Source organism: Chrysemys picta, chromosome 1 (assembly GCF_011386835.1).
Source record: "Chrysemys picta bellii isolate R12L10 chromosome 1, ASM1138683v2, whole genome shotgun sequence".
NCBI classification, from domain to species: domain Eukaryota; kingdom Metazoa; phylum Chordata; order Testudines; family Emydidae; genus Chrysemys; species Chrysemys picta.
In genome coordinates, this window is record NC_088791.1 from 4,326,934 (window position 1) to 4,398,743 (window position 71,810).

General features: G+C 45.0%; 3 protein-coding genes and 1 long non-coding RNA gene across 4 annotated transcripts; 2 read left to right on the forward strand and 2 right to left on the reverse strand.

Annotated features, from left to right (window-relative positions):
• Positions 1–16,831: 16,831 nt before the first annotated feature.
• LOC135983754 (claw keratin-like) lies at positions 16,832–18,132 on the forward strand. Its single transcript, XM_065597016.1, has one exon. The coding sequence runs from the start codon at positions 16,847–16,849 to the stop codon at positions 17,393–17,395; it is 549 nt and encodes a 182-aa protein (XP_065453088.1). The 5' UTR covers positions 16,832–16,846; the 3' UTR covers positions 17,396–18,132.
• A 7,920-nt stretch (positions 18,133–26,052) lies between these two features.
• On the reverse strand, positions 26,053–27,258 carry LOC135983756 (claw keratin-like). Its single transcript, XM_065597019.1, has one exon. It carries the CDS (start codon positions 27,240–27,242, stop codon positions 26,748–26,750), a length of 495 nt encoding a protein of 164 aa, XP_065453091.1. The 5' UTR covers positions 27,243–27,258; the 3' UTR covers positions 26,053–26,747.
• Positions 27,259–36,877: 9,619 nt separating this feature from the next.
• On the reverse strand, positions 36,878–59,133 carry LOC135972752 (uncharacterized). Its single transcript, XR_010589247.1, has 2 exons — positions 58,647–59,133; positions 36,878–48,425 (listed from the first exon to the last, which is right to left on the reverse strand). It is a non-coding gene; the product is annotated as an uncharacterized LOC135972752 (long non-coding RNA).
• On the forward strand, positions 48,651–51,091 carry LOC135972751 (claw keratin-like). Its single transcript, XM_065551982.1, has 2 exons — positions 48,651–48,740; positions 49,853–51,091. The coding sequence occupies exon 2, from the start codon at positions 49,874–49,876 to the stop codon at positions 50,366–50,368; it is 495 nt and encodes a 164-aa protein (XP_065408054.1). The 5' UTR covers positions 48,651–48,740; positions 49,853–49,873; the 3' UTR covers positions 50,369–51,091.
• Positions 59,134–71,810: the final 12,677 nt, after the last annotated feature.

Below are 71,810 nucleotides of genomic sequence, written 5' to 3' on the forward strand. Positions count from 1 at the left end.
TGTGGCTCTGCTCAGCTCAGCTCTGCCTGCTGCTCTCGCAGCTGCAGCTCACACAGCGAAATGGGACCCCGGACTCCTGACTCCCTCATTAGCTTGCCGTGCTGTCAATCAGACTAACCTGCAGGGTTGGCCTCGCCCCATTGCCCCTGAGGACTGTCAGTTTTAGGATCCTGATTCCCCATTGGCCCTTCCCCTTTCTGTTGGTACTGGGAGAGGGCCATAAATAAAACCCACCAAGTTTTAGTAAGGGGCCAACATTCCCCTGACATCTACTGACAGACACACAAGTCAGTCCAGCATGACAAGGCCATGCTTTGGTTTGTAAACCTCAGAGAGTCACCAGCACTTGGTGATGAACAAACAAAACTGGGGTTTTTTAATCAAAACAAACCACAAACCCCCATCTCCTCCCCTCGTGCAAATCTGCGGTGTTCCACTGACCTCAATGGAGCTATATTAACTTACACCAGACGAGGATCTGCACCTGGAATTACTTCTTCCTATGAGAAGGTAGCAGTTGCCAGGCTGCAGGAGACGAGTGGCCCATCTAATGCAGTATCCTGTCTCAATGAGTGTGAGTCACCAGGTGCTTCACAGGAAACCAGAACAACAATAAATTAACCTTTATAGAGGAAACTTGGGGAGTTTCTTCATAAATCCTAAATTAAAAATTGGGGGTGAGATTTTTCAGTGCTCCTTACGGGATATGAATGCTCAAGTTCCAACTAAAATTAATAGGCTCTAATGTCCCTAATGCATGTCTTGCTCTGAAAATCCAGGGATTAACTTCTAAACAATGAAGAAACCGAGGCCTGCACCTCGATACGAGAAAAAAATTGAAAAAACCTCAAACCCTTTCCACTCTTTAGAATCACAGAGTGTCTGTGCAATATTCAGTCCTAAATTAGTGCAGTTCAGCAGCAGTGATGAGCCTGGGGTGATAATCACTACGATTGGTTTTATTGCTGACTCTCCCACTTGCTCCCTGTGTAACCTTCACCTCAATGTGCTTGTTCACCTCCACATAAGCCAGATCTCATAGTGATATTATGCTCGATGATCAGAGGCTTCCGCAAATCCAAGGACTTCAAAGCACTGCAGCCTCAGTAAAGCTGTGTGTGTGTGCATAGGGCGGTGTTATTTTAATAGCAGAATTTTTCTGTGGGATTAGCTGCTCCCAAATTATGGATTAGGATTCAAGGGTTCTCACAACAATTTTTTTGGTGGCCTTCACCGAGAACCTGTCCTGGGGATGGTGGACTGGGAACTCACCGGGTGCCTGCAGAGTCCCAGGCTCCCTGTGTCCCATCCAGGAGGGAGCACGGGAGCGGCCCAACAACCAAATGATGCACCCATGTCCACTGACAAGATCTGCATCACGTGCTGTGCCCATTGTCCCCACATGTCTCCAGAGGTGCTACCCGGAGCCCCCGAGGAAGCTGTGAGGTGCAGGACCCCGACCCCTGCTGGCAATTCCACTACAAACACCAATGCGGAGCATCTTTCGTAACAGCTACTCAGTAACAACCGGTGGGCGCTGCCAGAAGGGGCTGCTGCTTTGCACCCCCAGAATCCCGCCCATGCTATTGAGGTTGACGTAGCTGCAAAAAAATCCACTGGTGGCCTCCTTTGCGAAACGCTGGATTAAACAAATCCATGTTAAGGTTTCTGAGGTTATGCCAATAGTCAGTGGACGATTCCCAGCCTCCGAATTTGGGGCTGTTTGATTTTCATTCAGGAAAGCTTTGCATTTCCCTTTCTTAGTAACCATTCCTTTACAGAGCTCAAGAGGCAGATACTGAGCCACTGGACATCAGTACAGCTCCACAGACTGCAATGACGTTCTGGGCTTACAACTGAGGGAAGCATTTAGTGCTGCTCGGGCTAGAAGAAATCCTGGTGGGGTGTATTTTCATTCTAATTGTGGCTGAAAAGCGTGGTGTGGGAGACGGGTCTTGCAGAATGCACTAGGTTGGTCAAACTTCCAATGAATCCAGTCTCATCCCACAGCTCTCTGATGGTTGAAGAAGGTATCCTTAACTGTCAGCGTTGTGCTTCTTCCTTTTCTTCATTAGCTGAAGTCTCTCACAAGACAGAGTTCTCTTGGCTGCTCATGGGTGGAGATGCAGTACCTGATGTTTCCCATTGGTTTCCCTATACGTTGGCTTTGAGCACGGGTGGCGGGTTGCATAGGCAGGGGCAGGTTTTGCCTCCCCAAACAGACAAGGGTGACCCCGCCCCCTTCCACGACACTCTCTACGTACAATTGCTGCTCCAGTCCTCCCAGCTCCCAGTCCAGCCCCCCAGTGCTCTGGAGTTGAAGCCGCTCCCCACCCACATTCCTGCGCACCAGGGCTGGGGAGGCTGGGGCCGCTCCCCACCCACCGTTCCGCACTCAAGGGCTTGGGCAGCTCGCCGCATGGCCTCCCGCTCTCTGTGGCTGGGACAGTGCGCTGCCCACCTTCCCTCCCTTGGCTGGGGAGGCAGAGGCTGCGCACCTCCGCCCTCCCGCCACTCCTTTGGGTCTGGGGGCCTAGCCGCGGAACTGGGTCAATGGCCACAGTGGTGGGGGGCAGCTCTCAGCTTGGGGAGGTGGGAATTGGCTCCTGCAGGGCCTCGGGCGGAAGTGGAGGGCCCTTGGTGGAAGGGGCGGGCCAAGGGGTAGCCTCTCCCAGTCAGAGGTTCACACATCCCTCCTGCCTCTGAGCACCAGGGGGTGGAGGTGCCGAGTATGGATAGAGAGAGGAACTCCCAATAGAGACATGCACTCCCAAGAAGGTTTCTCTAACCCGGGCTAGCTAAAGTGGTTTCCTTCAATTGGAAGTTCATGGAACTGTTCCCTTTTACACTGGTTCAGTGTCTACCCTTACACTTCAAAATACATATAATAGGGAGATGAAAGGTATATGGAATGAAAATCAAAGAGCCCCAATGTCAAAGGCTAGGACTCACAAACTGAGCACTGGAATGACATCTGTGACCTTGACATGCATTTTTAAAGTAAATCTAATCTTCCGTGTTGGAACATCTAATCCCAGTAATAAGTTATTACTACTTTAGTAATTCATCTCTTGGGCTGCATAACACTTGATGAGTGTTTGTGAAGTGCTTTGAAATGCTTAGATCGGAGGATGCCTCAGACAATCCACCCTGAAAGTTACAATTATACCTGTTTGCCACAGAGGTAAATTGAGGCACATTCAGGTGAGGGTCAGACAGGGAGCGACTGGCAGAGTCAGAAATGTCCCCCAATTTAATATTTAAAAAGCTACTGCAACCTTGGAAAATTGACAGACTTGTAATTCCTTTGGAGAACTGTATCAGAGGGGTAGCCGTGTTAGTCTGAATCTGTAAAAAGCAACAGAGGGTCCTGTGGCACCTCTGAGACTAACAGAAGTACTGGGAGCATAAGCTTTCGTGGGTCAGAACCTCACTTCTTGCATCTGAAGAAGTGAGGTTCTGACCCACGAAAGCTTATGCTCCCAGTACTTCTGTTAGTCTCAAAGGTGCCACAGGACCCTCTGTTGCTTTTTGGAGAACTATTATCCTCAAAGAAATGCAGTTGCCCTGTACAATTTTAAGATAAAGACAGCTGAAAATTGCAACGTGCATGTCACACGTTGGAACTAAGAACATAAAAACGTAAGAATGGCCGTACCGGGTCAGACCAAAGATCCATCTCGCCCAGTATACTGTCTACCGACAATGGCCAATGTCAGGTGCGCCAGAGGGAGTGTACCAACAGGCAATGATCAAGTGATCTCTCTCCTGCCATCCAGCTCCATCCTCTGACAAACAGAGGCTAGAGACACCATTCCTTACCCATCCTGGCTAATAGTCATTAATGTACTTAACCACCATGAATTTATCCAGTTCTCTTTTAAACGCTGTTATAGTCCTAGCCTTCACTACCTCCTCAGGTAAGGAGTTCCACAAGTTGACTGTGCGCTGCATGAAGAAGAACTTCCTTTTATTTGTTTTAAACCTGCTACCTATTAATTTAATTTGATGACCCCTAGTTCTTGTATTATGGGAATAAGTAAATAACTTTTCCGTATGCACTTTCTCCACATCACTCATGATTTTATATACCTTGATCATATCCCCCTTAGTCTCCCCTTTTCCAAGCTGAAAAGTCCTAGCCTCTTTAATCTCTCCTCTTATGGGACCCTGTCCAAACCCCTAATCATTTTAGTTGCCCTTTTCTGAACCTTTTCTAGTGCCAGTATATCTTTTTTGAGATGAGGAGACCACATCTGTAGGCAGTATTCGAGATGAGGGCGTACCATCGATTTATATAAGGGGAATCATATATTCCCAGTCATATTCTCTATCCCCTTTTTAATGATCCCTAACATCCTGTTTGCTTTTTTGACCGCCTCTGCACACTGCGCGGACGTCTTCAGAGAACTATCCACGATGACTCCAAGATCTTTTTCCTGACTTGTTGTAGCTAAATTAGCCCTCTCCATTCTGAGACTTTACCATTTATTCCTACCCTTTGTTCCCGGTCTTTTAACCAATCCATGAAAGGGCCTTCCCTTTTATCCCATGACAACTTAATTTATGTAAGAGCCTTTGGTGAGGGACCTTGTCAAAGGCTTTCTGGAAATCTAAGTACACTATGTCCACTGGATCCCCCTTGTCCACATGTTTTATTCTTTTATTCTTTACTATTGTTTCGACTAATTTGCCCGGTACCGACGTTAGACTTACCGGTCTGTAATTGCCGGGATCACCTCTAGAGCCCTTTTTAAATATTGGCATTACATTACCTATCTTCCAGTCGTTGGGTACAGAAGCCGATTTAAAGGACAGGTTACAAACCCTAGTTAATAGTTCTGCAATTTCACATTTGAGTTCTTTCAGAAATCTTGGGTGAATGCCATCTGGTCCCGGTGACTTGTTACTGTTAAGTTTATCCATTAATTCCAAAACCTCCTCTAGTGACACTTCAATCTGTGACAGTTCCTCAGATTTGTCACCTACAAAAGCCGGCTCAGGTTTGGGAATCTCCCTAACATCCTCAGCCGTGAAGACTGAAGCGAAGAATTCGTTTAGTTTCTTCGCAATGACTTTATCGTCTTTAAGCGCTCCTTTTCTATCTCTATCATCGAGGGGCCCCACTGGTTGTTTAGCAGGCTTCCTGCTTCTGATGTACTTAAAAGCCATTTTGTTATTACCTTCGGAGTTTTGGGCTATCCATTTTTCAAACTCCTCTTTGGCTTTTCTTATTACATTCTTGTACTTAATTTGACAGCGTTTTATGCTCCTTTCTATTTGCCTCACTAGGATTTGACTTCCACTTTTTAAAGGAAGTCATTTTATCTCTCACTGCTTGTTTTACATGGTTGTTAAGCCACGGTGGCTCTTTTTTAGTTCTTTTACTGTGTTTCTTAATTTGAAGTTGGGCCTCTATTATGGTGCCTTTAAAAAGCGCCCATGCAGCTTGCAGGGATTTCACTCTAGTCACTGTACCTTTTAACTTCTGGTTAACTAACCCCCTCATTTTTGCATTGTTCCCCCTTTTGAAATTAAATGCCACAGTGTTGGGCTGTTGAGATGTTCTTCCCACCACAGGGATGTTGAACGCTATTGTATTATGGTCACTGTTTCCAAGCGGTTCTGCAATTATTACCTCTTGAACCAGCTTCTGCGCTCCACTCAGGACTAAATCTAGAGTTGTCTCTCCCCTTGTGGGTTCCCGTACCAGCTGCTCCAAGAAGCAGTCATTTAAAGTATTGAGAAATTTTGTCTCTGCATTTCGTCCTGAGGTGACATGTTCCCAGTCCATATGGGGATAATTGAAATCCCCCACTATTATTGACTTCTTAATTTTGATAGCCTCTCTAATTTCCCTTAGCATTTCATCATCACTATCACTGTCCTGGTCAGGTGGTCGATAACACTGCTCTACAGCCAAAATGCTTCTGAAATAAATGTAGTCAAACTTTACTAATTCTGGGTCACTGAGAATGAAAATGATGCTTAAAATTGTTGATTGGCTCTAGTTTTCAAGATATGCAATTGGGTCAGTATATAGGACCCTTGACTTGGGAATGGCGGAGGATAAGTGAGTTATAAAGGGAAGGGATCTCAATTTAAACCAGAAATGACGAAAATACATCTTTGCCTGGATCTATGAATAAATCTATGACTGGGTTTGGACAGTACTTGCCTTTTAGGCAAAACTATGAATGATGCAATCTGAAGCTGGTATTGCGTCATACATGATATGAATTGCATCATGTTATTCCTAGAAGTCATGGATGATGCAATCATAAGGAAGCTTCCATCACTCTGCTGAACAAATTGCCCTCTATCAGCTCTAGAAATCATACAGTGTCGTGCTCTCTTATTTGCCAGTGTTTGATTTTGCAAAGGGACACATTTCTGTTTAGCCAAAGTGAGCAGAGATGCCTCGTACTTGTGTGAACAGTGCAGATAACTTCTGCTATGTTTGTGGTGAAGTGACTTTTGCATCACAAAAGCGCAGTATAACCACTATGGTTAAGAAAGCCTATCACCTTTATTTTGGGTGCAAAATTGGAGATCAGGACAAGAGGTGGGCCCCACACATATGCTGCAACACTTGTGCAACAAATCTTCGCCAGTGGTTGAACAGGAAAAGGAAATCTATGCCTTGAAAGTTACAATTATACCTGTTTGCCACAGAGGTAAATTGAGGCACATTCAGGTGAGGGTCAGACAGGGAGTGACTGGCAGAGTCAGAAATATACCCCAATTTAATATTTAAAAAGCAACTGCAACCTTGGAAAATTGACAGACTTGTAATTCCTTTGGAGAACTATTATCCTCAAGTATAAAAAAGCCACAGTGCAAGTAGATCACAATATTAGCCAGCTTTTTATTGTTGATCCTGAGATCCAAGGATGCACAAAATTTTAACCAGACATGTTACTAACCTTGTCTTGTAACACCGTGTAACACGGATCAACCTAGACCTCAGCCTGTGGTCAGAAGTATCGGGTTGTATTTCTGTTTCTGCAACTGACCCCCATATGACCTTCACCTCAACATGCCTCTTTTTTTAGGCCTATCAAACGTAAAGAGTACGGATGTTAAAGCTGGAAGGTCTTCAGTGTCCTTAGACCTCAAGATTTCAAAAAAAGAAAAAGGAGAAAGAAATAGAGAAGCAAGACTACATTTCCACGGTTTCATGAACGACTATATCCTATCCCCTGCTCCAATGTGGTGTATTTCTCACATTTTTCTCTTACTCCTTTATAGCAGTTGTAGAGTTTGCCACTATTTTTAATTACTTGTCTCACCTGGTCAGTCTCAACTAAAACAAAACACAATAAAAGCAGAGGTTCAAAGAGCTTCTCTGTTATGCAGCTCGTTAGAAAGATAAAAAGCAGAAAGAAACGGTCCATATTCATGGCTAGGAGATCACTTAACCTAATTCTCATTGACACGAAATCCTTTTGACGGTGCTCTAATATGAGAAAGAGGCATTCAAGTCAGGGTAGATGTAGGTAACGTAGACGTTATGGCTCCTGCTTCATTTGCACTTTAGAGCGTGGTGTAAAATCCATCCTGTAGTTGAGAATCAGACCCACTGAGTTTATAATAGAGGAAGCCCATAGCTAGGAAGGCGTTCGAGGATACCCATATAGGGTAACATGGGAAACATTGGGAATGTTTGCAGAGGTGGTGATGAAATGCAGCTCTCTCATTATTTCACACTGAGTTGGGTGTAGTCAACACTTCTCAAAGCCAGGCCTGTGCGATCAGACGTGAATCTGTATCTTGCCGTTCATTTCTTGCTGTTCCTATGCATATGCCTGCTCGATTTAGCATGGCCCACAGGTTCCATTAAGGTACCGATAACCCCTTCAGAAACCCCCCTAACCCTATTTTCTCCCACAACTATATGGCCCCTTTATCCACAGAGGCCCTCCTGCCCATATTGGCCCCCATAAGCGTATAATCTCCCATAATCACTGGGTCATCGGTTACAGTGTAATCCTCCATAACTTGATAAGCCTCTATCACCACCTCCAACGTCAATGGCACCCCAGGATTCCACTCTGTTTTCCTGAGGGAAAGATCTGAGAATTGCTCCTGGGAAGGTCATGACAGCCGGTGGGGGTTGGATCAGTGCTATAGAGTCAGGGCACTGCCTTACGTCTGGCTTGTGGCAGCTGTTGTGCATGCTTTGTGAAATGTCGCTCCACACGTTTGTGAATCAAGACATCTTTCTGCCATGGAGATAAACCTAAAACACACAGCAGGTACGGCAGTAAACATAAGGTACATGGGGGCCACTTTTCTTTTCCTTACGTCAACCTGGTCACTTAAAGTCTCAGACAGATGCTTACTGTGAACCATGTGATTGGGCTTCTTGAAACCAAAGAAAAACGTACATTCTTAAAATGAAAATCTGTCTCGTCTTTACAGGGAAAGACTATTTGCTAAACCATGTAATGCAAGGAGGAATTCCACCTGGGTACTCAGGGCCTGCGGAATGCTGTCACCCAATGTAAGAGCCGGATTATCCTATCACAGCAGGGCTTTGGAAGGTGCAACTGGTAAAGTTCCCGGTGCTGCTGGCTCCACGGGGAGGAATTTCGTCCAGTGCAATTTTTAAAAAAGGACAAAGAAACAAAGAGAACCAGAGGACTGATATTTTGATGCAGCAGAGTTTTTAATGCAAATGAAATTGGCAGTACACAGTTGCAGGAAGAAATACTACAGAGCGGAAAAAAATGTATTTCCAGTGTTTCAAGAAGGGCTCTGACCCATCACCTGCGTCAATGGGATGTATTTCACACAAGATGTTCTTTGTGCTTTGTTGCAGTTCCAGAGGTTGACAAACAAGTCCCCTTTTGAAACCATTTTAAGTTCTATTTTTTTAACACCAGTCAGGTGTGAAATGAGACAAAGGAATATAGAAGCAGAGACTACACAACTTCTCCATTAGACATGTGAAGTAGCAAAGGTTAAAGTGAGTTGCTCAAGGTACGTATTGATAGAAAGGATAGAACATGTAGGGCCTAATTCTCCTTGAGAGTGATCATGAATGTAAATGATGCCTATCTTAAGGCCCCTGTTTCCTTCACACTGCAGGGTCAATGTAAACAGCCTGTGTGTAGTTTGGAATGAGTCCACAAAAGAAATAGAGACTCAGCACTTGGTTGGGAAAGCCTTGGCAGAAAGACTCATAAAGCGTAACAGTAGAAATGCAGCATGGCTATCAGCCCAAGGTGCTGAGCGCACACAGCTCCCACCGAGTTCAACTGGAGCCATGTTTGCACAGCACTTCTGAAAGCCAGGCCCAAAAGATCAGGGGTGAATCTGTATCTTGCTGTTCATTTCCTGGTTCTTCCTTCTTCCATGAATATTCCTGGTGAGTTTAACATGGCCCACTGCTTCCACTGAAGTACCTATGGCAAGATACCCCGGAACCACTTAATCCCCCATAACCATAAAGGCCCGGGTAGCCACAGTGTCCCCCATATCCCCATAATCCCCCATAACCATAAAGGCCTGGGTAACCGCAGTGTCCCCCATTTCAGTAAAGCTTTGCATTTCCCTTTCTTAGTAAACATTCCTTTACAGAGCTCAAGAGACAGATACTGAGCCACTGGACATCAGTACAGCTCCACAGACTGCAATGACGTTCTCGGTTTACAACTGAGGGAAGCATTTAGTGCTGCTCGGGCTAGAAGAAATCCTGGTGGGGGTGTATTTTCCACTTTAAAAATTGTTCTAATTGTGGCTGAAAAGCGTTATGTGGGAGAAGGGTCTTGCAGAATGCTCTAGGTTAGTCAAACTTCCAATGAATCCAGTCTCATCGCACAGCTCTCTGAAGGTTGAAGAAGGTATCCTTAACTGTCAGCGTTGTGCTTCTTCCTTTTCTTCATTAGCTGAACTCTCACAAGATACAGTTCTCTTGGCTGCTCATGGGTGGAGATGCAGTACCTGATGTTTCCCATTGGCCTTGCGTTTTGAGCACGGGTGGCGGGTTGCATAGGTAGGGGGAGGTTTTCCCTCCCCAAACAGACAAGCGTTACCCGACCATCTTCCGCGACACTCCAAACGTACAGTTGCTGCTCCAGTTCTACTAGCTCCAAGTCTAGCCTCCCAGTACTCTGAGGGCTGGGGCCGCTCCCCACCCGCCTTCCCGTGCCCCAGGGCTGGGGAGGCTGGGGCCGCTTGCCACCCACGCTCCCGCGCTTCGTGGCTGGGACTGCGCGCTGCCCACCTTTCCTTACACCTGCCTAGGCTGGCTGAGCCCGCACACTTCCACCCTCCCGGCACTCCTTTGGGTCTGGGGTGATAGCCTTGGAAGTGGATCGGTGGTCGCAGTGGTGGGGGGCAGCTCTCTGCTTGGGGGGGCAGGAATTGGCTCCTGCAGGGCCTCGGGTGGAAGTGGAGGGCCCTTGGTGGAAGGGGCGGGGCAAGGGGTAGCCTCTCCCAATCAGAGGTTCACACATCACCCATGGCTCTGAGCACCAGGGGGTTGAGATGCCGAGTATGGATATAGAGAGGAACTCCCAATAGAGAGATGCACTCCCAATAAGGTTTCTCGAACCCGGGCTAGCTAAAGTGCATTCCTTCAATTGGAAGTTCATGGAACTGTTCCCTTTTACACTGGTTCAGTATCTACCCTTACACTTCAAAATATATATAATAGGGAGATGAAAGGTTTATGGAATGAAAATCAAAGAGCCCCAATGTCAAAGGCTAGGACTCCCAAACTGAGCACTGGAATGACATCTGTGACCTTGACATGCATTTTTAAAGTAAATCTAATCTTCTGTGTTGGAACATCTAATTCCAGTAATAAGTTATTACTACTTTAGTAATTCATCTTTTGGGCTACATAACACTTGATGAGTGTTTGTGAAATGTTTTTGAATTGCTTAGATTGGAGGAAGCCTCAGACAATCCACCCTGAAAGTTACAATTATATCTGCTTGCCACAGAGGTAAATGGAGGCACATTCAGGTGAAGGTTAGACAGGGAGCTATTGACAGAGTCAGAAATATACCCCAATTTAATATTTAAAAACCAACTGCAACCTTGGAAAATTGACAGACTTGTAATTCCTTTGGAGAACTATTATCCTCAAGTATAAAAAAGCCACAGTTCAAGTAGATCACAAAATTAGCCAGATTTTTATTCTTGACGATGAGATCCAAGGATGCAAAAAATTTTTAACCAGACTTGTTACTAACCTTGTCTTTTAACACAGTGGGAGTGTAACAGGGTGCAGCTTCTGCCCCCACAAACCAGCCAGAAACCTCTGAACAAACAAAACTGGGGTTTTTTAATCAAAACAAACCACAAACCCCCATCTCCTCCCCTCGTGTAAATCTGCAGTGTTCCACTGACCTCAATGGAGCTATATTAACTTACACCAGACGAGGATCTGCACCTGGAATTACTTCTTCCTATGAGAAGATAGCAGTTGCCAGGCTGCAGGAGACGAGTGGCCCATCTAATGCAGTATCCTGTCTCAATGAGTATGAGTCACCAGGTGCTTCACAGGAAAGCAGAAGAACAATAAATTAGTCCTTTATAAGGGAAACTTGGGGAGTTTCTTCATAAATCCTAAATTAATTGGGGGTGAGATTTTTCAGTGCTCCCTACGGGATATGGATGCTCAAGTTCCAACTAAAATTAATAGGCTCTAATGTCTGCAGTTCAGCAGCAGTGATGAGCCTGGGGTGATAATCACTATGATTGAGCTGCCTCACGTGCCGCGGACACGGACCCCACATGTCTCCAGAGGTGCTGCCCGGAGCCCCCGAGGAAGCTGTGAGGTGCAGGACCCCGACCCCTGCTGGCAATTCCACTACACACAACAATGCGGCGCATCTTTCGTAAGAGCTACTCAGTAACAACAGGTGGGCGCTGCCAGAAGGGGCTGCTGCTTTGCACCCCCACAATCCCGCCCATGCCCTTGAGACTGACGTAGCTGCAAAAAAATCCACTGGTGGCCTCCTTTGAGAAACGCTGGATTAAACAAATCCATGTTAAGGTTTCTCAGGTTATGTTAATAGTCAGTGGATGATTCCCAGCCTCCGAATTTGGGGCTGTTTGATTTTCATTCAGTAAAGCTTTGCATTTCCCTTTCTAGGTAAACATTCCTTTACAGAGCTCAAGAGGCAGATACTGAGCCACTGGACATCAGTACAGCTCCACAGACTGCAATGACGTTCTGGGCTTACAACTGAGGGAAGCATTTAGTGCTGCTCGGGCTAGAAGAAATCCTGGTGGGGGTGTATTTTCATTCTAATTGTGGCTGAAAAGCGTGGTGTGGGAGACGGGTCTTGCAGAATGCACTAGGTTGGTCAGACTTCCAATGAATCCAGTCTCATCCCACAGCTCTCTGATGGTTGAAGAAGGTATCCTTAACCGTCAGCGTTGTGCTTCTTCCTTTTCTTCATTAGCTGAAGTCTCTCACAAGACAGAGTTCTCTTGGCTGCTCATGAGTGGAGATGCAGTACCTGATGTTTCCCATTGGTTTCCCTATACGTTGGCTTTGAGCACGGGTGGCGGGTTGCATAGGCAGGGGCAGGTTTTGCCTCCCCAAACAGACAAGGGTGACCCGGCCTCCTTCCGCGACACTCTCTACGTACAATTGCTGATCCAGTGCTCCCAGCTCCAAGTCCAGCCCTCCAGTGCTCTGGAGTTGGGGCCGCTCCCCACCCATCTTCCTGCACTGCAGGGCTTGAGAGGCTGGTGCCGCTCCCCACCCACCCTTCCGCACTCAAGGGCTGGGGCAGCTCGCCGCATGGCCTCCCGCTCTCCATGGCTGGGACAGTGAGCTGCCCACCTTTCCTTCCCTTGGCAGGGCAGGCAGGGGCCGCGCACCTCCGCGCTTCCGGCACTCCTTTGGGTCTGGGGGCCTAGCTGCGGAACTGGGTCTGTGGCCACAGTGGTGGGGGGCAGCTCTCAGGTTGGGGAGGTGGGAATTGGCTCCCGCAGGGCCTCGTGCGGAAGTGGAGGGCCCTTGGGGGAAGGGGCGGGCCAAGGGGTAGCCTCTCCCAGTCAGAGGTTCACACATCCCTCCTGGCTGTGAGCACCAGGGGTTGAGGTGCCGAGTATGGATAGAGAGAGGAACTCCCAATAGAGAGATGCACTCCCAAGAAGGTTTCTCTAACCCGGGCTAGCTAAAGTGCATTCCTTCAATTGGAAGTTCATGGAACTGTTCCCTTTTACACTGGTTCACTATCTACCCTTACACTTCAAAATATATATAATAGGGAGATGAAAGGTACATGGAATGAAAATCAAAGAGCCCCAATTTCAAAGGCTAGGACTCACAAACTGAGCACTGGAATGACATCTGTGACCTTGACATGCATTTTTAAAGTAAATCTAATCTTCCGTGTTGGAACATCTAATCCCAGTAATAAGTTATTACTACTTTAGTAATTCATATTTTGGGCTCCATAACATTTGATGGGTGTTTGTGAAGTGCTTTGAAATGCTTAGATCGGAGGAAGCCTCAGACAATCCACCCTGAAAGTTACAATTATATCTGCTTGCCACAGAGGTAAATGGAGGCACATTCAGATGAAGGTCAGACAGGGAGCTATTGGCAGAGTCAGAAATATACCCCAATTTAATATTTAAAAAGCTACTGCAACCTTGGAAAATTGACAGACTTGTAATTCCTTTGGAGAACTATTATCCTCAAGTATAAAAAAGCCGCAGTTCAAGTAGATCACAAAATTAGCCAGATTTTTATTCTTAACGCTGAGATTCAAGGATGCAAAAATTTTTTAACCAGACTTGTTGCTAACCTTGTCTTGTAACACCGTGTAACGCGGATCAACCTAGACCTCAGCCTGTGGTCAGAAGTATTGGGTTGTATTTCTCTTTCTGCAACTGACACCCATATGACCTTCACCTCAACATGCCTCCTTTTTTAGGCCTATCAAACGTAAAGAGTACGGATGTTAAGGTTGGAAGTTCTTCAGTGTCCTTAAACCTCAAGATTTCAAAACGCCTCAAAAACACTCGCTGGTGTTTGACACATGCAAAAGATTGTAGTCAATACATTGTTGTGACGATTAGACGCCACTGCACCGAGTCGTATAGTCACTTTCAACAAAATGGAGGCCAAGGTCTCTCATGTCATTCCCTTCATCGGGTCATGATTTAAGGCCACACAATTTGGGGCTATTTCATTTTCATTCATATGTAGTTTTGAATTTGGTATTTCCTAAAAACCATGCAGGGTAGAATGGCCCAGTCCAGTTGCTAGCAGCTTCAAGGAGCTGACCGGTGAGCAGTGCCCTAGCTCTGAAGTGGTGATCAGACCCTCACCGGTTCTTGTGACCCTCCCAGGACCAATTCTCCACAATTTCCCTCCTAAGAGCCAAGTGGGACCAGAGAAGCCCCTGTGGTCAGAGCCGGTTTTGGGGTTTTATTGGATTTTTGACGGATTTTTTTATTGCAAAGTGAAGGTGCTCTCCTGGCGTACATCAGCTTGGTTGCTTCACCTTCAAAGAGGCGGAGGACCTTAAAATCAAAGCAAGACCCTTCTGCCTTCTTCCCTGCATATGTAACCCACTCTTGGGGATATTTTTCACATGTTACACAACATTCTGGTTCAGGCAGGAATGTTTTCTCCAGGATGCCCTATGGCTGGTCAGGCATTATGTCAAATCTCATCCCCCAGCCATCTCCTCCATCACCAAGAATGTCACATTTTCCTCTCTCCTGGGTTTCTTGCTGGGCTCAGTCAGCTGCATTGTCTTGCAAGATCTCAGTTCCTTGACTGCTCATGGATGGAGAGATGGTTTCTGGTAGAGCAGAGGTACCAAGACTTAATTTAAAATCTTTTTGTAAAAGAGCACTGCTTCCTTTCTCTCTTTGCCATCCCTCCCCTCGACCCATAAGCAAATCTGCTCTAGGCAGCCCTTTGAGACAGCATTGGTGACCCAAGGGGAGGTCCATTGTTAGGTCAAGTTTTACTCACCATAGGTAAGATTCACCCCTGGGCAGACGGCCATCACAAAGGCCCATGCTCCACTTAAGTCCCTGCTAAGACCAAGCTCGAAAGTTTAAAATGGGACTAACATTGTTCACAGGTATTGTACTATCCCCCTGCCAAAGGGTGAATTTCAGTCTTAAAGTCTTGACAGGAAACATTCTGGATGATTCCCATTGATTTCAAAGGGAATTGGATCTGACCTGCTGGGAATGTAGGTGATTAGAATGAAGAAAAATGGTTCCCTGCTTCCTACCATGTTTAGAATGAACTGCCTCATGCCCCTAATCATGACCAGCACGAATTGAAAGGACCAAACTGGATTCCTTAAATAACACCCACCTCTTCTACTGGTGCTTCTCAGGATCACCTTGACATTCATTCTTATTGCAGAACCTGTAAAGTCAGTAAAATGACAAAAAGAAATGCAGTTGGCCTGTAGAATTTTAAAATGAAAGACGTGCATGTCACACCCTCTGAGGCTGAGATTAGCCCAGTAATCACCAACAGTGAGGAAAACAGCTCCATCCAAAGAAGGATTTAGCAAGGCAATCAAGTTTGTTTGGTCACTAATTAGGACCTCCTCCACAAACAGCGTCGCAGATCCTCCAGGCTGTCCTAGGAACTGTATAAAAGTGCTCTCGACTCTGCACTCTTCTAAACACTTCTGTGGACTTCATCTCCTTAGTGAACTCGGTAAGTCCAATTCAACTCAATCTCTTTCTAACCCCAGAGATTTCACAGTCGGGCCTCTTTTCATTTCAAGTGGAATCTTGCATGTACTCACTGTGATTTTTACTTATTTATTAATTACAGTTATGCTTATATATATATATGTATATATATATATAATATTACAGATATATCAATTGATAATATTAATTATAAAATTATTTTTATTGTATTTATTTATTTGTATCTATAGTGTGTCATTACTAAGTGACAGGAGCTGGCGGATTTATGATTTGAAGCTAAAGGAGGGATTTTAAGAACAACATATACAATTGTGAAACGTATTTCCCATTAACTAGAGAAAGAATTAGGGCATTTAAACTTTAAAAAGTCCCTTAGCTACCTTTCACTTAGCTGGTTTAGGAAGAAACTTTCCCAGGTTAGTCCACAAAAGGCCACTTCAGTGCTCATCTATTTTATTCTAAAGCAGCTGTTACTCCTCACTACTGGAGACACGAGAATGGATGGAGCTGAGAAGCGCTGTGCTCCTGTCACGAAATTCCTATGTTCTCCTGAGCAGAAATACCCATTGCAAGTGCTTCTCCTCCGATGGTGTAATTTCATGTCGCTCCATGGAAGTCAGTGGACCTGAACCCATTTTTTCCCAGCTGAGGAGTTTGCCTTTAGTGATTTGTTAGGAGAAAAGCAAAGTTTCTGTTTATTCATCAGCACGTTTTGGTGACTCCCAAGGTTTGGAAAACCAACGTCTGATAGCAGACCCCACTGGTTTGCATGCAAATGTTAAATCCTCAAACGAAAGGAAGTGATTACCATGATCCCAGCCATGTTCTCTTTGAGAAATGTCTAAAATGGTCCCAGAATCCCAGGTGTCCGTATGGAAATAGTTACACTTATTCTAGTCGGTGTTTTTCAGACAAAGTCATTGAGAGGGGATCAAGGGGCCGGTTGGGAGGGAAGTTTACTGCGAGCAGAGAAGAGGTGTAGAAAGAGAAAATAGTGACAACTACATGACCACACAAAAAGAGACTAAGTCCACTTCTTCTCTCTCTCTCGAGCCCCCTGCAGACCTCAATACAATTGTAACCGAGCTCTGAAGCCTTTCTTCCACCAGTCCTTGTACCTTGTCTCATCTCTAGTCCCTGTTGTGTGTTTCAGGTTTACCTCCATCCCAGAAAGATGACTTTCTCCAGCCTGTGCTATCCAGAATGCGGGGTGGCCCGACCCAGTCCAGTCACTGGCAGCGCCAACGAGCCATGCGTTAGGCAGTGCCCTGACTCCGAAGTGGTGATCAGACCCTCACCGGTTGTCGTGACCCTCCCCGGACCAATTCTCAGCAATTTCCCTCAACAGAGCGAAGTGGCAGCTGTAGGAGCACCTGTGGTCGGAGCCGGTTTCGGAGGCTCCTATGGTTTGGGGGGATTGTACGGCTATGGAGGCCATTACGGAGGATTGTACGGTTTAGGGAGATTAGGTGGTTACGGCGGCCGTTTCGGATATGGGGGATTATTGGGCAATGGGGGATACTGTGGTTACCCAGGTCTTTATGGTTATGGGGGATTATGGGGAAATGGGGGACACTGCGGTTACCCGGGCCTTTACGGTTATGGGGGATTATGGGGATATGGGGGACACTGCGGTTTCCCGGGCCTTTATGGTTATGGGGGATTAAGTGGTTCCGGGGTATCCTGCCATAGATACCTCAGTGGAAGGAGTGGGCCATGTTAAACTCACCAGGAGTATTCATGGAAGAAGGAAGAACCAGGAAATGAACAGCAAGATATAGATTCACCACTGATCTTTTGGGCATGGATTTCAGAAGTGCTGTGCAAACATGGCTCCTGTTGAACTCGGTGGGAGCTGTGTGTGCTCAGCACCTTGGGCTGATAGCTGTGCTGCATTTCTACTGTTACGCTTTATGACTCTTTCTGCCAAGGCTTTCCCAACCAAGTGTTGATTCTCTTTTTCTCTTGAGGACTCATTCTGAACTACACACAGGCTGTCTACATTGAGCCTGCAGTGTGAAGGAAACAGAGGCCTTAAGATAGGCATCATTTACGTTCATGATCACTCTAAGTCCCTCTCAAGGAGAATTAGGCCCTAGATGTTCTATCCTTTTTATGAATACGTACCTTTAGCAATTCACTTTAACCTTTGCTACTTCACATGTCTAATGGAGAAGTTGCATAGTCTCTGCTTCTATATTCCTTTGTCTCATTTCACACCCGACTGGGGTTAAAAAAAAAAGAACGTAAAATGGTTTCAAAAGGGGACTTGTTTGTCAACCTCTGGAGCTGCAACAAAGCACAAAGAACATCTTGTGTGAAATACATCCCACTGACGCAGGTGATGGGTCAGAGCCCTTCTAGTAACACTGGAAATACATTTTTTCCGCTCTGTAGAATTTCTTCCTGTAACTGTGTACTGCCAATTTCATTTGCATTAAAAACTCTGCTGCATCATAATATCAGTCTTCTGGTTCTCTTTGTTTCTTTGTCCTTTTTAAAAAATTGCATATGAGCAGGAGGGCCTGTGTGGTTAAAGGGGCCATATGGTTGTGGGAGAAAATATTGTTGGGGGGATTCTGATGGGGTCATCCGTACCTTAATGGAACCTGTGGGCCATGCTAAATCGAGCAGGCATATGCATGGGAACAGCAGGAAATGAACGGCAAGATACAGATTCACGTCTGATCGCACAGGCCTGGCTTTGAGAAGTGTTGACTACACCCAACTCAGTGTGAAATAATGAGAGAGCTGCATTTCATCACCACCGCTGCAAACATTCCCAATGTTTCCCATGTTACCCTATATGGGTATCCTCGAATGCCTTCCTAGCTATGGGCTTCCTCTATTATAAACCTAGTGGGTCTCATTCTCAACTACACGATGGATTTTACACCACACTCTAAAGTACAAATGAAGCAGGAGACATAATGTGTACTTTACCTACATCTACCCTGACTTGAATGCCTCTTTCTCATACTAGAGCACCGTCAAAAGGATTTAGTGTCAATGAGAATTAGGCTAAGTGATCTCCTAGCCATGAATATGGACCGTTTCTTTCTGCCTTTTATCTTTCTAACGAGCTGCATAACAGAGAAGGTCTTTGAACCTCTGCTTTTATTGTGTTTTGTTTTAGTTGAGAGTGACCAGGTGAGACAAGTCATTAAAAATAGTGGCAAACTCTACAACTGCTATAAAGAAGTAAGACAACTGTGTGAGAAATACACCACATTGGAGCTGGGGATAGGATATGGTCGTTCATGAAACCGTGACAATGTAGTCTTGCTTCTCTATTTCTTTCTCCTTTTTCTTTTTTTGAAATCTTGAGTTCTAAGGACACTGAAGAACTTCCAGCTTTAACATCCGTACTCTTTACGTTTGATAGGCCTAAAAAAAGAGGCATGTTGAGGTGAAGGTCATATGGGTGTCAGTTGCAGAAACAGAAATACAACCCAATACTTCTGACCACAGGCTGAGGTCTAGGTTGATCTGTGTTACATGGTGTTGCAAGACAAGGTTAGTAACATGTCTGGTTAAAATTTTGTGCATCCTTGGATCTCAGGATGAACAATAAAAAACTGGCTAATATTGTGATCTACTTGCACTGTGGCTTTTTTATACTTGAGGATAATAGTTCTCCAAAGGAATTACATGTCTCTCAATTTTCCAAGGTTGCAGTAGCTTTTTAAATATTAAATTGGGGTATATTTCTGACTCTGCCAATAGCTCCCTGTCTGACCTTCACCCGAATGGGCCTCCATTTACCTCTGTGGCAAAGAGGCATAATTGTAACTTTCAGGTTGGATTTTCTGAGGCTTCCTCCAATCTCAGCATTTCAAAGCACTTCACAAACACTCATCAAGTGTTATGCAACCCAAGAGATGAATTACTAAAGTAGTAATAATTTATTACTGGGATTAGATGTTCCAACACGGAAGATTAGATTTACTTTAAAAATGCATGTCAAGGTCACAGATTGTCATTCCGGTGCTCAGTTTGTGAGTCCTAGCCTTTGACATTGGGGCTCTTTGATATTCATTCCATATATCTTTCATCTCCGTATTATATATATTTTGAAGTGTAAGGGTAGATACTGAACCAGTGTAAAAGGGAACAGTTCCATGAACTTCCAATTGAAGGAATGCACTTTAGCTAGCCCGGGTTAGAGAAACCTTGGGAGTGCATCTCTCTATTGGGAGTTCCTCTCTCTATCCATACTCGGCACCTCAACCCCTGGTGCTCACAGCCAGGAGGGATGTGTGAACCTCTGACTGGGAGAGGCTACCCCTAGGCCCGCCCCCTCCACCAATGGCCCTCCACTTCCGCCCGAGGCCCTGCAGGAGCCAATTCCCACCTCCCCAAGCCAAGAGCTGCCCCCCACCAGTGTGGCCACCGACCCAGTTCCGCGGCTAGCCCCCCAGACCCGAAGGAGTGCCGGGAGCGCGGAGGTGCGCGGCCTCTGCCTCCCTAGTCAAGGGAGGGAAAGGTGGGCAGCGCACTGCCCCAGCCCCTGAGTGCGGAAGGCCATGAGACGAGCTGCCCCAGCCATTTAGTGAGGAAGGGTGGGTGGCAAGTGGTTCCCGCCGCCCCAGCCCAGTGGGAGGACTGGAGCAGCAATTGTACGTAGGGAGTGTCGCAGAAGGGGACGGGGTCACCCTTGTCTGTTTGGGGAGGCAAAACCTGCCCCTGCCTATGCAACCTGCCACCCGTGCTCAAAGCCAACGTATAGGGAAACCAATGGGAAACATCAGGTACTGCATCTCCACCCATGAGCAGCCAAGAGAACTGTGTCTTGTGAGAGACTTCAGCTAATGAAGAAAAGGAAGAAGCACAACGCTGACAGTTAAGGATACCTTCTTCAACCATCAGAGAGCTGTGGGATGAGACTGGATTCATTGGAAGTTTGACCAACCTAGAGCATTCTGCAAGACCCGTCTCCCACACCAAGCTTTTCAGCCACAATTAGAATGAAAATACACCCGCACCAGGATTTCTTCTAGCCCGAGCAGCACTAAATGCTTCCCTCAGTTGTAAGCCCAGAACGTCATTGCAGTCTGTGGAGCTGTACTGATGTCCAGTGGCTCAGTATCTGCCTCTTGAGCTCTGTAAAGGAATGTTTACCTAGAAAGGGAAATGCAAAGCTTTACTGAATGAAAATCAAACAGCCCCAAATTCGGAGGCTGGGAATCATCCACTGACTATTGGCATAACCTGAGAAACCTTAACATGGATTTGTTTAATCCAGCGTTTCTCAAAGGAGGCCACCGGTGGATTTTTTTGCAGCTACGTCAGCCTCAAGAGCATGGGCGGGATTGTGGGGGTGCAAAGCAGCAGCCCCTTCTGGCAGCGCCCACCTGTTCCTGCTGAGTAGCTCTTACGAAAGATGCGCCGCATTGGTGTTTGTAATGGGATTGCCAGCAGGGGTCAGGGTCCTGCACCTCACAGACTCCTCGGGAGCTCTGGGAAGCACCTCTGGAGACATGTGGGGTCCGTGTCCGCGGCACGTGACGCAGCTCTTGTTAGTGGACGTGGGTGCATCATTTGAATGTTGGGCCTCTCTCCTGCTCCCTCCTGCATGGGACACGGGGAGCCTGGGACTCTGCAGGCACCGGTGAGTTCCCTGTCCACCATCCCCAGGACAGGTTCTCGGTGAAGGCCACCAAAAAAATTGTTTTGAGAACCCTTGAATCCTAATCCATAATTTGGGAGCAGCTAATCCCACAGAAAAATTCTGCTATTAAAATAATAGAACCCTGTGCACACACACAACTTTACTGAGGCTGCAGTGCTTTGAAGTCCTTTGATTTGAGGAAGCCTCTGATCATCGAGCATAATATCACTATGAGATCTGGCTTATGTGGAGGTGAACAAGCACCTTGAGGTGAAGGTTACACAGGGAGCAAGTGGGAGAGTCAGCAATAAAACCAGTCATAGTGATTATCACCCCAGGCTCATCACTGCTGCTGAACTGCACTAATTTAGGACTGAATATTGCACAGACACTCTGTGATTCTAAAGAGTGGAAAGGGTTTGGGTTTTTTTCAATTTTTTTCTCGTATCGAGGTGCAGGCCTTGGTTTCTTCTTTGTTTGCTTTCTTCTCCTTTCATAAGACAGGTTTTCCATTCCTCGGATCATCCTAGTAGCTCTTCTCTGTACCTGTTCCAGTTTGAATTCATCCTTCTTGATGTAAGCAGAGTCAGGATGAGCTCTATCCTGACATCTGGTGGTGAATTATGGGAAGTGTGGAAAAGAACTCCAGGGGCTGATCTTGTTTGCATAGGCACATCCACCCGCCTGGCATGAAACAACAGCAACTCAAGGTGGTTACTTTGGCTGGTGTGGGAACCCCAGTTTCTCTGTTATTGGGGCAGGAAGAATAAAGTTTTGTTACCCTGATTCTGTGAATCAAGGCCAGTGGAACTGTTGTATGATAGAAGGATCGAGTGAGTCCTTCACCATTACCTAAGTAGCACTTGCTTGACAAGGGGCATGGGTTACAAAACCCAGTGAATGGAGAAAGGATGGGGATAGGTATTTGTACCTGATGGTATGGGCCTCTCTGAGGGTTTGAAACACCAATTGCACTATCTCCTCTCTCCACTGTTGAATATCAGAGCTAACTTTGATTCCATTAGGAGTCTAGTTACAGGCTTCGGAGCTGAATTCACTTTGGGCCAATGGTGCACTAGCACTGGGGCTCCCCTACTATGAGCTGAAATTGCTAAGAGCTGAAATCACACAAGAGCTAAAGTTATTAAGAGCTGAGATCACTGAGTGCTGTGTTAACTAGTGGGGGAGCCTGAAGATATATTGCTAAGCGGCTGGCGGAGCAGTTAGCAGAGTGGAGCCTTGCGGAGATGGTTGGAGCGGAGCTGAGTGGCTCACAGGTCGGTGAGTGGAGCGGAGCGGCTGGAGGAACAGCTAGCAGAGCAGAGCGGAGCCTTGTGGGAGTGGCCCAAGGGACGGCTGAAGTGGAGCAGAGCTGAGCGGCTCACAGGTCGGTGAGCAGAGCGGAGCAGCTGCCAGAGCAGTTCGTGGGACAGCAGGAGTGGCTCGTGGTGAAGGCTGTGGCGGAACCCCACGGAGAGGCAGCCGGTCAGCCTCGGATCACGTAAGGTGCCCCTTAACACCCTGCGCGTGCCCCCCCCTTTGAACTCTGGGGCTGCACTGACCAGGCACAGAGACTTTGGGGGGTTGTTGGACTTTTGGGACTTTGGTGATCCTTGGGTTGCTGGTTTCAAGAACCAACGGGAAAGGACACAGCCCAATTTGCTGGGGTGGGTTTTTTGCTCATGGTTTGTGTATGAATCCTGTTTGTGGTGTTTTTGCAATTTAATGCTGATGTCGTTTACCTCATGTTATTAAATATTTTCTGTTACACTCAGACTCCGTGCTTGCAAGAGGGGAAGTATTGCCTCTTAGAGGTACCCAGGGGGTGGTATGTAATTGTCCCAGGTCACTGGGTGGGGGCTCGAGCCAGTTTTGCATTGCGTTATTGAAACGGAACCCCTAGATACAGAACCCGGCCCTTGTTGCTGCCAACTTAGATGGGCCGAAGGGTTACATTAAACATGGGAGACCAGAACTGCACACAATATTCCAGATGAGGTCTCACCAGTGCCTTGTATAACGGTACTAACACCTCCTTATCTTTACCGGAAATACCTCGCCTGATGCATCCCAAGATCGCATTAGCTTTTTTAACGACCATATCACATTGGCGGCTCATAGTCATCCTGTGATCAACCAATACTCCGAGGTCCTTCTCCTCTGTTACTTCCAAATGACGTGTCCCCAATTTATAACCAAAATTCTTGTTATTATTCCCTAAATGCTCAGTAATAAAAAGATTAAATAAGATTGGTCCAAAAACCGATTCCTGAGGAACTCCACTAGTAACCTCCTTCCAGCCTGACAGTTCACCTTTCAGTATGACCCGTTGTAGTCTCCCCTTTAACCAGTTCCTTATCCACCTTTCAATTTTCATATTGATCCCCATCTTTTCCAATTTAGCTAATAATTCCCCATGTGGAACTGTATCAAATGCCTTACTGAAATCGAGGTAAATTAGATCCACTGCATTTCCTTTGTCTAAAAAATCTGTTACCTTCTCAAAGAAGATCAGGTTGGTTTGTCGTGATCTACCCTTTGTAAAACCATGTTGTATTTTGTCCCAATTACCATTGACCTCAATGTCCTTAACTACTTTCTCCTTCAAAAATTTTTCCAAGACCTTGCATACTACAGATGTCAAACTAACAGGCCTATAGTTACTCAGATCACTTTTTTTCCCTTTCTTAAACATAGGAACTACGTTAGCAATTCTCCAGTCGTACGGTATAACCCCTGAGTTTACTGATTCATTAAAAATTCTTGCTAATGGGCTTGCAATTTCATGTTCCAGTTCCTTTAATATTCTTGGATGAAGATTATCTGGGCCCCCCGATTTAGTCCCATTAAGATGTTAGAGTTTTGCTTCTACCTCGGATGCAGTAATGTCTACCTCCATATCCTCATTCGTCATCCTACCATTATCCCTAAGCTCCTCATTAGCCTCATTAAAGACTGAGGCAAAGTATTTGTTTAGATATTGGGCCACGCTTAGAATATCCTTAACCTCCACTCCATCCTCAGGGTTTAGTGATCCCACTTCTTCTTTCTTTGTTTTCTTCTTATTTATATGGCTATAGAACCTTTTACTATTGGTTTTAATTCCCTTTGCAAGGTCCAACTCTGCATGGCTTTTGGCCTTTCTCACTTTATCCCTACATGTTCTGACCTCAATAAGGTAGCTTTCCTTGCTGATCCCTCCCATCTTCCACTCCTTGTAGGCTTTCTGCTTTTTCTTAATCACCTCCCTGAGATGCTTGCTCATCCAGCTTGGTCTACAATTCCTGCCTATGAATTTTTTCCCCTTTCTTGGGATGCAGGCTTCTGAGAGTTTCTGCAACTTTGACTTGAAGTAATTCCAGGCCTCCTCTGCCTTTAGATCCACAAGTTCTTCAGTCCAATCCACTTCCCTAACTAATTTCCTTAATTCTTTAAAGTTAGCCCTTTTAAAATCAAAACCCTAGTCCCAGATCTATTTTTGTTTATGCTTCCATCTAGTTTAAACTGAATTAGCTCATGATCACTCTGTGACGAAGTGGGGGATTTTCTTGTTTTTTTCTTGTTTTCGGTGGGGTTTCAATGGTTTGGATGCGGAGGGGGTGGGACTCAGTTTCCCTAGGTGTTACTGGTTTAACGAGGTGAGGGGAGAGGGAGTTTGTTGTTACAGAGGACTGAAGAGGGAACGTGGGACCCCAGCCAATGGCCTGGAGGATGGAGACCCCAGCGACCGGTGACCTGAGACCCTGACCCGGGGACCCAGCTCAGGAGTTGCAGCCAGTTCTGGCCAGTGGGAGAATAATGGCCTGCAGAGTGAGGACCCAGTGACCGAACCAGCTGGTTCCAGCCAGAGGACAGAAGCGAGGAGAGGAGGCCACAGTTTACGAGCCTGTTTACCTGGAGAGAAGACAATGGACAGAGGCAGGGCTTGGGGGCGGGGATCTCAGATGCCCAACTGGGAATCAGGGGGGCTCCGGGCTGGAGGGGGGGGCAGTCAGAGCCCTATTATTATTACTAGCACTTGTCCTCCAGTCTATATCTAGGAAGTTAAAGTATCCCATGATCACGCAATTCCCATAAGTATTTACTTCATTAAAAACATTAAAGAGGTCTCCATCCAAATCGGATCCAGGCGGTCTCTAGCACACCCCAAGCAGTATTTCAGGGGAGGCTCTAGTACCTTTCTTTCCCAATGTGATTTTTGCCCAGACAGACTCTGTCTTATCCATTCCATCACTTCTTCTTTCTTTACAGTCTACCTCATCATTGATATACAATGCTATTCCACCACCTTTGCCTTTATTTCTGTCTTTCCTAAACAGCACACAGCCTTCAATACCAGTACTCCAGTCATGACTACTATTCCACCATGTTTCTGTTATCCCTACAATATCCATATAGTGTAACATGGGAAACATTGGGCATGTTTGCAGAGGTGCTGATGAAATGCAGCTCTCTCATTATTTCACACTGAGTTCGGTGTACTCAACGCTTCTCAAAGCCAGGCCTGTGCGATCAGACGTGAATCTGTATCTTGCTGTTAATTTCCTGCTGTTCCCATGCATATGCCTGCTCGATTTAGCATGGCCCACAGGTTCCATTAAGGTACCGATGATCCCATCAGAATCCCCCCTAACCCTATTTTCTCCCACAACCATATGGCCCCTTTAACCACAGAGGCCCTCCTGCCCATATGCAATTTTAAAAAATGGACGAAGAAACAAAGAGAACCAGAAGACAGATATTATGATGCAGCAGAGATTTTAATGCAAATAAAATTGGCAATACACAGTTACAGGAAGAAATATTACAGAGCGGAAAAAATATATTTCTAGTGTTTCAAGAAGGGCTCTGACTGATCACCTGCGTCAATGGGATGTATTTCACACAAGATGTTCTTTGTGCTTTGTTGCAGCTCCAGAGGTTGACAAACAAGTCCCCTTTTGAAACCATTTTATGTTCTTTTTTTTTTTTTACCCCAGTCAGGTGTGAAATGAGACAAAGTAAACTAGAAGCAGAGACAACGCAACTTCTCTATTATACATGTGAAGTAGCAAAGGTTAAAGTGAGTTGCTAAAGGTATGTATTGATAGAAAGGATAGAACATGTAGGGCCTAATTCTCCTTGAGAGGGACTTAGAGTGATAATGAATATAAATGATGCCTATCTCAAGGCCTCTGTTTCCTTCACACTGCATGTGTAAAAAACCTGTGTATAATTCAGAATGAGTCCAAAAGAGAATCAGCACTTGCTTGGGAAAGCCTTGGCAGAAAGAGTCATAAAGCGTAACATTAGAAATGCACCATGGCTATCAGACCAAGGTGCTGAGCACACACAGCTCCCACCGAGTTCAACTGGAGCCATGTTTGCACAGCACTTCTGAAAGCCATGCCCAAAAGATCAGGGGTGAATCTGTATCTTGCTGTTCATTTCCTGGTTCTTCCTTCCATGAATATTCCTGGTGAGTTTAACATGGCCCACTCCTTCCACTGAGGTACCTATGGCAAGATACCCCGGAACCACTTAATCCCCCATAACCGTAAAGGCCCGGGTAACCGCAGTGTCCCCCATATCCCCATAATCCCCCATAACCATAAAGACCTGGGTAACCACAGTATCCCCCATTGCCCAATAATCCCCCATATCCGTAACGGCCGCCGTAACCACCTAATCTCCCTAAACCATACAATCCTCCGTAATGGCCTCCATAGCCGTACAATCCCCCCAAACCATAGGAGCCTCCGAAACCAGCTCCGACCACAGGTGCTCCTACAGCTGCCACTTCGCTCTGTTGAGGGAAATTGCTGAGAATTGGTCCTGGGAGGGTCACGACAACCGGTGAGGGTCTGATCACCACTTCGGAGTCAGGGCACTGCCTAACGCACGGCTCGTTGGCACTGCCAGTGACTGGACTGGGTCGGGCCACCCCGCATTCTGGATAGCACAGGCTGGAGAAAGTCATCTTTCTGGGATGGAGGTAAACCTGAAACACACAACAGGGACTAGAGATAAGAGAAGGTACAAGGACTGGTGAAGAAAGGCTTCAAAGCTCGGTTACAATTGTATTGAGGTCTGCAGGGGGCTCAAGAGAGAGAGAAGAAGTGGACTTAGTCTCTTTTTGTGTGGTCATGTAGTTGTCACTATTTTCTCTTTCTACACCTCTTCTCCGCTCGCAGTAAACTTCCCTCCCAACCGGCCCCTTGATCCCCTCTCAATGACTTTGTCTGAAAAACACCGACTAGAATAAGTGTAACTATTTCCATGATGGACACCTGGGATTCTGGGACCATTTTAGACATTTGTCAAAGAGAACATGGCTGGGATCATGGTAATCACTTCCTTTTGTTTGAGGATTTAACCTCTGCATGCAAACCGGTGGGGTCTGCTATCAGACGTTGGTTTTCCAAACCTTGGGAGTCACCAAAACTTGCTGATGAATAAACAGAAACTTTGCTTTGCTCCTAACAAATCAGTAATGCCAAACTCCTCAGCTGGGAAAAAATGGGTTCAGGTTCACTGACTTCCATAGAGCAACATGAAAATACACCATCGGAGGAGAAGCACCTTCAATGGGTATTTCTGCTCAGGAGAACATAGGAATTGCTTGACTGGAGCACAGCGCTTCTCAGCTTCATCCATTCTCATGTCTCCAAGAGTGAGGAATAACAGTTGCTTTAGAATAAAATAGATGAGCACTGAATTGGCCTTTTGTGGACTAACCTGGGAAAGTTTCTTCCTAATCCAGCTAACTGAAAGGTGGCTAAGGGACTTTTTAACTCTCTAGTTAATGGGAAATACGTTTCACAATTGCATTTGTTGCTCTTAAAATCCCTCCTTTAGTTTCAAATCATAAATCCACCAGCTCCTGTAACTGAATAATGACATACAATATATAAAAATAAATAAAATAAAAATAATTTTATAACTAATAAATAATATATATTATAGATATTTATTAATTACATTTAGGTTTATATATATATAATAGTATAACACATTATATATATAAATAATAATAACACAGCGAGTACATGGAATATTCTTCCTTAAATGAAAAGAGGCCTGACTGTGAAATTTCTGGGGTTAGAAAGAGATTGAGTTGAATTGGACTTACCGAGTTCACTAAGGAGATGAAGTCCGGAGAAGTGTTTAGAAGCGTGCTGAGGCGAGAGCACTTTTATACAGTTCCTAGGACAGCCTGGAGGATCTGCGACGCTGTTTGTGGAAGAAGTCCTAATTAGTTACCAAACAAACTTAATTGCCCTGCTAAATCCTTCTTTGGATGGAGCTGTTTTCCTCATTGTTGGTGATTACTGGGCTAATCTCAGCCTCAGAGGGCGTGACATGCACGTTACACTCTTCAGCTGTCTTTTCTCTTAAAATTGTACAGGCCAACTGCATTTCTTTTTGTCATTTTACTGACTTTATAGGTTCTGCAATGAGAATGAATGTCAAGGTGATCCTGAGAAGCATCAGTAGAACAGGTGGGTGTCATTTAAGGAATCCAGTTTGGTCTTTTCAATTCATGCTGGTCGTGATTAAGAGCACGAGAAAATTCATTCTAAACATGCTAGGAATCAGGGAACCATTTTTCTCCATTCTAACCACCGACATTCCCAGCAGTTCAGATCCAATTCCCTTTGAAATCCAGGGCCGGCTTTAGGACCTGCGGGGCCCAGTTCTGCGGTCTGGGTCTTCGGTGGCACTTCGGCGGCAGGGGGTCTGCTCCGCGTCTTCCATGGCACTGAAGTACCCCCGCCGCCGAAATGCTGCTGAAGACCCCGGAGCGGACCCCATGCCCACCGCCCAAATGCCACCGGAGTGGACCACTGCCGGGTGAGCCTAAGGAGTGGGGGCCTCTTAGGCTCGGGCGCGAGGCTTTCTTACCCACGGGGCCCAATTCCGGGGAATTGGAGGAATCAGCCTAAAGCCGGCCCTGCTGAAATCAATGGGAATAATTCATTGTCCCCAATATGTTTCCTGTCATGACTTTAAGTCTCAACTTCACCATTTGGCAGGGGATAGTACAATGACTGTGAACAATGTTAAGTCCCTGCTAAGACCGAGTTTGAAAGTTTAAAATGGGACTAAGTGGAGCATGGGCCTTTTTGATGGCCGTCTGCACAGGAGTGAATCTTACCTTTGGTGAGTAAAAACTGACCTAACATTGGACCTCCCCTTGGGTCACCAATGCTATTTCAAAGGGCTGCCTAGAGCAGATTTGCTCAGGGGTTGAGGGGAGGGATGGCAGAGAGAGAAAGGAAGCAGTGCTCTTTTACAAAAAGATTTTAAGTTAAGTCTTGGAACCTCTGCTCTACCAGAAACCATCTCTCCATCCATGAGCAGTCAAGGAACTGAGATCTTGCAAGACAATGCAGCTGACTGAGCCCAGCAAGAAACCCAAGAGTGGGTTACATATGCAGAGAAAAGGGCAGAAGGGTCTTATTTTGATTTTAAGGTCCTCCGCCTCTTTGAAGGTGAAGCAACCAAGCTGATTTACACCAAGAGAGCACCTTCATTTTCCAATAAAAAAATCCGTCAAAAATCCAATGAGCCCCCAAAACCGGCTCTGACCACAGGGGCTCCTATGGTCCCACTTGGCTCTGAGGAGGGAAATTGTGGAGAATTGGTCCTGGGAGGGTCACAAGATCCGGTGAGGGTCTGATCACCACTTCAGAGCTAGGACACTGCTTACCGGTCAGCTCCTTGAAGCTGCTAGCAACTGGACGGGGCCATTCTACCCTGCACGGTTTTTAGGAAATACCAAATTCAAAACTACATATGAATGAAAATGAAATAGCCCCAAATTGTGTGGCCTTAAATCATGACCCGATGAAGGGAATGACACGAGAGACCTTGGCCTCCATTTTGTTGAAAGTGACTATACGACTCGGTGCAGAGGCGTCTAATCGTCACAACAATGTATTGACTACAACCTTTTGCACATATCAAACACCAGCGAGTGTTTTTGAGGGGCTTTGAAATCTTGAGTTCTAAGGACACTGAAAAACTTCCAGCCTTAACATCCTTACTCTCTACGTTTGATAGGCCCCCAAAAAAGAGGCATGTTGAGGTGAAGGTCATATGCGGGTCAGTTGCAGAAGCAGAAATACAATCCAATACTTCTGACGCATCCTACCACAGGCTGAGCTCTAGGGTGATCCGTGTTACACGGTGTTACAAGACAAGGTTAGTAACAAGTCTGGTTAAAAATTTTTTGCATCCTTGGATCTCAGCGTCAAGAATAAAAACCTGGCTAATATTGTGATATATTTGAACTGTGGCTTTTTTATACTTGAGGATAATAGTTCGCCAAAGGAATTACAAGTCTGTCAATATTCCAAGGTTGCAGTAGCCTTGTAAATATGAAGTTGGGGTATATTTCTGACTCTGCCAACATATCCCTGTCTGACCGTCACCTGAATGTGCCTCCATTTACCTCTGTGCCAATCAGGTAGAATTGTAACTTTCAGGGTGGATTGTCGGAGGCTTCTTCCTGTCTAAGCATTTCAAAGCACTTCACAAACACTCATCAAGTGTTATGCAGCCCAAAAGATGAATTACTAAATTAGTAATAACTTATTACTGGGATTAGATGTTCCAACACGGAAGATTAGATTTACTTTAAAAATGCATGTCAAGGTCACAGATGTCATTCCAGTGCTCAGTTTGTGAGTCCCAGCCTTTGAAATTGGGGCTCTTTGATTTTCATTCCATATACCTTTCATCTCCCTATTATATATATTTTGAAGTGTAAGGGTAGATAGTGAACCAGTGTAAAAGGGAACAGCTCCATGAACTTCCAATTGAAGGAATGCACTTTAGCTAGCCTGGGTTAGAGAAACCTTCTTGGGAGTGCATCTCTCTATTGGGAGCTCATCTCTCTATCCATACTCGGCACCTCCTGGTGCTCAGAGCCATGGGTGATGCGTGAACCTCCGACTGGGAGAGGCTACCCTCTGCCCCGCCCCTTCCGCCAAGGGTCCTCCACTTCTGCCCTAGGCCCTGCGGGAGCCAATTTCCGCCCCCCCTGAAGCCGAGAGCTGCCCCCACCACTGCGGCCACTGACCCAGTTCCATGGCTAGCCCTCCAGACCCAAAGGAGTGCCGGGAGGGCAGAGGTGCGCAGCCTCAGCCTCCCCAGCCTGGTGAGGGAAAGTTGAGTAGCTCACGGTCCCAGCCACGGAGCGCAGGATGCGGTCTGCAAGCGGCCCCAGCCTCAGAGCGCGGAAGGGTGGATGGCAAATGGCCCCAGGCTCCCCAGCCCCAGAGTGCAGGAAGATGGATGGGGAGCGGCCCGAGCCCCAAAGCAGTAGGGGGATGGACTTAGATCTGGGAGGACTGGAGAAGCAACTGTATGTAGGGAGTGTCGTGGAAGGGGGCGGGGTCACCCTTGTCTGTTTGGGGAGGCAAAACCTCCCCCTGCCTATGCAACCCGCCACCCGTGCTCAAAGCCAACGTATAGGGAAACCAATGGGAAACATCAGGTACTGCATCTCCACCCATGAGCAGCCAAGAGAACTGTGTCTTGTGAGAGACTTCAGCTAATGAAGAAAAGGCAGAAGCACAACGCTGACGGTTAAGGATACCTTCTTCAACCATCAGAGAGCTGTGGGATGAGACTGGATTCATTGGAAGTCTGACCAACCTAGTGCATTCCGAAAGACCTGTCTCGCACACAAAGCTTTTCAGCTAGAATTAGAATGATTTTTAAAGTGGAAAATACACCCCCACCAGGATTTCTTCTAACCCGAGCAGCACTAAATGCTTCCCTCAGTTGTAAGCCCAGAACGTCATTGAAGTCTAGGGAACTCTATTGACATCCACTGGCTCAGTATCTGTCTCTTGAGCTCTGTAAAGGAATGTTTACTAAGAAAGGGAAATTCAAAGCTTTACTGAATGAAAATCAAACAGCCCCAAATTCGGAGCCTGGGAATCATCCACTGACTATTGGTTTGACATCAGAAGCCTTAACAAGGATTTGTAAAGTTCATTTAATCCAGTGTTTCTCTAATGAGGCCACCAGTGGCAGCAACTGTACGTAGGGAGTGTCGCAGAAGTGGGCGGGGTCCTTGGTTGCGTGAGTCTTTGCAGGACAACGACCCAGGTTTTCGTAAGGGAAAGAAAAGTGGCCACCACATCAGATGGTTAATGCAATGTTAACTGTAGACCAGGGGCGACGGATTCTTCCTAATAGTGTGGGTGTGGCACGAGACCCTGCCCCTTCCGGGGGCCAATTCCGGCCCCTCCTCTACGGCCAAGGCACCGTCTCCCTGGCCATGCAGAAGCTGGATCCAGGCCGGGGAGCCCGGGCTCCTCCATCTTCCGGGGTAGAGGGGCCCCAAAGTAGCCCCAGACCCATGTCCCCGGCTCCCAGCCCTGCCCCCCCCCACAGGGCAGGTGAAGGGTCCACACATAGACGACCCGTGCCTACCAACAGTGGGCGGGAAGAGTGAGGACAGCGGCTTCAGCAGCATTACTGAGCATATTCAGTCCTTGTGAGCATGCTCCGTATAAGCCAAGCAGCAAATCGGTGGTGGTGGGGACCCTCCCTGCCCCCATGCTGCTCTTACCCTGAACTGGCTTCCCCTTCTGGCCTTGACTGATGGTGGAGTCACATGGGGAAGAGGAGGGGCAGGGGGCCGGGCCCACTTAACAAATGACCCCGACCCATAGTGGTTCCTTTCCCTCCCTCCTCTGTTTTATACCAAAGGTCTGCTCACAGTGCACACCCTAATCCCAGATAGAGCTGGAGTGTGGAATGTGAGAAGTTCTGTGCTGCTCCCAGCTTCTGCCCTGGGGGCAGGGAGCTTGTTTATAAACAGCGGCAGGGTGATTAAGATAACAAAAGGCTTGTCATTAAATTAAATTGATTATTACGTGATCCTGAAAGCATTGCCAGGCAATCCAGTTAAAGGATAGGAAATCAAAGGTTTGACTAAATGGTCCATTTTCAGAATGGAGAGAAGTAAATAGTGGTATCCCCCAGGGGCCTGTACTGGGATCAGCATTTCAGAGGCGTCGCCGTGTTAGTCTGTATCAGCAAAAACAACGCGGAGTCCTTGCGGCACCTTAGAGACTAACACATTTATTTGGGCATAAGCTTTCGTGGGCTAAAATCCACTTCATCAGATGCATGGAGTGGAAAATACAGGCCAGTCCTCACTTGCAATCAGCCCCCCAACCTGAAGCAAATACTCACCAACAACCGCACCCCATACAACATAAACACTAACCCAGGAACCTGTCCTTGCAACAAAGCCTGTTGCCATGTCTGTCCACATATTTATTCAAGGGACACAACAATAGGACCGAACCACATCAGCCACACCATCAGGGGCTTGTTCACCTGCACATCTACCAATGTGATATATGCCATCATGTGCCAGCAATGCCCCTCTGCCATGTACATTGGCCAAACCGGACAGTCTCTACACAAAAGAATAAATGGACACAAATCAGACATCAAGAATTATAACATTCAAAAACCAGTCGGAGAACACTTCAGCCTCCCTGGTCACTAAATAACAGATGTAAAAGTGGCAATTCTTCAACAAAAAATCTACAGACTCCAACGAGAAACTGCAGAATTGGAGTTAATTTGCAAACTGGACACCATCAAATTAGGCCCGAATCAAGACTGGGAGTGGATGGGTGTTAGGGGGCTTATTCCTTCACCCTCTCACTTCCCTGGTCCTTCTCGCATGAACAGAGAGCAACAATACCCAAAGCCGCAAACAATTCAATGTTTATTGGGGGTGAACTTCCAGCAAGCATGATTCCAGCTTCCTTCCTCAGTTTCCCCCTTCCCAGCTCTGACACCACAGAGCCATCCCTGTTCCCATTCCCCCCTTAGCAAAACATAATTCCAATTTCCCCACCTCCATTCCCTGTTCCCATTCCCCCAGCTTAGCAAAGCATGATTCCAGTTCCCCCACCCCCTGTTCCCATTCCCCCCTTACTTCCTGATTGACTGCAGACTGTATAGTAAAACTTGAGTTCCGCTTAGCTATACCTTAACCAATCATTTTACTGACATTTAACTATCCAATCCTAACATATTGTAACATGATTATTTAACCAATTATATCCCACCACCTTAATTGGTTTACACCCAACAAAATTAATTATACAGCAGACAGAAACAATCACAGAACCAGACAGAGACCATGCAAATAAACATACAAAACAATACAGAAGCGAGGATTTCACATCCCAGCTTCTTGCCAGGCAGGATGCTATCAAACTAAGTTTCCTTTTACGTCTTCTAGGCTCTTCCCTTTCTCTGGAGGTGACAGGAATATCAGGACAGGATTGTGTTCCTAACAGCCCACTAGCACCTTATTTCCAAGGGACTAGTTTGGGATGTGAGGATGTCACCGTTCACTTCTCAGCTTACGGCTGCCTCTGCTGCTTAGCCGAAGGCCTTAGCCTAAGAACCGGGCCTCAGACTGTCCCTCACACAGAGGGAGAGTGATTTTGATTCTCTCTAAGTGATAAGAAATACAAAAGACCACCTTGGCTTAACCACGAGATCTTCCGTGATCTAAAAAATAAAAAGGAGTCATATAAAAAATGGAAACTAGGGCAGATTACAAAGGATGAATATAGGCAAACAACACAGGAATGCAGGGGCAAGATTAGAAAGGCAAAGGCACAAAATGAGCTCAAACTAGCTACGGGAATAAAGGGAAACAAGAAGACGTTTTATCAATACATTAGAAGCAAGAGGAAGACCAAAGACAGGATAGGCCCACTGCTCAGTGAAGAGGGAGAAACAGTATGAGGGCAGGGGACTGGACTCGATGACCTCTCGAGGTCCCTTCCAGTCCTAGAATCTATGAATCTATGAAAGACCAAAGACCGGGTAGGCCCATTGCTCAGTGAAGAGGGAGAAACAGTAACAGGAAACTTGGAAATGGCAGAGATGCTTAATGACTTCTTTATTTCTGTCTTCACCGAGAAGTCCGAAGGAATGCCTAACATAGTGAATGCTAATGGGAAGGGGGTAGGTTTAGCAGATAAAATAAAAAAAGAACAAGTTAAAAATTACTTAGAAAAGTTAGATGCCTGCAAGTCACCAGGACCTGATGAAATGCATCCTAGAATACTCAAGGAGCTAATAGAGGAGGTATCTGAGCCCCTAGCTATTATCTTTGGAAAATCATTGGAGACGGGAGAGATTCCAGAAGACTGGAAAAGGGCAAATATAGTGCCCATCTATAAAAAGGGAAATAAAAACAACCCAGGAAACTACAGACCAGTTAGTTTAACTTCTGTCCCAGGGAAGATAATGGAGCAAGTAATTAAGGAAATCATCTGCAAACACTTGGAAGGTGGTAAGGTGATAGGGAACAGCCAGCATGGATTTGTAAAGAAAAAATCTTGTCAAACCAATCTGATAGCTTTCTTTGATAGGATAACGAGTCTTGTGGATAAGGGAGAAGCGGTGGATGTGGTATCCCTAGACTTTAGTAAGGCATTTGATATGGTCTTGCATGATATTCTTATCAATAAACTAGGCAAATACAATTTAGATGAAGCTACTATAAGGTGGGTGCATAACTGGCTGGATAACCGTACTCAGAGAGTTGTGGTTAATGGTTCCCAATCCTGCTGGAAAGGCATAACGAGTGGGGTTCCGCAGGGGTCTGTTTTGGGACCGGCTCTGTTCAATATCTTCATTAACGACTTAGATATTGGCATAGAAAGTACGCTTATGAAGTTTGCAGATGATACCAAACTGAGAGGGATTGCAACTGCTTTGGAGGACAGGGTCATAATTCAAAATGATCTGGACAAATTGGAGAAATGGTCTGAGGTAAACAGGATGAAGTTTAACAAAGACAAATGCAAAGTGCTCCACTTAGGAAGGAAAAATCAGTATCACACATACAGAATGGGAAGAGACTGTCTAGGAAGGAGTATGGCAGAAAGGGATCTAGGGGTTATAGTGGACCACAAGCTAAATATGAGTCAACAGTGTGATGCTGTTGCAAAAAAAGCAAACATGATTCTAGGATGTATTAACAGGTGTGTTGTGAGCAAGACACGAGAAGTCATTCTTCCGCTCTACTCTGCTCTGGTTAGGCCTCAGCTGGAGTATTGTGTCCAGTTCTGGGCACCGCATTTCAAGAAAGTTGTGGAGAAATTGGAGAGGGTCCAGAGAAGAGCAACAAGAATGATTAAAGGTCTTGAGAACATGACCTATGAAGGAAGGCTGAAAGAATTGGGTTTGTTTAGTTTGGAAAAGAGAAGACTGAGAGGGGGACATGATAGCAGTTTTCAGGTATTTAAAAGGGTGTCATAAGGAGGTGGGAGAAAACTTGTTCACCTTAGCCTCTAAGGATAGAACAAGAAGCAATGGGTTTAAACTGCAGCAAGGGAGGTTTAGGTTGGACATTAGGAAAAAGTTCCTAACTGTCAGGGCCTTCATTAGGCCTTTACTTACTACATTGCTACCGGTGTGGTGCTTCTGCTTTCTCCTGTTGATATCACTCGGCTGCGTGCGTGTGTTCCCTCTGTGTGCTGCCCCAGCTCTGCGCAGATAGCTGACACAGCAAACCCGACGAGAATCCCCAATAACCACAGAGTCTACTAAGATACAAAGGCACCTCGGCCAGGTTTATTGCGATCTCGGACACAATTGCAGTTCCCTGTAGGTTTCTGAGCCTCAATCAGGGCATACTACGAGAAAAGTGCCTCTTGGCAAGGACCCGGCTCAGTGGCGGGACTTTCCACTGCCCCCGTGGCCGGACAAAGACACCACCCCAGGGACACATTCTTATACACAGGTACAAACAAGTTACACATCACTCCTGACGTATTGAGGTGCAACCCCTCTACGTAGCAAGGTACAACCCCTCTACGTAATAAGGTGCCGCCTCTCACCTTGTACCTGTTGGTTCGATCAAAACAACTCTATCCATCATTTTACCCTTTTGCCCCTGTCATTGGGATGGGTCGGCCTGTTCCATGTTATCTGTGGAATGTTCCGGTATAGTGTGTCTTGGTACCATGTTTATGCTGTAACTATGCAACATCAGCCCTTTCCTTGCCAACTTCTGTGAGCAGGGCCTGCCTCTTGCTCACAGCTTAACTTTGCTTCATATTAGCAAAGTCTTGACCATTACTTTAGTTTGGTTCAGGCCTCATACTGGGCCTTCATTAGGCCTTTACTTACTACATTGCCTTCACTTACTACATTCCCCCACTTTTTGTCTTTTTAAGGGGAGGATGTTTACTCATCGTCCCGGAAAAGCATAATGCATGGACTAAAGATAACCCAGTGGGCTAAACACTTATATGGTTACGTTCTTTTACTATCCATACACTTATGCCCCATCCGTCTGTTTAGTCTGCACATTCCCTCGTACGACTGGCAGACAGATTTTATTATCCAATTATTTTTTAGTCCCTTATGGTGGGCCTGGGAATGTTAGGCCCGGGACCATGACTGAGGAATGTAGTATTATGATTGAGCTTTAGAGGCACTCCCAAATAATTAATATATCAATTATATGGATATGGCTTATATATTTGGAGTGTGTATGGGCATATATGTATAGTATGTATGTGTACATATGACACCACCTTATATCTAAGCATAACCATGTTTTACCAGTTCGGTGTTGTACTCTGTCCCTTTTACTTTGGTGACACAGATAGAAACGCACTCTTATTAGGGCAATTCTAGTTATCACCTGTCTCATCAGTAGTAGTAGGCTGAGTGTTTTGAAATACTGGATAGGGATTGTGATGGTGTGTCTCACAATGCTATGTATATGAGAAGAAAAACAGAAATTTGGAGTAGTGACACTACCTCTGAGGCATTTATATAGAAATATATTGTAATTAGTTACTACTCAGTACTGTCCATTCATGTTATAGGTTACTCTTACTGCTAGTTGTCACCCTCTGGTTAGCTTCACTGGGCAGGAAATAGACGTGGTTAACTTTTTTGTTCCATTGGTTGCACGGCTCTGCGATACACCAGTAGTTGACATAGATCCAGTTGTTCCTTATGGATGCTGTCTTCCAGATAACCTACTGAATGGACAGTAACTAATTTATCAAATAGCGCTGTGTCAGGATGTAGTATTGGTACCCAGACACTGAACAAGATTGTTTTGAATAACATGTGCCTCAGTTAGGATGCAGTGGCAGTGACTCAAATTATGACTGGTACTAACAGGCAATTTGTTTACTCAATTTGTCATTACTATGTAACTTTTTGTTTGTTTACCACTTTGTTTTTTTCTTGCCTTCACGTTGTTTGCTGCCATTTGTTTGTTGATTTTTACATGTGTGTTGGTTAAACAGTTTAGCAAGGTTATGCACATTGTAAATATTGTACAGCAATAATACAGTACAGCAATAAGACAACAATACAGCAGTACAGCAATAATACAGTTGTTTTTACACAGTAACCAAGTTGAAATTAAATGACGGCTTATCCTGGTCCAGCTAGTGGCTTTTAGCTGATTGTTAACTTAATTGTCCATATATGGTAGATCGAGGTGTATTTGACCAGTCTCTTATTTATAAAGCACTTCATTTTTCTGTTCTTGATGTTTGGCAGTTTCTTCACTGTATACTGATATCATCTGGTGTCTTCAGGGTGTGATATTTTCTGGTGTCTTTGGTCTGTGGGATGCAACTTAAACAGCTAGTTAGTTAACATAATAAAGGGTTTTTGTTTGTTCTTGTTTTCAGTAACTCAAACTTAATACACAGTTTAACTTAGTTTGTTTACAATGTAATAAGAACAAGGTAATAGGGACCGAGCCTTTTATAACACAAGCTATACTTTTGCAATTGTTGTATAGACATTCATTTTCATTTGAAGTACATTACTAATATTTTTATACGAAATGTAATGCTTAACGGCTAAAATAAATGCTCACAATCTTCCATGAGAAGGTGTATTGCTTTCCTTTGCTGAACAATTTGTTTCAGCAAAGGAGTTAGAATTTTTACCAAGCTTTTTAGAGTTAATTTGCTTGTGATACTAATTTTACTTTTGTTAACAGTTTAGAAGCACAACTTTAACAACCACTGCTTCCCATTAACATAACATAACAAAAGAAAAGCATAAAAAATTAAACCAACTATAAAATTAAACTAAAATAAATTTTAAATACAGTACTTTGAGGGTATTTGAGGGTATACTTTTATGATGCTTTGCTATGTTTGGGAGCCAAAGGTGGAAACCTGTTGAAAACATGGAAACCTGTTGAAATTGTTTGGTTAGCTTTATGCATAAATTGTTATTTTAAAACATTTTGGTTATGACATTCTTATAACTATATTTAAAAGTGCAAACAAGTTTATAAAAAGCTCAAAAAAGAAATTAACATTTTGTTAATGTTACTTTTACCTTAATGTTGAGGTTTCCCGTTACATTTTTTTCTTTGAATAACAAATAAAAAAAAATCTTAAAAAACAAAACAAAATTGTGATTGATAAGACAATATTTTTTTGTTTGCAATTGCAAGTTCCTAACTGTCAGGGTGGTTAAACACTGGAATAAATTGCCTAGGGAGGGTGTGGAATCTCCATCTCTGGAGATATTTAAGAGTAGGTTAGATAAATGTCTATCAGGGATGGTCTAGACAGTATTTGGTCCTGCCATGCAGTCAGGGGACTGGACTCGATGACCTCTCGAGGTCCCTTCCAGTCCTAGAATCTATGAATCTATGAATTTATAAAATAGCCTGTCCTCAAAATTGGCCCGCCCCCCCAAACACACTCAAAAGAGCCCAGTGGCAAAAACAAAAGTCAGTGCATCTGCTTGACCTACTTTGCATTAACTTTGCAATGCTGGAGATGAGCTGCTAAAATCTAGGGCAATGGGGCAGAAATGGTTCAGCTTCATATTGAGATTTTGGATTTCATTGCTTCAATAAAGCTCAGTGAAATTAATCTTCTCATTCTTTTCCCTCATGTGTTTATCAACTGGTCAGGAGCAATGTCCACTCCTTGGTCACATGACACGACCAAAAGTTGATTTCACAAGGATGTTGCCAACACACCTGACTGAGTCCGTTCCACCCATATAGACAAATTACACTACGCCAACGTCATCTGCAGGAGTCCAAAATCTCATGTGTGATAGGAAGAGATTCATGCCCAGACCATTCATTCCATACAAGAATCTCATGGTTTTTGACGTAACTGTGACTCACTACGTTCCATATTATCAATCTTGTATAAAATCCCCTGGATGTACCATGACTTGATATTACAGGAACTGCAGTTAAAAAATTACATTTCCAACTATATTTTTCTTCAACATTTTTGTGGCTCTCAGTTCCCAGAAGATGAACATTTTCCACTAATCAATTTTTTGAATTGACAACACAAAAGGAAAAATTTATCCAGACCTTCTTGTCTGTTTAAGGACACGATACAATACTCAGGAGGGGAGAGGAGATTTAGCTGTCTGGCTATGGGTTTTGTGTAAAAACAATACAGTTCTAGTCTTCAATATCAGACCATGCCCATGGACCCCTGCTTGGAACTGAAGAACATAGGCATTGCTACAGAAGATCAGGCCTCTCTCCTACAGCGGTCAATACAAGATGCTTCACAGGGAGATGCAAGAAACCCAGCAGGACACAGTTGTTCTGAGATCACCTGCCCATTGAGGAACTTTTTCACTACCCCCTGTCAATCTGATGCACCTGCATGATTGGATGATACCCTGAAGCACAAGAGTTTATACCCTTGCCAAACTCGAAGAAATGCAGTAAATCCATCTCAGTCTCCATTTGCCCCAGAGTGCTGCAAGCACCATTCTGCGCACGACCCCAACAGACACGTCTCAACTCCTTCCTCCCCTTTGAGATACACCAGGATTAATAACGAATTTAAAGCTGCAGCATTGAAGACCTAAACTGTAGAGGAATAAACCTTTTGATATTAAGCAATGAGCCTTTCACCACCAGATCACAAGCTTCATTGAGAACAAATGCCCAAATATCGCCAAGATGCCTCTCTAAAATATCTACTTAGTCTTTTCTTTTCAATTGGGAGCTCTGAGCCTTTGAATTCCAGTGAAAGGATCTCTTGGAAGACTAAAGACTTAACAGAACGGGGGCTGGGCTAAATCAGGAACTATTCCAATGATCTTGCTTGTGGAAGCAGCTAAGCCAACGTCTTTCCAAAGGAGCCATGGTTTTAGATGCCTGAAAAGAGAGGCTACAGACCCATTTCTCTGAAGTACTGAGTACTCAACACTCCCATTGAAGCAAACTGGAGCTGTTCATGCTCAACATTTCTTGAAAATGGGCCACAAGATTTCCTGAGTTGTGCACCACGTTGGGGGTATCCAAATCTGGAGGACACTTTTGGCCAAGAAATATGGAAGCCGTTGGTGATATGAAGAGATAATGAATGGAAAAGCAATTAAACCAGAAGACCAATAGTATGAGGTAGTATATATTTGAATTTGAAATAAAGTGGAGTCAAAAATTGTCAAATAATTATAAAAAAAGAATAAGGAAAAAGAATCAGAGTAGCAAGACTACATCTCCCTGGTTTCATGAAGGACTATGTCCTATCCCCAGCTCCAATGTGGTGTATTTCTTACACAGTTCTCTTATTCTTTATTGAAGTTGTAGACTTTGACAATCAAGTCTGTCTGCCACCATTTTTAATTACTTATTTCACTCTGGTCAGACCCTGGCTGTGCTGCAGGGATGCTGCGGGTTGAACATGTGCTCTGGCGGTTCCCACACGCCCTCAGGCTCTAGGTGGCAGGACCCTTCTTCCCAGCATCAGGCCCTCATCAGGGTTCTGATCCCTGTCTTGGCTGGTGGTGTCTGCCCAGAGTCCCCCCCACTCTCCCCAGCTGCTCCCCGCACCCGGCTCCGGACGGCTCCAGCCCCAGCCCCAGCCCCAGCCCCACTCTGCCTCAGCTCGGCTGCGGCTCTGCTCAGCTCTGCCTGCTGCTCTCGCCTTAGCTCGGCCTCCCGCTCAGGGAGCTCCAGCTCACATGGAGGATGGGACCCCGGGCTTCTGACTGCCGTCAATCAGGCTGACCTGCAGGATTTAGTCTCAGGATCCTGTTTCTCTTTGGCCCTTCCTTTTTCTTTTGGTATTCAGAGAGGGCCATGAAAAAATGCCACTGAGCTTTAGAAAGGGGCCATGTCAGGGTTCCTTCCCCACTCTGAACTCTAGGGAACAGATGTGGGGACCCACATGAAAGCCCCCTAAGCTTATTTCTGCCAGCTTAGGTTAAAACCTGGTACGCTGCCACCACCAAGTGATTTAACAAGAAACATGGAAAGAACCACTTGAAGTTCCTCTTCCCCCAAAATATCCCCCCCAAGCCCTTACACCCCCTTTCCTGGGGAGGCTTGAGAATTATATCCTAACCAATTGGTTACAAAGTGATCAAAGACCCAAGCCCCTGTGTCCTTGGACAATGGAAAAATCAGTCAGTTTCTTAAAAGAAGGATTTTTAAAAAAAAAGAAAAGGTAAAAATCATCTTTGTAAAATCAGGATGGAAAATAAGTTTACAGGGTAATCATATTCAAAGAGCCCAGAGGAACCCCCTCTAGCCTTTGTTTCAAAGTTACAGCAAAACAGGGATACCTCCCTCTAGCAAAGGGAACATTCACAAGTTGAGAAAAAAAAAGATAAACTAATACGCCTTGCCTGGCTATTACTTAGAAGTTTGAAATATGAGAGACTTGTTCAGAAAGATTTGGAGAGCCTGGATTGATGTCTGCTCCCTCTTAGTCCCAAGAACGAACACCACCAAAACAAAGAGCACAAAACAAAAGCCTTCCCCCACCCCGCAAGATTTGAAAGTATCTTGTCCCCTTATTGGTCCTTTGGGTCAGGTGTCAGCCAGGTTACCTGAGATTCTTAACCCTTTACAGGTAAAAGGATTTTGGTGTCTCTGGCCAGGAGGGATTTTATATTTTATTTTTGTATACAGGAGGGATCCTCTTTCTCTTTGGCCTTCCCTCTTTCTTTTGGTACTGGGAGAGGGCAATGAAAAAACTCCACTGGCTTTAGAAAGGGGCCAACAGTCCCCTGATATCTACTGACAGACACATGAGTTCAGTCCAGTATGAAAAGGCGGTGCTTTGGTTTGTAAACCTCAGCGAGTCACCAACCCTTGCTGATGAATAAAGAAAACTGGGTTTTTTAAATCAAAACAAAACAAAACACAACCCCCCATCTCCTCCCCTGGTGTAAATCTGCTCTGTTCCACTGGCTTCACTGGAACTACACTAAGTTAAATCAGATGAGGATCTACACCTAGAATTACTTCTGCAAATGAGAACGTAGCAGTTGCCAGGCTGGAAGAGAGGAGTGGCCCATCTAATGTAGTATCCTGTCTCTATGAGTGTCACTCACCGGCTGCTTCAGAAGAAAGCAGAAGAACAATGAATTTGTTCTTTATGCAGGAAACTTGGGGAGTTTCTTCATAAACCCTAAATTAAAAATTGGGGGTGAGATTTTTCAGAGCTCCCTAAGGGATCTGAATGCTCAAGTTCCAACTAAAATGAATAGGCTCTAATGTCCCTACTGTATGTCATGCTCTGAGAATCCAGGCCTTCACTTCTAACGCATGAAGATACCGAGGCCTCCACCTCGATACGAGAAAAAAAATGAAAAAAACCCCAAGCCCTTTCTACTCTTTAGAATCACAGTGTCTGTGCAATATTCAGTCCTAAGTTAGTGCAGTTCAGGAGCAGTGGTGAGCGTGGGGTGAGTAACCATCATGACTGGTTTTATATCTGACTCTCCCACTTGCTCCCCGTGTAACCTTCACCTCAAGGTGCTTGTTCACCTCCACATAAGCCAGATCTCATAGTGATATTATGCTCGATGATCAGAGGCTTCCTCAAATCAAAGGATTTCAAAGCACTGCAGGCTCATTAAAGGTGTGTGTGTGTGTGTGCACAGGATTGTATTATTTTAATAGCAGATTTTTTTCCTGGGATTAGATGCCCCCAAATTATGGATTAGGATTCAAGGGTTCTCACAACAATTTTTTTGGTGGCCTTTGACAAACCCTGTCCCTGTCTCTGTTCCTGCCTCCCAGAGCCCTTCACAGAGAGCCTGCCCTGGGAAGGGTAGGTTGGGAACTCAGGCTGCCTGCAGAGTCCCAGGTTCCCTGTGTCCTATCCAGGCGGGACTCAGGGAGCAGCCCGGCCACCAGATGCTGCACCCACCTCCACCGACAAGAGCTGCCTCACATGCCATGGACACGGGCCCCAAGTCTCCAGAGGTGGTGCCTGGAGCCCTCGAGAAGGCTGTGAGGTGCAGGACCCCAACCCCTGATGGTGATGCCACTGCAAACACCAGTGCGGCGCAACTCACTGCCTTTGGTAACAGCTACTCAGCAGGAACAGGTGGGCGCTGCCAGAAGGGGCTGCTGCTTTGCACCCCCACAATCCCCATCCGCTTTTGAGGCTGACGTAGCTGCAAAAAAATCTGCTGGTGGCCTCATTAGAGAAACGCTGGATTAAATGAACATTACAAACCCATGTTAAGGTCTCTGATGTCAACCCAATAGTCAGTGGACGATTCCCAGCCTCTGAATTTGGGGCGGTTTGATTTTCATTCAGTAAAGCTTTGCATTTCCCTTTCTTAGTAAACATTCCTTTACAGAGCTCAAGAGAGATACTGAGCCACTGGACATCAGTACAGCTCCACAGACTTCAATGAAGTTCTGTGCTTACAACTGAGGGAAGCATTTAGTGCTGCTCGGGTTAGAAGAAATCCTGGTGGGGGTGTATTTTCATTCTAATTGTGGCTGAAAAGCTTTGTGTGTGAGATGGGTCTTGCAGAATGCACTAGGATGGTCAGACTTCCAATGAATCCAGTCTCATCCCACAGCTCTCGGATCATTGAGGAAGGTATCCTTAACTGTCAGCGTTGTCCTTCTTCCTTTTCTTTATTAGCTGAAGTCTCTGAGAAGACCCAGTTCTTTTGGCTGCTCATGGGTGGAGATGCAGTACCTGACGTTTCCCATTGGTTTCCATATACGTTAACTTTGAGCATGGGTGGCGGTTGCATTGGCAGTGGGAGGTGTTGCCACTCACTACGTGCAATTGCTGCTTCAGTCCTCCCAGCTCCAAGTCCAGCCCCCTACTGCTCTGGGGCTGGGGCCAGTCAATGCCCGCCTTCCTGCACTTCGGGGCTGGGGATACTCGCCATCCGTCCTTTTGCATTCGGGGGTGGCCCGCTTGCCACTCGCCCTCCTGCACTCCGTGGCTGGGACTGCGTGCTGCCCACCTTTCCCCTGCCTGGGGAGGCATAGGCCATGCACCGCTGCCCCTCTGGCACCCCTTTGAGTCTGGGGGGCTAGCCGCGGAACTGGGTTGGTGGCCGCAGTGGTGGGGACCAGCTCTCGGCTTGGGCGGGGGGGAGCGGGAATTGGCTTCCGCAGGGCCACGAACAGAAATGGATGGTCCTTGGCGGAAAGGGCGGGACACAGGGTAGCCTCTCCAAGTTGGAGGTTCACACATTACCCATGGCTCTAAGCACCAGGGGGCGGAGATGCCCAGTATGGATAGAGAGAGGAACTCCCAATAGAGAGATGCACTCCTAATAAGGTTTGTCTAACCCGGGCTAGCTAAAGTGCATTCCTTCAATTGGAAGTTCATGGAACTGTTCCCTTTTACACTGGTTCAGTATCTACCCTTATACTTCAAAATATATATAATAGGGAGATGAAAGGTATATGGAATGAAAATCAAAGAGCCCCAATTTCAAAGGCTAGGAATTGCAAACTGAGCACTGGAATGACATCTGTGACCTTGACATGCATTTTTAAAGCGAATCTAATCTTCAGTGTTAGAACATCTAATCCCAGTAAAAAGTTATTATACTACTTTAGTAATTCATCTTTTGGGCTGCATAACACTTGATGAGTGTTTGTGAAGTGCTTTGAAATGCTTAGATCAGAGGAAGCCTCAGACAATCCACCCTGAAAGTTACAATTATACCTGTTTGCCTCAGAGGTAAATTGAGGCACATTCAGGTGAAGGTCAGACAGGGAGATATTGGCAGAGTCAGAAATAGACCCCAACTTCATATTTACAAGGCTACTGCACCTTTGGAAAATTGACAGACTTGTAATTCCTTTGGAGAAGTATTATCCTCAAATATAAAAAAAAACACAGTTCAAGTGGATCACAACATTAGCCAGTTTTTTATTGTTGACGCTGAGATCCAAGGATGCAAACATTTTTTAACAAGACATTTTACTAACCTTGTCTTGTAACACAGTGTAACAGGGATCAACCTAGAGCTCAGCCTGTGGTAGGCTGCCTCAGAAATATTGGGTTGTATTTCTGTTTCTGCAACTGACCCCCATATGTCCTTCACCTCAACGTGCCTCTTTTTCTAGGCCTATCAAACGTAGAGAGTAAGGATGTTAAGGCTGGAAGTTCTTCAGTGTCCTTAGAACTCAAGATTTCAAAGCCCCTCAAAAACACTCGCTGGTGTTTGATACGTGCAAAAGGTTGTAGTCAATACATTGTTGTGGCGATTAGGCGCCTCTGCACTGAGTCGTACAGTCACTTTCAACAAAATGGAGGCCAAGGTCTCTCGTGCCATTCCCTTCATCGGGTCATGATTTAAGGCCACACAATTTGGGGCTATTTCATTTTCATTCATATGTAGTTTTGAAGTTGGTATTTCCTAAAAACCATGCAGGGTATAATGGCCCAATCCAATTGCTAGCAGCTTCAAGGAGCTGACCGGTAAGCAGTGCCCTAGCTCTGAAGTGGTGATCAGACCCTCACCGGTTTTTGTGACCCTCCCAGGACCAATTCTCCACAATTTCCCTCCTCAGACCCAAGTGGGACCATAGGAGCCCCTGTGGTCAGAGCCGGTTTTGGGAGCTCATTGGATTTTTGACGGATTTTTTTATTGGAAAATGAAGGTGCTCTCTTGGTGTACATCAGCTTGGTTGCTTCACCTTCAAAGAGGCGGAGGACCTTAAAATCAAAATAAGACCTTTCTGCCTTCTTCCCTGCATATGTAACCCACTCTTGGGGATATTTTTTACATGTTACACAACATTCTAGTTCAGGCAGGAATGTTTTCTCCAAAATGCCCTATGGCTGGTCAGACATTATGTCAAATCTAATCCCACAGCCATCTCCTCCATCACCAAGAATGTCACATTTTCCTCTCTCCTGGGTTTCTTGCTGGGCTCAGTCAGCTGCATTATCTTGCAAGATCTCAGTTCCTTGACTGCTCATGGATGGAGAGATGGTTTCTGGTAGAGCAGAGGTTCCAAGACTTAACTTAAAATCTTTCTGTAAAAGAGCACTGCTTCTTTTCACTCTGAGGCATTGCTCCCCTTGACCCATGAGCAAATCTGCTCTAGGCAGCCCTTTGAAATAGCATTGGTGACCCAAGGGGAGGTCCAATGTTAGGTCAATTTTTACTCACCAAAGGTAAGATTCACCTCTGGGCAGACGGCCATCAAAAAGGCCCATGCTCCACTTAAGTACCTGCTAAGACTGAGTTTGAAAGTTTAAAATGGGACTAACATTGTTCACAGTCATTGTACTATCCCCTGCCAAATGGTGAAGTTGAGACTTAAAGTCATGACAGGAAACATATTGGGGACAATGAATTATTCCCATTGATTTCAGCAGGGCCGGCTTTAGGCCGATTCCCCCAATTCCCCGGAATTGGGCCCCGTGGGTAAGAGGGCTTCGCGCCCAAGCCTAAGAGGCTCCCGCGCCTTAGGCTCACCCGGCAGTGGTCCGCTCTGGTGGCATTTGGGCGGTGGGCATGGGGTCCGCTCCGGGGTCTTCAGCAGCATTTCAGCGGCGGGGGTACTTCAGTGCCATGGAAGATGCGGAGCGGACCCCCTGCCGCCGAAGTGCCGCCGAAGACCCAGACCGCAGAACTGGGCCCCGCAGGTCCTAAAGCCGGCCCTGGATTTCAAAGGGAATTGGATCTGAACTGCTGGGAATGTCGGTGGTTAGAATGGAGAAAAATGGTTCCCTGATTCCTAGCATGTTCAGAATGAATTTTCTCGTGCTCTTAATCACGACCAGCATGAATTGAAAAGACCAAACTGGATTCCTTAAATGAGACCCACCTGTTCTACTGATGCTTCTCAGGATCACCTTGACATTCATTCTCATTGCAGAACCTATAAAGTCAATAAAATGACAAAAGAAATGCAGTTGGCCTGTACAATTTAAAGATGAAAGACACCTGAAGAGTGCAACGTGCATGTCACACCCTCTGAAGCTGAGATTAGCCCAGTAATCACCAACAGTGAGGAAAACAGCTCCATCCAAAGAAGGATTTAGCAAGGCAATTAAGTTTGTTTGGTAATTAATTAGGACCGTCCCCACAAACAGCTTTGCAGATCCTCCAGGCTGTCCTAGGAACTCTATAAAAGTGCTCTCGCCTCAGCACTCTTCTAAACCCTTCTCCGGACTTCATCTCCTTAGTGAACTTGGTAAGTCCAATTCAACTCAATCTCTTTCTAACCCCAGAGATTTCATAGTCGGGCCTCTTTTCATTTAAGGAGGAATCTTGCATGTACTTGCTGTGATTTGTACTTATTTATTAATTACATTTAGGTTTATATATACATAATATCTATAATATATATCATTTATTAGTTATAAATTTTTTTTATTTGTTTATTTTTATATATTGTATGTCATTCAGTTACAGGAGCTGGTGGATTTATGATTTGAAACTAAAGGAGGAATTTTAAGAACAACAAATACAATTGTGAAACGTATTTCCCATTAACTAGAGAAAGAATTAGGGTATTTAAACTTTAAAAAGTCCCTTAGCCACCTTTCACTTAGCTGGATTAGGAAGAAACTTTCCCAGGTTAGTCCACAAAGGGCCACTTCAGTGCTCATCTATTTTATTCTAAAGCAGCTGTTACTCCTCACTATTGGAGACACGAGAACGGATGAAGCTGAGAAGCTCTGTGCTCCAGTCACGCAATTCCTATGTTCTCCTGAGCAGAAATACCCATTGAAGGTGCTTCTCCTCTGATGGTGTAATTTCATGTCGCTCCATGGAAGTCAGTGGACCTGAACCCATTTTCTCCCAGCTGAGGGGTTTGTCTTTAGTGATTTGTTAGGAGAAAAGCAAAGTTTCTGTTTATTCATCAGCAAGTTTTGGTGACTCCCAAGGTTTGGAAAACCAACGTCTGATAGCAGACCCCACCGGTTTGCATGCAAAGGTTAAATCCTCAAACGAAAGGAAGTGATTACCATGATCCCAGCCATGTTCTCTTTGAGAAATGTCTAAAATGGTCCCAGAATCCCAGGTGTCCATCATGGAAATAGTTACACTTATTCTAGTCGGTGTTTTTCAGACAAAGTCATTGAGAGGGGATCAAGGGGCCGGTTGGGAGGGAAGTTTACTGCGAGCGGAGAAGAGGGGTAGAAAGAGAAAATAGTGACAACTACATGACCACACAAAGTCCACTACTTCTCTCTCTCGGGCCCCATGCAGATCTCAATACAATTGTAACCGAGCTCTGAAGCCTTTCTTCCACCAGTCCTTGTACCTTGTCTTATCTGTAGTCCCTGTTGTGTGTTTCAGGTTTACCTCCATCCCAGAAAGATGACTTTCTCCAGCCTGTGCTATCCAGAATGCGGGGTGGCCCGACCCAGTCCAGTCACTGGCAGCGCCAACGAGCCGTGCGTTAGGCAGTGCCCTGACTCCGAAGTGGTGATCAGACCCTCACCGGTTGTCGTGACCCTCCCCGGACCAATTCTCAGCAATTTTCCTCAACAGAGCGAAGTGGCAGCTGTAGGAGCACCTGTGGTCGGAGCCGGTTTCGGAGGCTCCTATGGTTTGGGGGGATTGTACGGCTATGGAGGCCATTACGGAGGATTGTATGGTTTAGGGAGATTAGGTGGTTATGGTGGCCATTACGGTTATGGGGGATTATTGGGCTATGGGGGATACTGTGGTTACCCAGGCCTTTATGGTTATGGGGGATTACGGGGATATGGGGGACACTGCGGTTACCCGGGCCTTTATGGTTATGGGGGATTAAGTGGTTCCGGGGTATCTTGCCATAGGTACCTCAGTGGAAGGAGTGGGCCATGTTAAACTCACCAGGAATATTCATGGAAGGAAGAACCAGGAAATGAATAGCAAGATACAGATTCACCCCTGATCTTTTGGGCACGGCTTTCAGAAGTGCTGTGCAAACATTGCTCCAGTTGAACTCAGTGGGAGCTGTGTGTGCTCAGCACCTTGGTCTGATAGCCATGCTGCATTTCTAATGTTACGCTTTATGATTCTTTCTGCCAAGGCTTTCCCAACCAAGTGCTGATTCTCTTTTGGACTCATTCTGAATTACAAACAGGTTTTTTACACATGCAGTGTGAAGGAAATAGAGGCCTTGAGATAGGCATCATTTATGTTCATTATCACTCTAAGTCCCTCTCAAGGAGAATTAGGCCCTACATGTTCTATCCTTTCTATCAATACGTACCTTTAGCAACTCACTTTAACCTTTGCTACTTCACATGTCTAATGGAGAAGTTGCATTGTCTCTGCTTCTATTTTACTTTGTCTCATTTCACACCTGACTGGGGTAAAAAAAAAAAAAGAACATAAAATGGTTTCAAAAGGGGACTTGTTTGTCAACCTCTGGAGCTGCAACAAAGCATAAAGAACATCTTGTGTGAAATATATCCCATTGACGCAGGTGATCGGTCAGAGCCCTTCTTGAAACACTGGAAATATATTTTTTCTGCTCTGTAGTATTTCTTTCTGTAACTGTGTATTGCCAATTTTATTTGCATTAAAATCTCTGCTGCATCATAATATCAGTCTTCTGGTTCTCTTTGTTTCTTCATCCATTTTTAAAAATTGCATATGGGCAGGAGGGCCTCTGTGGTTAAAGGGGCCATATGGTTGTGGGAGAAAATAGGGTTGGGGGGGATTCTGATAGGGTTATTGGTATCTTAATGGAACCTGTGGGCCATGCTAAATTGAGCAGGTATATGCATGGAAACAGCAGGAAATTAACAGCAAGATACAGATTCACGTCTGATCGCACAGGCCTGGCTTTGAGAAGCGTTGAGTACACCGCACTCTGTGTGAAATAATGAGAGAGCTGCATTTCATCAGCACCTCTGCAAACATGCCCAATGTTTCCCATGTTACCCTATATGGATATTGTAGGGATAACAGAAACATGGTGGAATAGTAGTCATGACTGGAGTACTGGTATTGAAGGCTATGTGCTGTTTAGGAAAGACAGAAATAAAGGCAAAGGTGGTGGAATAGCATTGTATATCAATGATGAGGTAGACTGTAAAGAAAGAAGAAGTGATGGAATGAATAAGACAGAGTCTGTCTGGGCAAAAATCACATTGGGAAAGAAAGGTACTAGAGCCTCCCCTGAGATACTGCTTGGGGTGTGCTAGAGACCGCCTGGATCCGATTTGGATGGAGACCTCTTTAATGTTTTTAATGAAGTAAACACTTATGGGAATTGTGTGATCATGGGAGACTTTAACTTCCCAGATATAGACTGGAGGACAAGTGCTAGTAATAATAATAGGGCTCAGATTTTCCTGGCTGCGATAGCTGACGGATTCCTTCACCAAGTAGTTGCTGAACCAACAAGAGGGGATGCCATTTTAGATTTGGTTTTGGTGAGTAGTGACGACCTCATAGAAGAAATGGTTGTAGGGGACAACCTTGGTTCGAATGTGTCACGGACTCACAGATCGTGCCCACTCTTGACCCCGTGCAGTCCGTGGGGGGGGGGGGGGGGTGTCCCTTTCAGTGCAACAGCCCTTCTCAGGGATCCACTCTCTCTTGGGGTCAGGCTCTTCCACCTTAAAATCAAAGCAAAACACTTCTGCCCTCTTCCCTGGATATGGAACCCATTCTGGTTCAGGCAGGAATGTTTTCTGCAACATGCCCTATGGCTGGTCATAGTTTATGTCAAATCTCATCCCACAGCCATCTCCTCTTCCACCAAGAATGTGTCATTTCAATCTCTCCTGGATTTCCTAGTGGGTTCAGTCAGCATGGGCAGATGGCCATCAGAAAGGCCCATGCTCCACTTAAGTCCATGCTAAGACCGAGTTTGAAAGTTTAAAATGGGACTAACATTGTTCATAGGCATTGTACTGTCCCCCTGCCAAAGGGTGAATTTCAGTCTTAAAGTCTTGACATGAAACATACTGGAGGCAATGAATGTTTCCCATTAATTTCAAAGGGAATTGGATCTCAACTTCTGGGAATGTAGGTGGTTAGAATGGAGAAAAATGGCTCCCTGCTGCCTAACATGTTTAGAATGAACTGCCCAATGCCCCGAATCACTATTAGTATGAATTGAAAAGACCAAACTGGATTCCTTTCATGACACCCACTTGTTCTACTCATTCTGCTCAGAATCACATTGACATTCATTCTCATTGCAGAACCTATAAAGTCAGTAAAATGACAAAAGAAATGCAGTTGGCCCATACAATTTAAAGATGAAAGAAAGATGAAGAGTCCATCATGCATGTCACGACCTCTGAGGGTGAGATTAGCCCAAGAATCACCAACGCTGAGGAAAACAGCTCCATCCAAAGAAGGATTTAGCAAGGCAATCAAGATTGTTTGGTAACTAATTAGGACCTCCTCCACAAATAGTGTCGCAGATCCTCCAGGCAGTCCTAGGAACTGTATAAAAGTGCTCTCGACTCAGCACTCTTCTAAACACTTCTCCGGACTTCTTCTCCTTTGTGAACTGGGTAAATCCAATTCCACTCAATCTTTTTCTAACCCCAGAGATTTCAAAGTAGGGCCTCTTTTCATTTAAGGTATAATCTTGCATGTACTCCCTGTGATTTTTATTTATTTATTATATATATAATTTATTAATTATAAAATTATTTTTATTTTATTTATTTATTTTTATCTATTGTGTGTCATTATTCAGTTGTAGGCTATGGGTGCCGCACCTGGTGTTTGTTCTGGTGTTTAATTTCCCTACAGAAATGGGGATGTGGTTATTGTAACCACATCTGGGTATAAATATATGCTGTCTGCAATGAACTAGCTAGACTGTGCATGAGTAGTACACCACTCAATAGCATTCATCACCATGCATTTTTTGACAGGTAATCCAGTGGATCAGAGAGAAGTTTATTTTCCTCCCCACAGTTTAACAAATCAATGTGAAAGTTATAGTAAGCTTTTATTTTCCTAGGGCTTTTAGATTTAAATATGAATTTTTCTGTTGCATTATTAGACTGCCTTTGTTTTGAAGTATTTGCATTTATTTAATAAAGTAGAAAGAAGGGGGGTTTTAGGCATTACTTTAAAACACATTTTAAATGGTTTATGTTATGTGTTGGCCAGCTTTTGTTACAAGGTGAAAAAAAAACAAAGGTGGTCCTGGTTATTTAGATAAGAGCAGAGCGTGGGGAAGTGGGAGGGGGGGCTTACTTGTTTTTTTTCTGGGGCAAAAGGTGGGAGGGTCTCTGGCTACATACTTTAGCTTTTTTAAACTTTCATTGTAAATTTTTTTTATTTTATATAGTGAGCTTATTTACAGTTAAAGTTACTATTCTTTCTAATACCAGTATTTGGCATCATTTTGTTTTAAAAGCAGGGCTAGGGCTTTCTTGTTATGTTTTGGCCTTCTTATCTCTGATCCACTAACCCACAAAGGCTGTTTTTGCTAACAATGGCTTTGCTGTGAAAGCCTGTTGTTTTATATTGGGCTTACTAAAAAAAAAAAAATCACACACATCACTATAAATTACTTTTATAAACAGGCTTTTTGTGTTTTTAAGTTTGGGTTGTTTCTGCAGACTCACATGTTATTGAAACACCTATACCAAAGGACTGTCTTCAGGCAGGCTTGTCTTTTCAAGTGTTTATTCCTTTCCAAGACTTTCACCTCTCTTTGTTAAAAAGTGGGAAAAGAAACAAACTTCTTCTCTCTAATCCATTGGTTTACAAAATAAGGGGTATATAAACTGTCGCTAAAAACCTGGGGTGTTCCTGCCTGCTCTTTTTTATTAAAACATTTATGCCAAGGGGGCTAAATAAAGAAATGTGTCTTTAGATAGACTTGTCTTTTCAAGTGTTTATTCCTTTACAAAACTTTCACCTCTCTTTGTTAAAAAGCAGGTAAAAAAGCAAACTCCTTCTCCGTGACCCACTGACTCACAGAGGCTGCTTTGCTAACAATGGCTTTGCTGCAGCTTCACATTGTTTTTACTAAATAAATATCCCCTAAGGGGCTAAATGAAGGAATGTGGCTTCACATAGACTTGTCTTTATACCTTTACAAGCCTTTTACCTCTCCTTTTTAAACAGTGGGCTTTTAAACCTGGGGTGCTTCTGCATGCTCTTTTTTATTGAGGTGTTCATTCCTTTAAAAGCCTTTCACCTCTATTTGTTAAAAAGTGGGGAAAGAAACAAACTTCTTCTCTCTGATCCACTGGTTTACAAAATAAGGGGTATATGAACTGTCTGTTATTAAAAACCTGGGGTGCTCCTGCCTGCTCTTTTTTATTGAAACTCTCCTGTAAATAAAGGACTGTGTCTTCATTTAGGCATGTCTTTTCAAGTGTTTATTCCCTTAAAAGACTTAATATAACTTTCACCTCTATTGGTTAAAAAGGGGGGGGGGGGAGAGGGGGGAAGCAATCTTCTTCTCTCTAATCCAGTGGTTTACAAAATAAGGGGAATATAAACTGTCTGTCACTAAAAACCTGTGGTTTTAAACCTGGGGTGCTTCTGCATAATTTTGTATTACAGCACATAGAAAAGGGATGTGTCTTAGGTTTGTCTTTTCAAGTCATTATAAAGCAGAGCTTTATTCCTTTGCAAAACTTAATGTAATTTTTACTTGTGTTTGTTAAAAAGGAGGTGAAAAAGCAAACCCCTTCTCTGTGATCCACTGACTCACAGAGGCTGCTTTGCTAACAGAAGCTTTGCTGCAGCTTCACATTGTTTTTACTAAATAAATAACCCCTGTTAGTCTAAAACCTAGGGGAAAACTTTTAAAAATTGTTTGTTACTAAAAGCTTATGGTTTTAACTTTTATGGAAACCCCTATGTAAAAGGGCTACATGGCGGGAAAGATGCTGGGGGTCTGTTTCTATAGATAAGAATAAAACAGTTAAAAGGGAGGTGGGAGAGAAGGGAGTTGGCTTCTCTTTAAAATCTTGAGACTCTAAGGCCTGGTCTACACTAACCCCCCAATTCGAACTAAGGTACGCAACTTCAGCTACGTGAATAATGTAGCTGAAGTTGACGTACCTTAGTTCGAACTTACCGCGGTCCAGACGCGGCAGGCAGGCTCCCCCGTCGACTCTGTGTACTCCTCGCGGCGAGCAGGATTACCGGAGTCGACGGGGAGCACTTCTGGGTTCGATTTATCGCGTCCAGACAAGACGCGATAAATCGAACCCAGAAGTTCGATTGCCAGCTGCCGAACCAGCGCGTAAGTATAGACAAGCCCTAGGATTGGTTCAGGAAAATGAATTCTATGACGCTGCTGTAGAACAAACTCTGATTGGGTCAATCCAAAGGTGGTGATAACAAGTCTAAGAAGGTCTGAACCAGGGAAGTTGTCTCACTCTACAGAAAGACTTAAAAGGTAAGAATTCTCTCTCTCTCAATCTCTTTCTGATTCAACCATGTGCTGTCTATCTTTGCCCTTTGCAAAGGGGGCTCTCTTTTCCCTTTTCTTGCCCTGTTCTTTCTTTTAACTTCTCTTTTTTTTCTTAACCTACCTTGGTATTGAATAGTTTAATTGTATTTTTTAGCCCCCCTTTCTAGTTTTTACCATGTGCTTACCAAACAGGCTTTGCCTTAGTAAATTCCCTTTTTAAACCTGTTTTTTAATATTATGTAATGTTTTAAAAAGCTTTTTTCTTAACCCACCCTGGTATTGAATAGTTTAAATGCTTTTTTAGTCACTTTTTTACCATGTGCCTACCAAACAGGCTTTGCCTTAGTAAATTCCCCTTTTAAACCTAGTTTTCAATATTATTTAACTTTTTTCTTAACCCACCCTGATATTTAATACACCTTCTACATTTATCTCAAAATTTTCTATTCTTTAATAGCCTATCAAGCTAGGCCTTTACCATCATCTCTCCTTACTCAAACTCACTAAAAATCTCTCTTTTTTCAAACTAACTAACCCTTTAAAAACAAAAATGTTTCTAATTTTTTCATAACCTACCCTTTACCATCCTCTCTCCTGACTCAATCACATCCAATAACATTTCTATCCTTTTTCCCCTCTAAACCTTACTCAAACTTTCTTTTTTCATCTTTAAACTATTCTTTCAACCTTTTCCTCTAAATGTATCCAAGCACAAACATGCAGAACACACACAACACTTTCCCTAGTCAAACACACACACAATTTTTTTTCAAGATGGCCAACGGCGCCAAACTTTGGCGCCAACGGAAATGGAGTGGGAAGGTGGGACATAAGCCCTAAATGGGGCATGGAAACCTGTCAAAAATGCATGGTGATGAATGCTATTGAGCAGTATACTACTTGCGTGTGTGAGACAGAGAATGATAGAGAGAGACTGCCTTTTAATGGACAGAATGACAATGGCAAAATGGTCTGCGCTGAGCCATATAAAGAGGACAATTATGGGGGATTCTCTTGTAGCTCAAGTTTGCAGATGAAAAGCTGCAGGGTGTAATGTGCACATCAGACCACATAGAGTTAAGAACAAACTGACTGTGAAAAACAGTGGAAAAATATGAAATCAATGGAAGAAGTTATCTAAATTTGGTTTGTAATAATTAGACCTTTGGGAAGAAAGTGACTCTTGAGTCTTCCATGCAGTCTAGAAAACTGTCTAAAAACACTCATGACTCAGGGGTTTTCTAACCACTTTCACTTATTCTCCTCCATGAACTAGAGAAGTCCTATTCGACTCGTTCTCTCCATAACCATTTAGACGATGAGCTAATGATCCTTTAAATTTAGGACCGAATCTTGCACAGACACTCTGTGATCCAACCCCTGTTATGCTTATAAGAAGCAAACGGGATCTTTTTCAGGGGAAAAGGCAACACACCGCATTTATTGAAGATACAACAATTAGCATATTAGTTAAAATTCAACCAGCAGAAAAGACAGAAACTGCTGAGAATCAAGGACACTGACAACTGTAAACAATTGATAAGCTTATATGGTCAGTGCCTGCCCAGTAACTCAGTTCTTAGAACAGTGCTAACCCTCCCTTCACAGGCCCCCGGATATCTGTAAACACTCATCCTTATCCCTGCCCCCACCCTGCCTCCTTTCCCACAAGGTAGCCATAGACTAGGGTTAGGCAACCTATGGCACGCGTGCTGAAGGCGGCACGTGAGCTGATTTTCAGTGGCACTCACACTGTCTGGGTCCTGGCCACCGGTCTGGGGAGCTCTGCATTTTAATTTAATTTTAAATTAAGCTTCTTAAACATTTTAAAATCTTATTTACTTTACATACAACAATAGTTTAGTTATATATTATAGACTTATAAAAAGAGACCTTCTAAAAACGTTAAAATGTATTACTGGCACGCAAAACCTTAAATTAGAGTGAATAAATGAAGACTCGGCACACCACTTCTGAAAGGTTGCCGACCCCTGCCATAGACGTTTGATGCAATTAGGATGACCTCTATATGAATGTACTGTTGTTATTTTTATCTTTGTTCGGGGTTCTCTCTTGACTTGTAACAATGTTTGTCTCTGTATGTACAGATCAATGCAAATGAATTGATAAGAGAATGTATGACTATAACTGACCACTATGGCACCATATTTTTGAAGCTGCTTATCAGTCTTCCCGATACCGTGAATAAACCCCCTTCAGTATTGTCTGTGCTTGCCGGATTCTTGGGGAAAAGAATCTTTCTGCCTAACAGTTTTGGCGTAGCGAGCAGGTTGTGATCGGGAATCCTCAGAGAGTTTCTTGCAACCAGGGATGGAGGTGAGGACCTTTTTACTTACCACCTCTAGCACACACCTTGGTTTGGGACTCCCCGAGGCACCCCTCCACACCCCTTTTTCAATACGAATCACATATAGGATGCACAGGCAAGAGGACTGAACGGGACTGTGTTTGTGGTCAAGGTTGTTGGGGTGCAGGGATCGCTGGAGGCGAAGGCTGCACTGCCAAGTACAGAGCACCAGGGTGTGTGCTACAGTAAACTGAGTACAAGGGTGTGCTCAGTCAGTCTCCCCTGAAGTGTAAGTGGGTTTCAGGAAGCTGGGATACAATGTCTTATGAATTGCCCCAGAATGCATAAACTATACCCTCCACGGGGGGGGAGGGGGCGGGGACTCGGTGTGCCCCAGGGTGCACCAATGATACCCTCTTGTAAGCGAGCGGACTCACCCCTGTGGCGACTTCTGCTGGTCTCTCAGGGAATTAGCTCTTCCAGCCTCCGGAGAGCCCTCTGCAGGCTGGTGATCCACCTTGCCACTGGCCCTGTGTCCCTCCCAGGACTCCGGTGCCCCTTTCTCTGGGTTGCTGCCCCCCTGGCAGTACCCCCACACTCTGGGTCTCCCCACCCAGGGGAACCCCCACCCACTAACCCCACCTCGCCTCAGTATAAGGCTACTGCCACTCATCATCTAGCCCCCACACCCTGGGGAAGACTGCAGTATCAGCCTACTCATCACTGGCAAGGTTGGGTTTGGACCTGCTGCCTTGGCCTACCCCTGGGCTGCCCTCGGCAACCCCCAGTACCTGGTCACCTTATGCTAGGCCGCAGCCTGGGGCTTTCCAGGCTGGAGCTCCCCGGCTCCTCTGCCTTTTCCCAGCCCTGCTCCACTCAGGTACCCTGTCTAGCTCCCCTGCAGCCAGGCCCTTCTCTCTCTGAATACAGAAAGAGAGTCTCTGAGCTCCTGGCTCCCAGCCTTCTTATACAGGCCAGCTGTGGCCTGATTGGGGTGTGGCCCAGCTGCGGCTGTTTCCCCAATCAGCCTAGGGTTTTATCTCTCAACCCCAGCCCTTTCCAAGGGCTGTCTTTAAAACCCTCAGAGCAGGACCGGGTGACCACCCCGCTACACCTCTACAGGAGGTAGACTCATTGACTGGCCCTGGGGAACATCAGTGATGTCCTCCACGGGAGGGAAATTCATTGATTTTATAAAAGGGAAACATGAGAAGGTTCAAAAAATGATGGCAAAAGATGGCTGGAATGAGGGTCTGGGTATGATGGACAGTGTGTTGTGGCAGTCTGGACTCTGCTCAGACGGAAGGAAGATCAGGGAAAGGGATCATAATAATGTATTGTGAATATGAAAGGAAATTACAAGAGTTGGAAACACTTCAAAAAACTGAATCAAAAGGCAGATTGCAGCTGCAAGCCCAGTGAGCTTGAAGCAGAAAATAAGACTCTAAAAGCAAAACTAAAAAAAACCCCTCCTCTGCACGTTGTATTGTTGCTAGCATACAACAGAAGGGTAATTTTACTGACACTGACTCAAGCGGCGATACTCATAAAGACCAAAATGAAATTAATTGGAAATTAATTGGAAATTTGAATCTGAAAATGGTATGACCTGTGCCTGCACTGAGTTTAAGGAAACCGTCCAAGAAGCCTTGGGGAACAGGGCCGGTAACTGGGGACTGATCGTGGGCTGCATGCAAGGCCGAGCCTGAGGCTCAGTACTGTGAGAGGAAGTGGGAGATGTATTCCAGCAATGCAGGCCTTGTGGACCCAAAGAAAACGGATCAGGGATTTTTAATGATGTTAAAAGAAGATTTTCACTCCCACCTGCAAACAGCCCTTAATTTGGGAGTGAACCCAGGCTCTGATTATGACTCCATCTGTATGTGGGCCTCTGAGTACAAAGCCAGACAGGCCAAAGAACCAGTCTGCTCACTTTGCCACCATAGCTCAGTGCTTTGAGCATTGGTGGGCCAAACCCAGGGTTGTGAGTTCAAGTCTTGAGGGAGCCCCTTAGGCAAAATCAGTACTTGGTCCTGTTAGTGAAGGCAGTGGGCTGGACTCAATGACCTTTCAGGGTCCCTTCCAGCTCTACGAGATAGGTATATCTCCATAGATTATTATAACCGCAAAAGGTAATGTAATCTGTTATAACTGTGGATGTTTTGGACATACCCAAAAGAACTGCAAACGCAAACACCAAAAGCCTAGTCAGGGACAGAATCACGGCTAGCTGAATCCCTGCAGCACCTCATTGCCCTTTCAATCTGGTCCTGGCCCCATCCCCACCCTTCCCCCTACCTCACAGTCTTTTCTATGTGGGGAAACCCCCAATTTCAGGATGCAAGGTCATACAATTCTTGGGTCAAAGGCCAAACCACCCAAGCCCTTAAACATACCAACACCGGGTTATCTTGTGCTCTGACTGCAATTGATGTAGCCATAGAGGATTTTTACAAAATCATTGAGAAAACCTCAGATGCTAGAGTCAACCTGGCCAATTCACAAGCTAAAGGTCATGCTTGTGATATGCTGGCTCGTGATCTGATTAACATTGCAAAAGAAAACATGTTAGATGTATGCCTGGGTTTTCCCCCATCCCATACCCTTTCCTCCCCCACCCGTGCCCACATTGCAGGCATCTCTACACAACTAATAGTAGCCTCTCTACTTCCTCCAAACTCAGCCTCCTCCTTCAATTTCCTTCTTGTGTTTCCTTTCATTTCTACTCATGTGTTTCCTTCTTCTTTCAGTTTCAAGTCTATTGAATATGTGGCTAGAGCCCTTTATAAACATTGGCGTTACATTAGCTATCTTCCAGTCATAGGGTACAGAAGCCAATTTAAAGGACAGGTTACAAACCATAGTTAGCAGTTCCGCAACTTCACATTTGAATTCTTTCAGAACTCTTGGGTGAATGCCATCTGGTCCCGGTGACTTGTTACTGGTAAGTTTATCAATTAATTCCAACACCTCCTCTAGTGACACTTCAATCTGTGACAGTTCCTCAGATTTGTCACCTACAAAAGCCAGCTCAGGTTTGGGAATCTCCTTAACATCCTCAGCCGTGAAGACTGAATCCTAACTGCCACACATTGTGCCCCTCTAATAGCCCTGGTATCTGGCTGCTGACTTTCAGCAGCCAGGCGTTCGGCCTCCACGCTCCATGCATGAGTAAACCTTTTGTTCTTCCCCTCACAAATGTTATGTAAAGTACAGCATGCTGCAATAACTATTGTCCTCACTCATTTCCAGTCTACTGTACAAACATCTCCAGCGTGCTTTCAAATGGCCAAATGCACATTCAACAGCCATTCTTCACCTACTCAGCCTGTTGTTGAAACGTTCCTTACTGACATCTAGGTTTCCAGTGCACAGGTTCATGAGCCATGGCATCAATGGGTAAGCTGGGTCTCCCAGTATCATAATGGGCATTTCCACTTCCCTGACAGTGATACGCTGGTCTGGAAAGAAAGTCCTCACTTGCAGCTTTCTGTACAGGCCAGTGTTTTTAAAGATACGTGCATCATGCACCTTTCCAGACCATCCAGCATTAATATCAGTGAAACACCCCCGGTGATCCACTAGCACTTGCAGAACCATGGAGAAGTACCCCTTACGATTTATATACTCGGTGCCAAGGTGGGCCGGGGCAACAATAGGGATGTGCGTACCATCTATCACCCCACCACAGTTAGGGAAGCCCATTTCTGCAAAGCCATCCAAAATGTCACGCACATTACCAAGAGTCATGGTCTTGAAGCAGTGCATCACGGGCCACTGAGCAGGGACCCAGAATGGCTTCCACTCACCCCCTACCTCCTTCCCACAAGACCTATCAAGAGAGTTGCACTGTGGGATAGCTGCCCTACAGCGCTGCTCTCATCGGTGATGGAAGTGTTGCTAATGTAAACACTCTCTGACACCTGAGGAATTGAGTGAGTACACAAACCAGCACTTTTCTTTCCCTATCACCGGTGAAATGTACATCGCAAAAACTCTGCAAGTGTAGACATACCCTAAATAATTCCTGTCTTTCTATTTTTCCTGGAACTCCATTAGGGCAGTCTGTAGTGCCATCTGTTGGCTCACATGTGTCAGCACAGATGTTCCTTTTCTGACTTCTGGTTACAATTGCTATGTCATGCTGTCGGGCTATTGTATCTACCAGATTATTCCAGGTGGTCTCCATACCTGTTCCTTTACTGTGTGCCTTTACATGTCACACCTTTAACTGTTTAGGGTTCTTTGTTACCCACTGGTAAATCCATTTCCATTCCTCTGAATATGCAATATCCTTTCCATCTGCTGCTTTCCACCCGTTCCCATACCAATCATGTACCCAAAACTGTATCCCGTTCACACAAAAATCACTGTGAGCATAAATATACACGCGCCGAGGGGAATTTTCATATTGCCTTAAAACCTGCTAAACTGCATGGAGCTCGGCATGCTGAGCCAATCCATGGTCTAAATGTCCCTGAATGACTTCCTCTTCCAAGTTAATGGCAGCGTGTTTTACACATCTTTTCCCTTTTACTACCATTTGGTAGTAGCAGCTCAGTGATTGATTTGGCTGCTTGCATGACAGCAGCCCCCACAGTAGATTTGCCCACTCCAAATTGATTCCCAACTGACCGGTAGCTGTCTGGCGTTGCAAGCTTCCACAGGGCTATCGCCACTCGCTTCTCAACTGTGAGGGCTGCTCTCATCTTGGTATTCTGGCACTTCAGGGCAGGGGAAAGCAAGTCACAAAGTTCCAAGAAAGTGCCCTTACGCATGCAAAAGTTTTGCAGCCACTGGGAATCGTCCCACAGCTGCAACACTATGTGGTCCCACCAGTCTGTGCTTGTTTCCCGGGCCCAGAATCGGCGTTCCACGGCTAGAACCTGCCCCATTAACAACATGATCTCCAAAGCACCGGGGCCCGCGGTTTGAGAGAATTCTGTGTCCATGTCCATGTCCTCATCACTCTCGTCGCCGTGCTGCCGTCGCCGCCTCCTCTTTGCCTCGTTTTTCTGGTCCTGGTTCAGCATAAACTGCACGATAATGCGCAAGATGTTTACAGTGTTCATGACTGCTGTCTTGAGCTGAGCGGGCTCCATGCTTGCCGTGGTATGGCGTCTGCAGTGTTCACCAAGGAAAAAAGGCGCAAAACAGTTGTCTGCCATTGCTTTCATGGAGGGAGGGGTGAGGCTGTACCCAGAACCACCTGCGACAATGTTTTTTGCCCCATCAGGCACTGGGATCTCAACCCAGAATTCCAATGGGCGGGGGAGACTGCGGGAACTATGGGATAGCTATGGGATAACTACCCATAGTGCAATACTCCGGAAGTCGACGCTAGCCTCAGAACATGGACGCACACCGCCGAATTAATGTGCTTAGTGTGGCCGCATACACTTGACTTTATAAAATCGGTTACCAGAAATCGAATTCTGTAAATTCAGAGTAATCCCGTAGTGTAGACATACCCAAAGAGTGGGTGTTGGTAGGGGCCGGCATTTCTACCAGTGCCCTGAGCATCCTCTGATCTGTCTGTCTCCCTTCTTGTCCAACGACTATGCTCAAGTATGTCACCTGAGGTAGCACAAATGAGCCTTGTCTAAGGCTACTTTGAACCCTGTTTCCTGAATTAGTGCCAAAACTTTTTCCGTTCGTGTTTGAGTTTGTGCCTTGGTTTCCCCTTTTTATACAGCAGACTAAGTTTGTAATTTTCCCCCCTGCTGTGTTAAGCTTTAAATTTATTCACAGATAATAACTGAGAAGCATCATTACCATCTGATCTTAAAGGATTTTTTTTTTCAAAAATCATACTCACTATACATTGTTACAGGGCTACTTATTAACATTAAGTTTATCTCAATGTTTAATATGAACATCAAACCTATTAAAAGTATTTTGTTATACCATGTTTTTTTATTTAGACAATTTGTTTTTGAGGCCAGTGTGTTCAATGTTCTCTTGAAATTCTTGCATAGGCTTTTTAATGTAATTATATCATTGGGGTTTTGGGGAATTAAAAGGTAGGGGTGACATGCATATAAGCAGACCCCTTTTGTACCTGTCTTCAGATTTCAGGACATACACAACAAAAGTATATATATAATTCTCTACTTAGGGTTAACCTGTCCCTCTCTTATTCTTTGGCTTAACCCTTCTGTACTGGAGGCAGGGATAGCTCAGTGGTTTGAGCATTGGCCACCTAAACCCAGGGTTGTGAGTTTAATCCTTGAGGGGGCCAGTTAAGCATCTGGGGCAAAAATCTGTCAGGCACTGTACATGGTCCTGCTGTGGAGATAGGGGACTAGCCTCAACTCAATGAGCTTTCAAGGTTCCTTCCAGTTCTGATTGATAGTTATTTATGGGCAGTTCTTTGCTTCCTTTATCAGTTAGGGAACTTGCATTAACACAAATGCTTTCTGGCTTGCTTTTGGATCCAAAGCCATCAGCCACAGGGGATATAGTTCAGTGGTTTGAGCATTGGCCTGCTAAACCCAGGATTGTGAATTCAATCCTTAAGAGGGCCACTTAAGGATCTGGGGCAAAAATCAGTATGTGATACTGCTAGTGAAGGCAAGGGGCTGGACTCAATGACCTTTCAGGGTCCCTTCCAGTTCTATGAGATAGGTCTATCTCCATATATTAGCAGCTCAGAGACTCTGCCCTAAAAGGGACACAGTCAACTTTCACCAGAGTTGTTATATACCCTTATCAAAGTGACATTTGATTACACAGAGCCACCTTAAAGCTCAGTGTGGGGCACTGTCTTTTTTTTAAATTTCTTTTACTACTGCTCTTATCCGCTATTTTGTTACCAAAAAACAAATCTAGAATCCTTTCCCATTCTCCTGGTTTGGACTGCCCTGCTGCAGCCACAACTTTGGTCTTTTAAAAAGATATTGAACTTATGAAGCATTAAGTTACCTTAAGCGTTAAATGCTCAATACCAAAGCCAAACAACACTAGTTACCTGTGTCTGGCAAAAAGTGTTTCTCGGTTTTGCAACTTTGAATGAAAGATTCAAATGGATTTTACTGGTATTATTTAAAAACAAAACCAATTCATCTTAATCCTACAAAACAAGAGTTTTACAAACCAGGCGTGTTGGTTTAGGTCCTAAACACTCCACATATTTACACAATATATTTATATACACACATTATTTTTTTCTTAACATCCCTTACACTGCTTTAATTTTTACACAGCTGTACACAGATGACATTTGTATACACTTGGGGGCAGTTAAGTTCCAATAGAAACCCCTTATGTTCTTTTAGCAAATTTGACTAAATTGTTGATAGTTAAATGATTTAAATCAGATTGTCTCTTTGCCTGGCTTATTTGCAGACATTCTTTGGAAAAGGGCCCATTTTCCCTTCACAATGGCTGCAAAGAAACCAAGAATTCTCTTTCTATAACACTTTTCCTTTTTAACATTTTTACAACATTCAACTGCTTAATTCCCTCCAGCCTCTGCAGAGTTAATTTCTCACTCTCTTTCCTTAAATCACTTGCTTATCTCCCAAAATGACACCTCCATCAGCTCAGATATTACCATTCCAAGTATCGTCCCAGGGATGTGAATTCCCCAGGCCTGTACTTACTGCTTTCCGTACTCCTACCACTATGCCCCTCAGGGCTCCCAACCTGTTTTCCAATTTTTTAATTCTGTTGCCTTCCTGCTTGTCTGGGCCTGATCCTGCTTTCCTCGCTGAACCATCCCTCCCATGGGCACAGGCTTTGTTCCACTACCAATTTAGCCAGGGCCGGCTCTAGGCACCAGCAAAGCAAGCAGTTGCTTGGGGCGGCAGATTTGCAAGGGGCGCAAGAATCCAGCCTGGGAGCTGAGAAACAACAGGGGGCCCTGGGAGCTGTAGTTCCTTGGTTAGCTCCCTGCCTATAGAGCCAGCACTGGAGCAGGGAAAGAACTACGTTTCCCAGCATTCCCTTGGCCACTACCAACAGGAAAGGGTGGGGGGAGGAGTATGGAACTGAAATCTGCAGCTTGCTGTGAATGGTAGGGGCAGAGCCAGCTCTAGGTTTTTTGCCGCCTCCCCCTCCCCCCCCACCCCTGCACCCCTGTATTGCCCCAGCCCAGGACTCTCCCCTGCTGCCCCAGCTCTGGCCCCCACCTGCACCCCCCTGCCGCCCCAAGCCTGGGCTCTCCCCCCCACAGCACCTCCTGCCGCCCCAGCTCTGGCCCCCACCTGCACCCTCCTGCTGCCCCAGCCCTGGGCTCTCCCCCCACCACCCGCACCCCCTGCCGCCCCAGCTCTGGCCTCTACCTGCACTCCCTTGCTCCCCCAGCCCTAGGCTCTCCCTACACCCACACCTCCTGCTGCCCCAGCCCTGGGCTCTCCCCCAAAGAAGGAACTGGGGGAAATAAATGGACAGTCTCTCTATCTGAAGCCTAGCAAGGGAGGTATGTGGATCCCACTAGAATTTAAAATGAAAAGTAAGGGAGGGGAGGCTCTGGACCTGGGCAGCTTTAGATACAGTACCAGGCACTTAGGAGGATTTCCACTTCTGAGCCATGGAAGCAGAAATTGACTTTTCCTTTCCAGATTTAGCTAATATTCAGAAAGGGAATCTAGCACCTGCCTTCCAGATTTGAACACCCTCAAAATTCAGGAGTGCTCAAGCTCAATTTGGGCAGCTGTTACTTCATTTCCCCCAAATCAAATATACTGATCCACTGTAACTTGCTGTAGAAAAAGTAGAATAAATTGAGCAAGAAATGCTTCCCAGTGGTTATTAGGACTGGAATTGCTATTTTCAACAGCCATTGCTTTTTTTTATTTTTAAGTTTAATTTTATTTGTTTAAAAGGAAGACCGTGATAGTGCATTCCCCATAGAAACAAAGAGTGGAACAAAAGAATAATAAAGGCACCTCAACTTTTTCTCATTTATGTAGGACAGTCTTATAATATGCATCCAGATATCCTCCAGTCACACAAGCTGAAAATTGTTCCACTTTACTGCAGTTCTGTAACCATATGGGAACCAATCCTGTCTGTGTTCTGTGCACATCCAAAATTCCTGCTGAATGACCCGCCCTGGGAGCGAGTTATCAATGACCCAGGGCTGAGGCGGCAGGAGGGTGCAGTTGGGGGCAGGGGGGGAGAGCCCAGGGCTGGGGTGAGGGGCAGCCAAAATTTTTTTTGCTTGGGGCAGCAAAAAACCTAGAGCCGGCCCTGAATTTAGCAAGGATGGTGGACTCCTTAATTAGCCCCCACCCCTCCTGGTCCCTTTCCTTAAACATTTCTTTCAAAATTGTGAAATCACCACCATATCACTCACAAAAAATACTACACTGGCCAAACTCCTATATCCTTCAGAGTTTGGTTTAACAGAGCAAGATCTGTCTAAAAGAAGTAATCTCTTTAACAAAGTATCCTCTTTGGATTGCTTGCTTTTAAACAGAGTGGGATACAGCATTCCGGCTGAGGCATAACCTGCTCAGAGTAGAACGGAAGATTTACTTCTTGTGTTTTGCTTACAACTCTCCTGCTGATACATCCCAGATTGATGTCTGCTTTTTTTTGTAACAGAGTAACACCCTTTGATCCATTAGGACCCCCAGATTCCTTTCCACAGTGCTCCTTCCTAGGCAGTCATTCCCCATTTTGTATGTGTGCAACTGATTGTACTTTGCATTTGCCCTTATTGAATTTCATTTACTTCAGACCATTTCTCAAGTTTGTCCAGTTCATTTTGAATTGTAATCCTATCCTCCTGAGCACTTGAGACCCCTCCCAGCTTGGTATCATCTGCAAACTTTATAAGTGTACTCTCTGTGCTATAATCAAAATAAGTGATGAAGCTATGGAACAGAATCGGACCCAGAATTGATCCCTGTGGGACCCAACTTGATATGCCCTTCCAGTTAGAGTGTAGACCCCTGCTAAATATTCTCTGGGAATGCTTTTCCTACCAGTTCTGGGCACACCTTATCGTAGCTTCACCTAGGATGTATTTTCCTAGTTTGTTTATGAGAAGGTCAAGAAAGTATTAAGAGCCTTGTTAAAAATTGTGATATACCACATCTGCCGCTTGCCCACTATCCACGAGGCTTGTTATCCTGTAAAAGAAATATATTAGTTTGTTTTAACAGGTTGACCTAGACAAATTGGAGGATTGGGCCAAAAGAAATGAGTTCAACAAGGACAAGTGCAGAATCCTGCACTTAGGTCAGAAGAATCCCATGCACCACAACAGGCTGGGGCCCAACTGGCTAAGCGGCAGTTCTGCAGAAAAGGACCTGGGGATTCCAGTGCATGAGAAGCTGGATATGAGTCAGCACTGTGCCCTTGCTGCCAAGAATGCTAACCGCATATTGGGCTGCATTAGTAGGAGCATTGCCAGCAGACCAAGGGAAGTGATTATTCCCCTCTATTCGGCACTGGTGAGGCCACATCTGGAGTATTGCATCCAGTTTTGGACCCCCCACTACAGAAAGGATGTGGAGAAATTGGAGAGAGTCCAGCGGAAGGCAACAAAAACGATTAGGGGGCTGGGGCACATGACTTAAGAGGAGAGGCTAAGGGAACTGGGCTTGTTTAGTCTGCAGAAGAGAAGAGTGAGAGGGGATTTGATAGCAGCCTTCAACTACCTGAAGGAGGGTTCCAAAAAGGATGGATCTAGACTGTTGTCAGTGGTGGCAGATGAGAGAACAAGGAGCAATGATCTCAAGTTGCAGTGGTCTAGATTGGATATTAAGAAACACTATTTCACTAGGAGGGCGGTGAAGCACTAGAATGGGTTACCTAGGGAGGCCGTGGAATTTCCGTCATGAAAGGTTTTTAAGGCCTGGCTTGACAAAGCCCTGGCTGGGATGATTTAGTTGGTTTTGGTCCTCTGAGCGGCGGGTTGGACTAGATGACCTCCTGAGATCGCTTCCAACCCTGATCTTGTATGATTCTGTAGCCTATAGGACTGACCTGCTTGCTTGCATATCTATCTATCTGTCTATCATTTCTTATAGTTTAAGTATGTGGTTTATTGTAATAGGTTTATATATTTATATTAAAGTAAGTTCGGCTGTAATGCAAGGGACCAACAGGCCATATCCTGCCCGTTGAGCTAAGGCAAAGTTAGCATATCTTTGTCTGGGACCTTTCACCCAGATAGCAAAGGCAACACACACACATATGTCTGAGACCTTTCACCTAGATAGATAGCTAACGGTAGAAAGGCATAGGGGGTTTCCAAGTCTGTACCCACAGACTGAACAGGTACACCACACGGAAATAACCGAAATAACCGGGAGAACAGAAATAACATATGTGTGTGTATGGTCTAATGTGAATAATATGTCATCAATATCTAAAAACATACTAGCCTATGGAGTAAGTGTACCACGACATTTTTGGGGGTGAGGAATGAAGTTTGGTCATAGGAGGAAGGATTTCAAGCACTTGTGCCCTATAAAAGAGGTGACCCACCTTGCTAGAGGCTGGTAGACTAGAAGATTAGGAGGCTGTACTTGTTTTTCTTAGTACCTTCTAAGTTCCAGGGGGACTAGGCGTAGCTTGGTTTCCCTAAGCTTTTGTTCTTAGTTTTGTGTATTAGGTTTTGATTTTCCGTTTAAGTTAATTAAGGAAACTCTAAGTTAGCTTCGATAGCTCTTAGCTCTAGCTTCCTCTAAGCTTTGCACCTCTCACTCAAGAACTGAGGGACCTGAACCGCCAGAGGCGAGGCTGGTTCTGTGTCTGTCACCACCAGGTTATCAGGGAAGGGTGTGAGTATATTAACCAAAGCTTCGTAGCATATAATACCATAATGCCATATGTATCTTTTGAAGAGCAGTAATACAATTTGTAATTTGAATTATTTTACCATTTAATTGCTACTTCATTTATCTTAATAAAAAGTCTTTAAGGCTATATGTGTCTCAGTGTGAGCTTCCTGTCATACCCCCGAGGGACCTTTGTAAATGATGTGGAGATTCGGGGCAAGAACCTTATTATCTTCTGATCAAACAGATTGGTGAGCCTAAAACCCATACTATCCCAATTAATATTATTAACCTCCTAAATTGGGCAACAATTCAACGATTTTATGAGGTGTGATAGAACACCAACAACCAGGATGACTTTTTTGATAAACAGAAATGCCATTTCATGTCTTTCTGAATATGTTTCATGCCATAAAGTCATTTTCCTCCCCTCTCAGTCTTCTCTTCAGACTAAACAAACCAATTTTTTTCAATCTTTCCTCATAGGTCATGTTTTGAAGACTCTTAATCATTTTTGTAGGTCTTCTCTGGACAGCTCTGGACTCCAATTTCTCATGTTTCTATTACGATTGTTTTCAGTCCATGCTCTTTTTCAGTACCTATGAATGAGTTTACTTACTTATACAGGAGGACACTATAGGGATGTTAAAGGACTGTGTGAAAGTTAATGTGGTACCTAAAAGAATCAGACAATAGTTTGGATTGTCTACGTACCGTACCAATACACAAAAATAAATACATGATCATACCCTGGGTTTAGAAGGCCCAACGCTCAAACCACTGAGCTATCCCTCAACTTGAAGTGCATGTTGAGAAGGGCTTTCTAGTGAAGAGCCAAACTTTCAAAGCACTCTAGAAGCAAAGGCATCCTGCCCTGAAAGTAGCTCTGCCATTCAAAAAGCTCGGGCGAGAGTTACATTTACTTTGTTAAATCAGGTAATGCAAGGTGGAACTCCACCCCAGTACGAAAACCCAACATAATGATGTAAACTACTTGAAGGAATTCTGAATTCTCCTATCACTCCAAGGTTTCAAAAAGTCACATCTTGAGAAGTGCCTGATGCTGCTGTCTCTTCAGGGATGAATTTTGTCCAGGGCAATGTATAAAGAAGGAGGGAAGAACATGGAGAACCAGAAGACGGATATTACGATGCATCAGAGTGATATTTGCAGTACACAGTTACAGGAAAAATACGAGAGCAGAAATAAGGTATTTTCAGTTTTGCAAGAAAGGCTGTGACCCACCACCTCAATGGGATGTATTACACACACAGTGTTCGTTTGTTGTTGTTGTTGTTGCAGCTGCAGCGGTTGAAAAACAAGTCCCCTTTGCAACCATTTTCAGTTATTTTTATTACCCCAGTCGGTGGGACGTGAGACAAAGGAAAACAGAAGCAGAGGACTACGCCGCTTCTCAATTAAATGTCTGCCGCAGAGATGGTCAAAGCGAGATGCTAAAGATACGCATTGATGGAAAGGATCGAACACAGAGTGTCTAATTCTCCTTCACAGCAAGGTCTCTTTTCCCCAGGCTTAAGAGACTTAAAGTGATAATAAATGTAGCTGATGCCTGTCTTAAGACCCCTATTTCCTTTCAACTGCGGAGTCAATGTAAGCAGACTGCGTGTAATTCAGAATGAGTCCGTATGTGAATAAGAGAATCAGCACTTGGCTGGCAAAGCCTTGGCAGAAAGAGTCACAAAGCGTAACATTAGAAATGCAGCATGGCTATCAGACCAAGGTGCTGCGCACACACAGCTCCCACTGAGTTCAACTGGAGCCGTGTTTGCCCAGCACTTCTGAAAGCCATGCCCAAAAGATCAGGGGCGAATCTGTATCTTGTTGTTCATTTCCTGGTTCTTC

Bases quoted from the DNA above. Each gene is read 5' to 3' on its own strand.
- LOC135983754 (XM_065597016.1), top strand. From the start codon at position 16,847: ATGACTTTCTCCAGCCTGTGCTATCCAGAATGCGGGGTGGCCCGACCC.
- LOC135983756 (XM_065597019.1), bottom strand. From the start codon at position 27,242: ATGACTTTCTCCAGCCTGTGCTATCCAGAATGCGGGGTGGCCCGACCC.
- LOC135972751 (XM_065551982.1), top strand. From the start codon at position 49,874: ATGACTTTCTCCAGCCTGTGCTATCCAGAATGCGGGGTGGCCCGACCC.